The sequence below is a fragment of the Meleagris gallopavo genome, chromosome 1 (assembly GCF_000146605.3).
Source record: "Meleagris gallopavo isolate NT-WF06-2002-E0010 breed Aviagen turkey brand Nicholas breeding stock chromosome 1, Turkey_5.1, whole genome shotgun sequence".
Classification (NCBI taxonomy): domain Eukaryota; kingdom Metazoa; phylum Chordata; class Aves; order Galliformes; family Phasianidae; genus Meleagris; species Meleagris gallopavo.
The window spans coordinates 9,367,526-9,439,614 of record NC_015011.2 but is presented as its reverse complement, the minus strand read 5'-3'; the positions used below and the strand labels follow the sequence as shown (position 1 = coordinate 9,439,614).

Genomic DNA, 72,089 nt, shown 5'->3' with positions numbered 1-72,089 from the left:
TTAATTGCACAGGTTATTTAGAACATGGTTAACAGCTGCATTAGTGCAACTGAGTGTGCCCTGAATTGCACGCTGGGTGTGGAAAGCCTTGCATCGTAAGAGAAAAATATGCATGGAAATATGTCCTGAAAGAACATGTGATGAGCAATCACTCAGCCTGCAGAGCCCTCGCTTCTGTCCTCTCTTCCACTCTGGTCACCTGTAGGGAACTGCTGGAAGATGCCACTTCTATACAAATTGAGATATCAGCAATATACTGGTGGAACTTTTGTTCATATGCAGGAAAATCAGGATCTTCAGTCATGAGAAATTGTTGCTACTCAGTTCTGACATGGTGTGGTATTTGCATACAGAAATTAGAAATAGAAACAATTTAGGAAATTGTAAAAAAAGGTAGACAGAGCTTGCAATAGTTATTTCAGGCTTTTATCTCAAGAAACTGACAGTAAAGCAGGTGGGTGAAAGGAAAAAGCACTTGGGTTCCATATCCCTATTCCAATCAATATCTGAAGGTGCAGTATTGCACACTGCGTACCAAGAGAGAGACAAGCTCTCTCTTTTTTACTCATTCATATTGTTTTCCTGCTTTCCTCTCTCCCTGATGCCAGTCACTTATGCGGGTTCCCTGCCTTGTGCCAGCTTCGTTATGAGATGTTTTTAATTCATAAGTCAAGCAACTTATCACTTCTGGGGGGTTGGGATCCATCTTTTGGGTAAGTTTAATTGGAATACATGGGGGTCTGGAAAGTGTTATATCAAGCACACAGTGCATAGCCAGGAACTGCAGAATGGTAGTGAGGAGGGCAAGATTACCATCACAGTTATTTTTGCACTGTTTGTTTCATGAATTATGTAAACTCAAGTTCTTTTCAGTGGACATCTTCAAACTGTTTTCAATAGGATATGATGCTGCCGTCAGTAGTCATTCAACTTAGTATTGATTGTGCTCAAATTCTTTGGCTTTTAATTTCAAGAATCTCAGCTTATCTACTATCTGGCAATAATTAGAGATGCTTCTGAAAACAGGCCTCTTTTGCCTGGCTGCTGGTATTAAATATTAGCATATTAGTAAGGCTTGGCACAAGCTATCTTTTTAAGAATGTTTTTAATAAAACATATCAGTGTGTGATTATAAATCAAATAGCTTTATAATTAAAAGACATACTTGGCCTTTTTTATCCTGTGAAGTTTTGCGTGAAATTGGAGCCTTGCTGTGTTGTTTTTTTTTTTAGGTAATTGAACCTTTTCACAAATGACTTCTTCATTCCTCTTAATTAAAATGTATAACAGCTTTTTATTTAAAGAGCACAAATTCATCAAAACAAGAAACAACCCAAATTGTCACTGAATTGTTGCATCTGTGTTTCTTTGTCACCTGCCTAGAGATCTGGGAAGTAATGCAGATGTGAGGATGACATTTCACTCTTCTTCACTGTTGTCACTACAGATTCCCATCAGCCCCCTGCATCAGCATTCTCATCCAGAAAAGCAGAAGCAGCAAATTTTTTGGAGTACTAATGCAGTTTACATATCTCTGACAGCACTCTTGTGCTAAACTATTGTTTTGCCTGCTCTTCACCAGTAGAAGTATTGTATTAATACATACTTACCTTTTCCAGGTCCCTAAGAATTGTCTGCCAAAAGCATTTTTGCTCAAATGGAATAATACATAATCCCCTTCCTTGGACAATGGGTTACTTTTAAGTTATCTTTATCTCTCCTATCACAGTATTAATTTCACAGCAAACTCATTATCTTTTTTTTGTTGTTGTTGTACCCTCCAACATTCTGATATTGTATCTGCATCATAGCACAATGTGGAATCTATGACAAAAGACAAATTAGTTTTTTTGTGGTTGCAGGAAAAATTGTGTTTTGTAAGCTGCAGAAATTGGATGATCCTACTGGGACACCCTCTTGCCACTGCAGGATTTGAAGTGGCAGGTGTTTAGCTGTGATGCAGATTCATCCTCTCATGCTTGCACTGCCTAACAGCATGAAGGCAAATCCAAAGCTTCCAAAAGCCTGTAAAACTCTGATAATCCTGCTAAGATTTACTGCAACTGTTCAAGAAAGAGATACAAGTGAGTCCTGAGATTAGATAAAAAAAGAACCCCCCTTTCTTTTTTTTTAAGATAAGCAACTCCACTCTGAGGGAAGAAAGTCGGTAATTCACCATAAGTACTACCCAAGGAGAAACTAATTCCTTATAAATACAGGGTCAAGTTTTATGTAAAGACATTGTGACCTGTAATCACTTTTGGCTATGAATAAACATGTGTGGTTTGAGAAACCATGGAGTGAAGATAAAATATGGTCACAAACACATGCAGTCAAACTCTCTTGGAGGTCTGTGGAAAGGTTGCCACTGATTTTGACAGAATTTGGATAATTTCTGTAATTCTGTCATTCAGCACAGGTGCTTTTATTCAGGACATTTAGATTCTCTAGGTGTAAGAACAAATGCAGCCTACATTATCATCAGCAGAAACCAGAATAGCACAGTGCTTCTGAAAATTAACCTAGCAAATCTTTTAGAAAGATGTGTTACCTCCAAATGAATCCTTCTCAACTGGTGATGAACATCAGTTTAAGTACCAGCTTAAATGGGAAAAAGGTTTTCAGCACAGCTGGAAAAAGCAGGCAGAGATTTTGTGAAGCTGGAGGTTACTGTTTTGTCCTTCCATGAGTGGCACTTTGTTTAACATATGAATTCTGGGGTGCTCACTGATGGCTGCCATTGCTGACCAGTGGAAATACTTCCTGAAGTGGAGGGAATAAAAATAGATAATTCTGGTTGGTGCATTAACAAAAGAGCTCACTATTACAGTGATTTCTATGGCTACCAACATAAAGTCACAAATAGCTGTTTCTCAGACACATCAGTTATAAAACAGAATTCATTTCACAGCCCTGAGATCAATGGGCTAAGTTCCCCCTGGTGCATGACAAACAGGATCATAAAAACATTTATATCATAGAATCATAGAATCATTTGAATTGGAAGGGACCAGTAAATGTCATCTAGTCCAATTCCTCTGCAATGTACAGGGATACCTACAGCTAAATGGATGGGGTGCTCAGAGCCCCATCCAGCCTGACCTTAAATGTCTCCAGGGACAGGGCAGCCACCACCTCTCTGGGCAACCTGTTCCAGTGCCTCACCATCTTTATTGTGAAAAATATATTCCTTATATCCAATCTAAATCTCCTCTCATTTATTTTGAAACCATTTGCCCTTGTCCTGTCAGAGCAGAACCTGCTAAAGATTCTGTCCTCATCTTTTCTACATCCCCCTTTAGATACTGACAGTCCACTCTCAGATCTCCCCTGAGCTTGCTCCTCTCAGGCTGAACAGCCCCAGCTCTCAGCCTGTCTTCTTAGAAGATGTGTTCCATCCCTTGGATCATTTTTGTGGCTTTCCTCTGCATTCCAGCAGGTCAGTGTCTCTCCTGCACTGTGGACTCCACATCTGGACGCAGTACTCCAGGTGAGGTTTCACAGTGCAGAGCAGAGGGGCAGGATCATCTCCCTCACCCTGCTGACTGTGCTGCTTTTGATGCAGCCCAGGATATGGTTGGCTTTCTAGGCTGTGAGGGCACATTGTTGGCTCATGTCCAGCTGTCATCCACCAGTACCCCAAGTCCTTTTCACGCAGACTGTGCTCTATCCCTAGGGAGCCAGAGGTCCCCCAGCCAAGCTGCCTGTGTGCCAGGTCCTACTTAGATCAGTTGGATCAGCTCAGCACAGTGCAATCCTGGTTCAGAGCGGCACCGGCCTCCTTCATTCCTTCATCATTCCACTTCCTCTGCCTGTGTGCACTTTTCCTGGTCCACTGAAGGACCTTTCTTTCTCCTGGATCTCTGCACTTCACTCATGGGAATAATTGTGGGAGTTCAGTTTGGCAGAGGAGGAATCTACTTTCCTTTCCTGAAGATCACTGCCCAAAAATGATGGAACCCTACAGTTTTGCAAGTTACTCTGAAATTTGGATGGGAAAAGCCAACAGCAAATCTCTGTACCAAATTCAAGCAAAGCAACTCCACTGTCTGTAGGAACAGTTGGACAGAAATGAAGGGAAACGAAGCATGCCTCACACGTGGCTGCTCTGTCAGCATGGTCCAGCTGAGAAGATGCCAGCCACTAGCAGCCCTTCTGTTGAGGACACTTTCATCCAACATCACGTCCTCCATTTGTACTCTTGGAAAGAGATGGAGATTTAGGGAGTTGTGTTTTCTTTGGCAACCTACCTTCATGTGTTAGTACAATTTAGAACTCTCCTTGACTTACTGTTCCTTAACTCAAGCAGAAGTATTTCTACCTACTCTACACAAAATCATTACCTGTTACAATCAAAGGTAAAGCATGGTAAGGCTCTCAGCTGGCCATTGTTGTCAGAAAATGCAATGCTGGACTTAGTCTTAATAAAGTGTTGACTCATCATAAGTGCTTCCCCAAGGATGTTACATAAAGGCAGGAATAAACATTTTCGCATGTAAACATCAGGCTCTACATATACATCCAACTTGTTAATCATGTTCAATAGGATGTCACAGCCAACACTGATACATGCAGCTTATTACTGACCATCAGTTCAGATCATCAAATCATAGAATCAATCAGAGATTCATAGAATCATAGAATGACTTGGATTGAAAAGGACCATAATGATCATCTAGTTTCAACCCCACTGCTATGGGCAGGGTTACCAACCCAGAATCATAGAATCATTTGAATTGGAAGGGATCACTGAAGGCCATCTAGTTCAGCTCCCCTGCAATGAACAGGGATGGCTACAGCTAGATCAGGGTGCTCAGAGCCCCACTCAGCCTGATCTTAAATGTCTCCAAGGAGGGGACTTCCAGCACATCTCCAGTCAACCACAGTCTCTGAGATTACAATTAATTTGGGGATCCTTAGATCACTTTCTCTTCATTTGACTTTGAAGACAATTATGTGGAACATTTGAGGACAACTGGGAATATTTTGCTTTGAAAGCCACATGATTTTGCATTGCTGGAATTAAATAGAGCAATATTTGAGTGGCACATTTTTAACTTTTTGCTGGAGTTTTTTTGTTTAGTTCTGAACAAAGTTTTTCAAAACACCACAGAATGATAGCAGGGTGGCAGTTACATTTCATGAACTGTGAAGGTAGATACTGAAAGGTCTCACTTTCTAGGAAGCACCTCTCAAACTATGCACAGGTATAAATTATGCAGCTAATTCAAGTCATGGAGGACAGCAAATCTGTAGCTAAGCTGTCTGAAATAATAAGAGCGGAAAGACTTTCAATCAATCAGCCTCACTGGGAAATTACAGCGTTTTGTTTTCACAAATTACAGAAATACCTGCATTATTAGCTACTGAATAAAAATTATTTACAGTCTATTTAGGGGAAGTAATGTGCTCTAATTCATGAAACTTAGAAGAGCTGAAGGGCTACTTTTTAAATAGCATTCACTGTTGTCTGAAAGTCTTTACTGCAGAGCATAAGACACAGGAGTAAATGCAGTCTGTTTCCAGAGCCTGAAAGCTAAAGTGGCAGTGCTGACATATAAAATAGTGAATAATACAATGAAAGTAGTCTGTTCTTCTTCCAGTGTGAGTTTGGAGATGTCAGTGATAGTACTCTTCAGTGTAATAACATTGTGCATTATTAAAGACAAGATCTCAACAGCTGCTTAATGTTAATGTGAGACCCCTGAACATGTTCTGAGAGGCTCCATGTCAGTCCAACATAGGCACTGCAGTGCTAACTCACCATATAATTACCGCCTTCTGCTATGCTTTGAGAGTTTATTTGCTTTTTTATCAGACAATCAGTAATCTCTTCTCTTTAAAAAAACTATTAAAAAATGGAATATTCAGAAATAACTCTGCAACTACCCACTGTTCAGTTCTTCATATTTGTATTTGAAGAAAAATAAAATTATTTCAAAGTTATCTGATTTTCTGTCCTTTTCTTAGAGTCTCTGCATTCATGACTCCAGTCTTTATTTTCCTTGAGCAGAACCCTTCTGCTCCTGTTTCTCAAGAGCAAGCACTACAGGCAGCATCTGTGAGTAGATTCATGAAGAGCCACACACAGGATCTGAGCTTAAATTCAGGCTGTTCACACGCTGTGTGCTAGCATATGTTATAAGCAACTATAAATTGTGTACAGATGTGTGCTGGAATTCCAGTGTAGCCAAGCTAACAACATTGAATAACATCTCTTATGCTTTGTAATTATACATAATGAATGTGCTGTCATATAATAGAGTCCGTGGATTTATCCAGTGGCTTTGGCAGCAAGGAGTAAGAATTACCATGTGAATTTTTAAACAAGATTTATAATATGGGATATGCAAACCAAAGAGAGGAGGCTGATTTCTGGAGGCTTAAATAAACAGACAAGACAGGACTTGAGAAAGATTTGATTAAAGCAGGATTTGAAAGTCAAGAGACAAAAACATTTTAATATAAGCAAAAAGTGAAAGTATGCAAACATTGTCCTAGTTCAAAAAGCAAGGTGCCAATAAATGGTAAATAGAGGGAAGCAGAGCAAATGAGATGGCAGGAGCTGAGAGAGAAAGGATAAGGCTGTAAAGAAGCTTCAGGAAGAGGAGAGTTGGGAGTCCTTCAGGTGCCTTCCCAGAGCTCATAAAGAGTCTCTGCAAAGGTGATGATTTTCATTCTTACCAAGTAAAGATGAGTGTGTTACTTTCCATATACCAGAGTTTGAAGATTAAATGCCAGGAACAGCTATTGTCTTTGTTCCCTCTGAGCACTCCTGTTAGGCCATAATCTGCATTGCCCTCATAGCATCTCGCTCTTTTCCGTGGGTCCAACAGAGTGGGCACACCAGCGTTTCTTCCCTTCTGATCAGTGGCAAACACCAAGCAGATAAAAGGCAGCCTGCTTACAGCAAATAACACTTTTCTTCAAGCTGTGTGAACAAAGCAGCAGAGGAAAAAGCAAGGAAAAGGCCTGAAAGCACTCAAAAAGAGAGGGTAGGTTAGCTAACAGCTCACAGGAGATCAGGATTCAGTGGCCTCTCCCACTCAGAGCCTGAGCCTCAGCATGTGGTGTAAGCTAATTTACAACAGGGTTGCTATGATCTCACTGTCCTGCCCATTTCCAGCTTTTTATGCCCTCCTCCTTTGTGACTTTAGTGCAGGCACTCATTTGATTGCATAGTGAAATGGTTCAGGGAGCTGAAAAAAGTGAAAGTTTACCATTAAATAAAATAATTAGCTTTCAGTCAGGTCAGTTCCCTGAACAGGATCTGTTGAAGCCCAGAGATACCAGGGCTAATGCAAGAGAGGGCATGGAGGTATGCAGCCTTGGGCCCCAGGGAAAGCACAGGTTGCTGTAACCTAGTCTTAGATTGCCTTGGGCTGCCATGGAAGCACATCTTGATGTCTCCCAGCAGGCAACACAAGCTGTTTTGCAACCTTGTAGATACACGTCTTCTCCTTTCAGGTAACACAGATTTTTTATAAACTAAGATGTTCTGTGTTTCCTCTCCCCCAGGCTGTCATCTTGGTCAAAAGAGGACTCACAGGCTTAATGACACTCTATCTGATAGATGATACTAGCAAATCATTAGTGAATGGCATCAGCTCTGACAGTCATTACATTTAAGATTCATCCTGCATTTGAGGGAGATCCACTACATCAAACCTGAGAAAATATATTAATGACAGAAAAAAAAAAAATTACAGTTTGATTATATCTTGGATTTTGATATTCAGTGTACCTTTTGCTATAGATCTTATGCTTGTATTACATATTCCAGTGCATTCCTCCATGCATATACTCTTTGCATCATTTGGCAGAGAACATGAAAATAATATGATCAGATTTTCCACACTGCTCTATTAAAATGTCTATTAACAGAAAAGACATGCAGTTAAATCACTTCATATTAAATCAGCAACATTCTTAACCCTGAAGCGTGGCTTCTTATTATTTATTGACTCTGCTCTTGACTTGTTGGACTCTTCATATCTCACGAGGCTGATTAGCTACTATCTGATAGTTATGTTTTCTTCTCTCTCAACATTCCTTTGCTTAATCTGTGTGGGTCATTTTACTTAACCCACTTTCTCCAAATTTGTGATACTCGTTGGTACCCTAAGAGCCTACCTTTCAGTGTTGCTATAGCTTAATACTGGCCAGTCTCCAGGCTTTCTCTGCCACAAACAAAAAGCTGAATACTCCCACTCCTTATCTGGGAGGGACAGCTGCAGCTGTTCTTCCTAGTTCAATTTTAACTGTATATTTCTGAAAGATTAAGTGCTATATACAAAATTCAAAGTGAATCTTTTGAAAAAATATCAGTGGAAAACATTTAAAAGCATAGAAGAGCTAACACTACGAAGGGCTGTGGCTCAGAATCCCAGGTAACATTAGCTTTTCTGCCTACTGTGACTGTGCCTGTCAATGAGCAACATAGCTTTCTGCTTTTTTATTGTCATACTATCCATGCCTTTTCTATGCATTGGATGCTATATTATTTCCCTGAGACTTTTCATGAGGCAGGTCATATCTGGCCGCATTATATAGTGATGTCTCCTGATTTTCTGGAAGAACTGTTCTGAATTACATGACACGATGCCATATAATGATGGTGAGACATTGGAAACTCTGCTACTACTTAAACAGTTTCTAAGCCAGGTTAAAGTGCAGCAGAGCCATAGGACGTAGTGACAAGTTTTGACAAGAGGAATTTTTTTAAAGGACAGTCTTTCATCTGAGTGTTTCAAACTTCACCTTAAAAGGGTCATTTTGTAGGGCAGTGGAAGAGCTCAGCAATGTGCAAGCATTCACAGGCTCATTCAGACAAGGAACTCAGGAGCCCAGCATCGCCCTTGCCAGAGCTAGGGATCCCACATATCAGTACAGCCTGGCATTCTCCTGACAGGCAAAGCAACGGCAGGCCAGAGAGCCTGCAATCAGCTTCCAGACCATAGTCAGTAGGGTTGAGCTGGTAGCAAGTACACAGTAAAATAAAAGGTAGTGTACCACACATGGAGAGTGATCCTGGCCTAAACAAAAAGATTATTATTAGATATTGCTAATTGGTCCTGGAAAATTTATTATTTTTTAGAGAAAAATAGTATTAGAGGAGTGCTGCTGCAGAAGCTCTGTGTTGCTACACCAAAACATGACTGACTTACATGTTGTTAGGACTTCAACACTTATCACGCTTCAATGCATTCCCAACCAGCATTCCCTACTTAACAGATAAGGAATTAGTTTGGTGATTAAATAACTTCCATCAAATGCTCTCCTCTTTCAGCTAGCCTGGTTGTCCTTTTGTTGTTCTATTGACCTCCATTTTCCAGGCCGTTGCATTTCCAAACAGCCACCTTCAGAAGCATTATCCAATAACGGAAACAATTAGTTTGCAGATTTTAACATATCTGGAGCCTTACCGGTATCTGTTTGCCTTTCTTCATCTGTCAGCATGTTTCAGGTGGTTTTGCTTGTCTTCTCTGCCGGTTTGACTCTTGAGTGTAGGAGAAGCACTGCCACAGCTGCTGAGAGCAGTGCCCAAGGACCAGGCCTCGCTGTGCTGATGTGGGGTAATGCAGCCCAGTGGCAGCCCTGATTTCAGAGGCCAAGAGAAAACCTCTCTGAAGTGTTTGCTCTGAGGGTCGATTGGCTGCCGAACAAACGCGTTCAAACTGGACAAGGTGCTGTGTTTGCTGCAGTGGAGCTTCTAGGGGCCACTCATGTCTCTGTAAGGCCTTGGGCAGGGTCTCCCCACTGCAGCAAGGAGGCGTTGCATAAAAACAGGGCAGAGGCGTGACCCTGCTTCTCTCCTCTGTCACACTATTGGCCAGTATGTCACGGTAACCAAGAAAGCACAGAAACTTTAGACGGGATTCATCCCAACACACGTATTCTTCTTATCTACTTGCCCTTCAGTATTGATCCAAGTTTCAGACATGAAATCTGGCCCTGTGGTGTTATTCAAGGAGAACAGCTGAAGGATTCAGATAGTCACTCTCTGAATGAGCTTGCAGAAGCTAAGTAGCTAGATTAGGAACATACAGGTGGGAAGGTGATAAACCCCATGATCAGAAGCATTTACAAAGTGCTATGAGACTTTGCTTTGTGCTGTTTGCTGCTGAAGGCTGGGATTTTCAAATCCCAGTCTTTGTTGTTTTCCCAGCTTTGTTTGCTGAAGGCAAAGTGATTGTCAAATACCTCACACAGAAGACCATAATTCTGGCTGGGACATTCAATAATATACATCTTAAATGAGACATAGTACTACTACCCCAGAATTATGTGTTACTGCTGCTATTATTTCACTGATTCTACCATATGGTGGATGCTTTCAGTACTGTGTTTTCCTGCACAGAGTTTCAGCCCATATGCCAAAGCATAACATGCAGTACACTAAAGGCCACATTTTCTCTGCTTTGTTCCCCTGCAGCTGTGCCTTGCAATGTCTGTCCAGTCCCCAAAAATGTTGAGAAAAGACATGCAAGGCTTCCCTGCTTCTGAAAACAGCATCATCGCAGGTTAAGCAAATTTCTTCTGACTGACCCTGATGCTGAAGGAAAGCAAGTCATTTCCAAAGGCTGGCTTATAATATGACTCTTTCTGTGTGGCATAAGGTTTTGGACTATGTTTATTTTTACAACCCTTATGTTATAGCTAGAGTCTTCACTGCTGAAGTCTTCTTTGACATGCTCATGAATAAAGGCTTACTGCTCAGGAGCTGATTGCTGGGAGCGCGGCTTCTGGCGCCATGCAATTGTAGGATAGATGCGCCCTCCCGTGTACCGACTCCGAAGTGTTTTTGCAGCCACAGCATTCCGAGATCAGAAACACCTTTCTACAAATTTGGAGATCTATTTTTAAACCAGCTTTTCTTTTTGCACACGGCAGCACTGCCAAAGCTCTCTTTCAATCACACAGAAGCTATTGATATATATATATATTAATTTGGAAGAAAGGTAGACGCAGAATGTACAGCAATAAAAATAGTGGTGCTGGCTTCCTCCACCTGGCTTTTCTGCTTATGCAGTGAGCCTGAGTCAAAAGAAACAAATGAGTACATTCCCCAGGAGTTTTTGCTGTTTCCATAGATGGTCTGATAAGATTTTGTACAGCTGCCTTTCTAAAAAGAAGTAAATTCCTGACAAACAGAGCAGGATAAAGAAAGAAATATTTCAAATAACAGTCACTTTGCATAAGGTTCTTTGAAGATGTGCAGAACAAGATGCACATATACAATTTCAGCAAACCACTACAGTTTAGCTGGCACCACTGAGAAATCTTTTATTTTTTATACACTTTGACTTCAATACCATAATTCCTGCATGAATTCAGTGCAGAACACTGAATCAAAATAGCAGCCATCACTATCTGTGTCTAACAGTATAAATTACTGCATTTTTCAGGAGTCTGTGTTTCTTCCTGAAGCATCAGAGCATGTCAGTGAAACCTTAAGGTGCAGGCGTTACAGAGCTGTAACAGAGGCATCTCTAATTGACCAAGACAGGGTCTCTCACAGACAAGAAAAGCCCCTGGCCATAATTCTAGTTCAAATGACAGAATAGCTGTGCCAGTCATATTTTCCTGTGGAAATGGGATGGCATGGGGTGGGGAGCTGTTCCTTTTGTCCATTTCCATGCAGCAAGCCAGTATGTCTCGGCTCCTGGCACATTGCTTTCCCAGAGTAACCCGAGGAGGATGTAGGTTAGAGGCTGTCAGTTCTCTTCTTGTCTTTTTGTGTCTTTATGGTCTTTGGAAGCAACCTGAAGAGATCAGCTGAATGCAGCTGGTAGCAAACTTTTGGGTGATAACTTACCTGTCTCAAATTATCCTTTGCCTTCCTTCATTTTATTATTTTTTTATATTTCTATCCAAAGTCATACAAATTATGCCAGTACCTTTATTTGGTTTGGAGATGTATTGATTGCTTTTTCTTGAATGTTATCCAGTTGAATTCAGTGATGTCTTCTCTCTCTCTCTTTCTTTCAGGTTATTTCTCTTCATCTTCTACTGTAGGTTGAGAAATTCCAGATGTATTTTGTTTCCATTGATCTATTTTGCCTAGTCACCATAAATTGCAATCTACTTCCTCTACTGCATTTATTCCATCAGTAGTCTCAACTGGCAGTTTCTTTAGCAGTCCTTGCTCACGGAAGAGATTTTCATAGCTTTAAGCTACTTCATTTCTCTAGAGAGGAAATTAATTTGCACTTTAAACACAAGCAACACTTAGTCTCCATTCAGAAACTGGCAGAACTTATGCTGTGGGCTGCCTCAGATCTATCAGTATTTTTTATTTTATCCCAGTTTGTTTTCTTCCTTTAATAAAAAAGAATCTCGGTATTGGAACCTGATTTCAGATCCTGGAATTACATGTCCTTTCACTTAGGCCAAGCGAGAAAGAAACCTACCAATTACTTCTGAAGTTAAAATCACTTGCTTTTCAATGCGCTGATGCAGTATCACTTCCTCATTCAGCAGCTCCTGTTAGTGTGGGAAAAAAGAAGTAAAAAGCTTATAAAGAAGACTCTATAAAAGTGGAGATTGAAGTTTGAGCTATTACTAAACACTCAGATATATTTACTGAGTACAATAAAAAGCTACTACATAATACGAAAGTCTAGGAAGACACTTTTACAGTTCTAACCCTTAAGGTCCAAAGTGGGATTTCATAGAAATTCCAAAAGTATATATAAATGCTTCCAAGGGGACTTTTTTCAGTGAGTTCAAAACATAGCTGGCAATATTTATCAACAGATTGCCCATTACATGCGTTCCTATACTAAGTGGGCCTCCCGATCCCAAAACAAAGATGTCTCAAATCAAACATATTTATTGGAGCTGTATCAGTGCATTCTGTATTAATGCAATCCACCTACATGCCCTGGATGAGTTCCACAAAACATCAGCAATTACAGGACCTGTTCCTTTTTCTCCAACAATTTCTGGAATCTCAAGAGTTTGGGTGAAAACTGGTGTTGGCTCGTCTGTCAGAAAGGATCTGTGTGAAAAGCTTAGAGAAGTTTAGTGAACTGAAAACAATTATTTGGACTGCGTTGTCAGAATATTCTCAGTCAATAAAAATTGATGCATTTGCCTTTAGATCTTCTTGATAATTTCAAACTGCTACCTTTGAGAAACTTTCTGCATTGTGTCTAGCTAACGACAGGATGCAGCCTGGAAGGCCAGCATTATCCTGGGTGCACCACAAGAGGGGTGGCCAGCAGGGAGAGGGAGGTGACTGTGCCCCTCTATTCTGCCCGAGAGGCCCCACCTGGAGTTCTGTGTCCAGGCCTGGGGCCCCCAGCACTGGAAGGATGTGGAGCTTTTGGAGGGGTCCAGAGGAGGGCCACTGAGATGATCAGAGGGCTGGATCACCTCTCCTGTGAAGAAAGGCTGAGGGAGCTGGGTTTGTTCAGTCTAGAGAAGAGAAAGCTCCAGGAAGACCTCACTGCGGCCTTCCAGTACTTGAGGGAAACTTATAAACAGAAGGAGAGCAACTTCTTACATGGTTTGATAGTGACAGGACAAGGGAAATGGTTATGGGGGAATAATATGAATGCAGTTTCATGCTAACTTGTGGTTTGAGAATCTGGTCAGCTTAAGCAGGATGTCCCTTGAGCATTTCTCAGGTCCTGACTCCCAGCTGAAAGTTCCCAACAACATTTGGCAGTTTTTTCCAGGACTCCCAGAAATGCACAGCCCCGCCTGTGAGGTAGGATCTTTCCCTTCCTTGCTGCCTCAAACAGACTCTACATACTTTGGATATTACTTTAGCAAACCCTAACTTTACTATTATTTTTGGTCAGAAAATGGGAAATTGTGTCTTATAAATTTTTCTTGGCAGCCTATAATATTTATTTACATAACAAGTGGTAGGAAGAAAATCCCAGCGCGAAGATCCCATTTTAAAATGAAGTAATTTGTCAACATTTATTTTTTCACTCATTTCAATTTGCATGCAAGGATACTAAGCTTTTTCTCTGGCTGTGCTACAGGGCTATAGTTTATTCACAGCAGGAAAGATAGCAAATATAAACAGCAAGCTAATGGGCTGAGCCGCTATCTAGCTGCAGCTAAAGCATAGCTAAGTAAGGTTGGCGTTACAGTACAGTGCCTGCACCAAACAAGCCAATATGTGTCCTTCAGATTATAGCTTATTTGCTTCATGCGTGTTATAAAATTTGAACTTCAAGTGTGCATTTTTAAAATGCATTTGACAGAATTTATGTCTGTTTCTTTTCAAGGTTTGTACAGAAATGTTTCAAATTCATTGAAATTGATTCAACTGACTTCAAAATATCAAAATGGCAGCAGTGACATCTAAATATGGGTTTGCCCCCAGACTCCTATAGTGTCAGTAGGGAGGCATAGAAACCTTGAAGGTCCCATTCACTTGGCACAGAGCTCTGCTGGGAGGCACAGGGAAAGGCACTGAGAAGGACCTGTTTCTCCCCATTGACTGCAAAAAGAGAGTGTGATAAACTCAAATGTAGAGATCTGCATTTCTGACATGGAAACTGGAAAGATAACAACTTGCTTACATGTGACATGACAAAGTGGTTACTTAACCAGTGCTCTTATCCTTGGACATCCCAAAGATGGGCCAATCTTTCGTACTCACTACTTTTCTTGTGCAACGCTTACTGGATTTTTGTAACCTTTGCTGGCTTATTGTTTTAATGCCAAATTAATCTGCCAGCATATTCAGTCTTTCTTTCAGAGTTTTTCCATAAAGAATAAGAGTTTCCACAAACACACATGTCCTTGATAGGGAAAGACCAGTTTGGTTCTTCTTACCCTTTCCTGGAGAAGTATAGTCAGCATGATGTGAATTGTTCCTGCTTTTACACCACAAAGGATGACTGCACACCTTCACCTATTGGCTGGCCCTCTCCCTTGCAACATTCATGTAAGGTTTCTTGAGTAGCCTCCATGCTCAGAACATTATGATTGCATTGCCTGAACACCGAGTTGTCTGCTGCCCCATGTCTTGATGACAGCAAGAGAGACAAATGCACTCATTTTCAAACTTAAGAAAAAATTTTCCACGGATGCAACAATGACAAAATATCTGGGAAAACACAGAAGAAGAAAACCTTTTCTTTAGTGATAAGGTAGCTTATTTTAATCCTGCATGGAAAAGCTGAATTACTTATTTCCATGTGGTCACATGTCTTGTAAGACTGCAACAAATCCTCACGGATGTCTTAGGATACTTTTTCACATGATCATGCAGGTACAGGATTACATGTTTTTCCCCAGCTACATATCCTATTATTAGCTGAACTCTAAAAGGCTTCTACGAGCATTGCTTTGAGATGGTGTTATTGACTTTATTTTTTAGACCAAAAATGATGAAAAAATTGTCAAGCTGCCTTAGTTGCTAAAATGACATTTTATGAGTGAGATATCCAGCTAACTATTGATAAGCCTGGGCATCTTGTTACTTCATGTGAGTTGTCATGACAGCTACGTATTCTGTATTTTTGATGGTGTTAAAAGAGCGAGGAGAATTAATCAAATGGACTGTAGCAGGCACTGTTCACTGGAAATCTCAGTTCCTTCTGTAGGAAGATGAAAATGAATAACTTGAATGTCAAAATGCTCTGTCAGTCAGGATCCTCAATCTGATGATGAAGTTGTTCAAATACTTCAAGAAGTACATTGCCTCCATCCTTTCTAAAAACTCAGAAATTAAAAAGAATATGGAATTATTATTACCTGACTGATAACAAAGGCAGATTTCCAGTAGACGTTTTGGCACTTTCTGGCATACGCTTCTGGGCAGTTCTGCTCTAGGAACAAAAGACTTTCTGTATATTAGCTCTGACTTCTAAGCTTGGACTGTAAGCTTCCAAAGATCTCCATACATAATGGTAACAATTGGAGACTTTAATTTTCTCTGTTGAGGACGTTTGTCTACAAGCATAAACCTGGAAGTCCAGATCAAGCCACTGTGTTTACCGACAGTGCACATCAGTTCTCATCTGGAAGTCTGCAGGAAACTCCTTTGGCTGAAGGAGTCAAAGTTTTGGAGCACTCTGAGGCACTCCCATAGCATCACATCTCTCCTGGCCTCTTAGTAATCCTGGCCCCTTGCCTCGACTCATTTGTGGGGTATGTGCAAAAGACTTTGAAGGTTAAAAGGTTCTTTGACATAGTGCCATAGCAATTTAATTAGTTACTCCAATGCTGCCTCAATTATGCTAAGCTTGAAAAATCAGATGGGATGCAAGGTTTTAGTTTTAACTTACAAAACCAGCAACCATCTGTAATTGTATTGCTCAGGAAATTCACTCTCCATCATGCAGAGAACAGAAGCACTGGAGCTGGAGTTTCTCCCCATGGCATGGTATCAACCATGCACAGATGCTGGACTGGGAGTTTTTCTACCTCCTCTCTGCTTTTCCCATCTCCAAAGATTTAAAGCACTACAGAGCACTTCCCTGCCCTCCTCTCACGCCTATCCTGTTTGCAAGGAGGAAGGGAGTTGAAACAGAGTTCAGATTTCAGAAAAGCCCTTGCTGTTGCATAAAGATGCTGTTGCATTAAGAGCTGCTTTTGTACAAAAACATGAACAAACAGCATTTGCTGTGTCCCAGCACACTCCCTGTGAGATTTTACTCCACCCATTTTCATCTCTTTTGCTTTTGAAAGTCTTTGAAGAATCTTCCCTTGTTGATTTTCTGCAGGATCTTCAGAAGATTAGAGCAAATGGAGAGAACCAAATTTCATCCAGTGTGAGAGAACAGCACAATTACAACTCATCAGTACTCAAGCATATAACAGAGAGGTTACCCACTGCGTCCCACTGCCTCCTTTTTTGTTCCTCAGATGCTGTGTACAGTGTGAACTTTTAAACAGAGAAGCCAGTAACTTTGATTTCTATATCAGTAGGCTGTGTATTTTCTCTCCCGATCCATCCTATTTTGGAAGTCTCAGACTGCCCTCCGTAGTGAAAGAGACTTGAGCTCCCCAGATGAACAGGGCATCTTTCCTTGCTTGCTAATCTAATCAAATCATCATTAAATTTATTGCTCATTTTGCCACCTCATACTACTTCCCAACACTGAGCTGAAGCTTTCTCTCCTTCCTCACCAACTGCACAGATTTCTCTGCCACCTCTGTTCGCTTTACCCTTACTTGCTCTCCTCCATTTAATTCCACTGCTCGATCAAATTCATCTTCATTCCCTTTCAGCAGGAAACGCTCAGTGCCTTGCATTGTATATGGCGCATGCAGAGACAAACCTCTGGAAGTTGTCTGCCTCATTAACTTGCACAATCTGTAAGACACAAGGGCAGAGAGTTGTAGAAACATACCCAGGAACAGAGCTTTTCCAATTGCACTTGCTGTTGTGATAAAGAGTTTTGAGACCATAAAAAATAAGCAAACACACCAAAACCACACTTTGATGTACTGCGCAATGTGCTTGATGAAAACAATAAAAAAGCTTTCCACCCTGTACAGCACTTCATAAATATGCATTTATTTCCTCATCTTTCATCAGTTTTACAGATGTAACCAGTGCCTCAGTGTTAATATTTGTCAGAAGCATACAATGGAACTTCAGATACTTTTATTATACAGTTCTGAAGTAAAAAACAAATTAATGGTCCTTTCCATAAGGAACGGAGCAAAAAAAAAAAAAAGCAATTAATTTCTTATAACATATTACAGCATTACATAAGATTTCAAACTTACAATTCTATCCTATCCCGTGTATTGTATTTACATACTTGAGTAATTCGTTTACTATTTACATATTTCAAATACTGTAGTCATAAATCTGTTTATATTGTACATTCCTGTTTAAATTTTTATTACATAAATTCTTTAACGCATTTTAGACACTGCAATTTCAGTATTTCACATCAGTTCTAGGAAATTACTGCCTGGTTTCACCAGTGATGTGTCCGGGTGCCTCCTTCATAAGAAAATAGATATTACAAAGGAATTTTACAATATTCAGAACCTCGAATTTTGAAAGAAAAAAAAAAATTGTTGAAGATGGGATGTAACAACGATTATGTTATTTCCTTTTCTGTGTAGCATTATGCTTGGAATGACATTTTTCCTGAGATGTTCAATGCAAGGCGGTTGGTTGGTGAAATATTTTATGGAAATTTAAACGTATGGAAACATTTGAAATGTTACATAAATGTTGGCCGTCTATTTCCTGCAAATGATTCCTATCTGTATAGATATATAACTTTATTTATATATCTATCTCTTATTTTCCAGAAAAATCTGTATCTATATAAATAAGCATCGATATTAGGAAACGTCTCGCTATCCTTAAAAGCAATGTGCTCAAGTACAATATTCAACTTCTGACACAGACACAGTAGTAAACGTGACCTCTGATGGTAATGCTTTCTTCCAAGGGAAGTCAGAGACAGCGGCTGTGTTTGGAAGACATGGCAGACAACTTGCATGGACCCATCAAGGAATTTTATGCATCCAGCCTCGTGTGTGCTATGCAGAAGCATCTGACACTGCAGACAACTTTGGGTCAACTTTCCATGTTACGTGTAACTACCTAAATAACATCTCAAGTAAAAAACAATAATTATTATAGAAATCTCTTACAACATTGTACATTTAATGCTGCGTGTCTTTTCTCTAGTTACAATAGTATGCTTTTCTATTAACAAATTAATGTGAATACAAAGACTAAAGCAAACGGTCATAAATTTCTTTTACTCTGTTATTAGCAGATATTCTGTTAGGCACAATATGACGTTCTTTGTAAACATCAAGACAAATCTCCATACATTACAGCGTGTCAACGTGAACTTACAGAAACAATTTACACACGTTTCAGAAACAGAGCCCCACTACAGACCCCCGGCAAGGTGCAGCAATCCAGGAGGCATCAATTTGTGGCCAACACAACTGAAAACCCCAGCTGCTGTCAGCGGGACAGAAGTGCACCCTCGTCAGCAAACCCTGTGCTTCGGAATTAATTAATTGCTTCCTCTTCTACCATAAAGTTCATTTAATTTTAAAACACAGATCTCATTATGACACGTATTTCATTCTTTTTACCCTGAAACAACTTGTTATTTATTATACAGCTGATGTCAAGAACTAAAGCCCCTAAAATAAGTAATGTAACTAATATGTCTACAAAGCTTTGATCAAAATACATATCTATGTATTTTTAGGAACTTTAAAATAATCTTCCAATAACAAGTCATAGGAGAATACTTCTTGAAAGAACTTTATTTCCCAAACTTAAAAGTGCACCATACTTTTTGTGTGACACTGTGCAACTCTAGAACCAAACTGACGAATATTCAGAGCTTCTAGTACCCATGTGTTTATGGAAGGCACAAATTAACATGAGTTTAGTTACGTCTAATAGAGAATTCTTATCTGAAAAGATTTCTTGAGAATAAATAGTGGACATAAATTGTGTAAGTTTCAAAGAAATTATTCCGAATCCCACCATTATTTCAAGAAACATTGCTTTCATTCTGCACAGTCACAGAGAATTTTTATTCTGCTCATGTTGTGAAAGTGAGCTGTGTGTACAGTTATTGGGAACTATCTTTTCACTTCTTCTGAATAATAAGAAAAAAGGTACTAAATTATTTAACAAATGAGCTTTGAACAGATATATTAATTTTCCTTTTCTAATGCACTAGAAATGGAGAATAAGGCAACAACTGAGATAAAAATATATCTTGCTTTGTAAACCAAGCTTCTTAGTAAGATTCTTAAAAGTGAAATCTAATAATGAAAAACTGAAAGGCCTTGAAAGAAAGGCTTTAATTATTGTAACAATACCACACCTTCCATTCAATATTTTAAAAACACTCCTGAATATATAAAGAGGAACTTATCTTAGTGTTACTGATGAGTCTTAGGTGTAAAGTCACTTCTTCGTATGGCTAAAACCTTCTACAACACCCAACAATACTGAATAATGTTTAGAAAATGCCATCAATTTCCACTGCACCCTTTTATTTTCTTATATCATTGCATTCTAACTCCATGGAACTCCATGGAACAATGAAAGATGGTATGAGAATATCAGCATCCTCCTGTTTATAAACAGTCCTCAAAACACAGGTCTTGTGCCTCAAATGGTCTTGACTGTGAAGAGCTTTGTTTTTCTCATCCAAAATGAGTAATCCCAACTGCCTGATAAAGTCATGACATAGCAACAAAACAGTCACAAAATCATTCTGAGAAATTCTAAGACTCAGGCATGTATAAGAATTGTTCAACATACATTCAACTCCATTTCACCAAATTATAGGAGGGGAAAAAAGAAGACAATTTTGTGATAGACTTCTGAATTAATTTTTCATGCTGAACAAAAAAGTTCTCTTTTCAGTTAAATTCATTCATTACTCAGTATCTTTTTTGTCCATTTCTTTGGTATTCTGTTCTCATTTTCCAAATTCCAACAGAATTCTAATGGTCATCTCAATTCAAATGAAAGAACAATGAGCTGAAATCACAATCAAAACAACAGATGCCATAATAATGCAGAACACATCGGTCTTAATAATTTCTGGATCTTCGTATTCATTTCTTGTAATGATTGGGGGCATCTGCAAATGCAAACTTCAGTCTGTAGGCCTCTGCTAGGAGTACACTGATTTCTTCATTTCCCCAGTGTGCTGTGGGCAAATTCTGTAAAAATATCAGCAATTCCTAGTTGGAGAGAGGGAAAAAAAAAAAGAAATTAATATATATTTGAAAATAACAAGTGCTATAGCTATATATATATATATACACATACATGCATATATAATAGTTATTTATTATAAACTGATTACTTACATGCATGCAGCACCTCAGTATCCCCAAAAAAATCTGAGATCCCCTTCAGTGATTTTTCTGTAACTTTTATAGCAAGAAATACTTGCTATTCAATCTTTCAGTTCAGAAACAAGCTGTTGGTTATATCTGATCTACAGCTCTTTTCAAGTCTTCAGAAATAAAATAAATAAAATAAAATAAAATAAAATAAAATAAAATAAAATAGGGATAAATTCACTTTCTTTGTGCATCATAAGAGTGAAAAAAATTATAATCTCCAAGTGAGAGCTAGGTAGGCTGTATTTACTGCATATATGAGTATATAGCCTTATATGAGTATATATGAGTATATACCCTTATATGCGTGTACAGTAGCAGTGCCCCTGATCAAGGTTGGGTATCCCTTGTTGTGTTCAAACAAACAAGAGCTCACGTGAACTGATTGAGAATGTTATGCTTCTAAAATGAAAACAGTGTTATTACTCCCATTTTACAGCTTCTAATTGAAATACAATTCTTACAGGTTGGAGCACACACAAAACTCCCAGAAATTCAGTTCTGAGCTAAGTCCAAAATGGTTTAACTCAGGACCAGTCTCTTCTCAGATTTATCTTATTTCCTACATGGTTTTAGCACCATGACACTTCTTACACACCTGCCAGGTCCAACCAAACTCTTGAAGTTTTCACATATTTTGTGTACAGGTCCTCCTGCATTTAACTGGAAGACAGACTGTAACTTTCAGTTTGTAACAACTGTGGCCCAAATTGTATCTATGTCCCTATGCTAGGTCTGAACAAAATGCACATTTACATTTCCTCTTTAACAAACCATAATATATTCATTTAATGTTTAATCCCTACGTGTTTCTATAACCTCTCTACCAGGTGGGTCAGGCAGACAGCCACAGATAAAACATGGTTGCTGACTACATCACATGTCAATGTCAGATCTACTATTTACTTAGTAGGCCAGGTTAGTCCAGTGCACGAACAAAAGCGTTAAAATTCTCTTCCCTAATTAATCTTTTCACATCCAAACATGAATATCTGGCTTTTTCGAGGGCCGCTAGGTATGCTATGTATATTGTACAGTAAGAAAGAGTTATTAGTTTAAACTAATTTATTTCAATGTAGATGCTGTTAGTATACAGTTGAAATTTCATAAAGAAAGCAAGTTCAGATGAAAATCTGTATTTATTTTAAAAAGGTCCTACAATGAGGATTCTTGCTTTCACAGGGCATATGTTTTACTGCAGCAACAATAAATATATGCAACCTCCTACAGACCCAATCTGCAGGACTGTGGTTCTCTACTGAGCTATGGTGCACAGGGATCAATGACTGCACTTCAAAGGATCCCTTGACGAGATTATCTGAAAATATTTTCTTTCTATCCAATTTCTGAATGACAAAAGGACATTCTATCTGTCTGCTTTGCTGTTTATCCAAAGTATTGTTGGCCTCCAGAGTTGCACAACTGCACCCATTCTCAAAATTATGGCTGATTCCAGAGACTGAAACTCTTGACAAAAACTTGCCAATCACTTCAAACGTTTTCATCTTCCCTGCTATTCTTTGGAGAAGTAGCACTATTTGATGAAGAACTTTTTAAATATTTCTATTATAAATTGCAAATATTCATAATTATTTTCATCATAATCAAGTACAGAAAGAAATGGCAGAGTGATCTATTGACTGTCAAAACCCATTTACCTTTAAGCAAGCATTTTGTCAGCGTCATCAGGGGGAAAAAATCATTCCTTAACTGTTCAAACCCAAAGACTGAGCAGTGAACAAATCCAAGTGGGCTAACTAGCCAACAAAATGAAACACTGCTTAGTGATTTACTAAAGATAAGGCTTATGTATCTGTGATCTACTACTTTAATGAGCTTCAAAAGTGTCTGAGGTAGAAATACATTCTTCAGCTTGCTGAAGACACAAAGTATTTGAAAGTGCAAAGCAGAATTTGGAAACAGACAAATACGGAATATACAGCATGCTTAAAAATGAATAAATAAATAAGTAACACCAAGAGAAAACTCTCTGTAGTCCTAGGTTCTGAAGAAATGAACAAACATATGCTAATCAATACCTGCAACAGTCCATGACAACATGATCTAAAGCTGCTCAATTTAACACTGTACACTTGCAAAAGAGCGAAGATGACCATATGAACCACTCAAGAGTATTCATTCAATTTTAATTATTATTCTTACAAATAAGAAGATCCATTTGAATCCTCGTGCAAATAAGGCATCCATGCTAACTGGTTAAATTTGTTTTCCTATTTACTTCCAGAATTAACATATATGAGACACACTTTGAAATATGCTGAATTGTGAACTTGGGTTAATGCTTAGCACAAAAATACACTGCTGACAAACTGCCTGGTATACTTCAGAGCAAGAAAACTAAGTTAAAAAAAAAAGAAGAAAAAGCAGTATTTTTATAATTTTTTTTTCCTGCCTAATATTGTACTGTCACATAGCTGGGGAATCTGTCAGATACTTTCTGGTTCCATTGAAAGGACTCACCAACTATCAAGGCTAAAGGGATGAAAAATCACAGGATCACAGAATCACAGAATTGTAGGGGTTGGAAGGGACCTCTAGAGATCATCGAGACCAACCCCCCTGCCAAAGCAGGTTCCCTACACCAGGTCGCACAGGTAGGCGTCCAGGCGAGACTTGAATATCTCCAGAGAAGGAGACTCCACAACCTCCCTGGGCAGCCTGTTCCAGTGCTCCGTCACCCTCACGTGAAGAAGTTCTTACGCACATTCGTGCGAAACTTCCTGTGCTGCAGCTTATGTCCGTTTCCCCTTGTCCTGTCTCCACGTACCACTGAAAAGAGACTGGCCTCACCACTATGGCCGCCACACCTCAAAAATATATTGATCTTCTTTACATACTTAATTCAGTTGCTTCAAATTACACCCACTTATCTGAGTAGACCTGGTCAGCTCCATTTTTTCATGAAAATTATCTAATATGTCCATATGTGCAAACAATCCTTAATGCCAAATTTTACTTTCTTTTACAAGCAAAAATGCACTTTTTTCTCCCCACACACCCACTTCTATTGATCCTAACCTGGAGTTAATTATGTGGCAGTTCATCAAAAATTAGCTGTTAAGGCAGCAATGTTTTAATAGAAGCACTAGTGACCAAAACCACAGTTTAAAATTAAGTACTTAAAAATAGCATCACTTAACTGTGGCTTTTAATATCTTTTAAAAAAAAAAGTTGCTATCCTTTTCAAAGCACTTAAGATAATTTGAGTTGTTAGATTTAGTTGTTAGATTTGGAAGTAAGCTGAAGTTGGCCTCCAAGCAATTATAACCTCCATCTTTCCCCAGCTATCATTTTAACATCTTTCATATTACTGCATGCTAGAAGATTTTAAAGTAGTCTAAACACTCTCTCTCAGCACTTCAAGTTTTCATAATTCGGTGGGTTATACTGATGGAAGTTAGTGAGTATTCACATCCCAGTGATGTGTGCCACACACAAGACAACCGATACTGGATAAAACTTTACTCTGCATGACTTGCATGTATTTGCTCTCCAGCAGTGTTCAGGAGTTGTTCTTAACCTAATTTACCTTTTTTCAACATTGACTGAAGTCTAAACTGAGCTGTTATAACGACCGTCTCTTGTGACTGACATAGGTAAACTGGCAATCCCAAGAGCCAGAGCCATAAGCTGCCATATTCAATTTTCAACTATCATTTGAAGGCTCTGCTAGCTTGGGTCAGCTGTGAAAAGGCCCCAGGTGGAGAACTGCAGCAGCAGTTATCAGTGGGTAATGCCCATATTCTCCATCACTTTATCGGATGTGTTACATTCATGTAAAAGAACCACAACGGTTCTTTGAGAATATCAGCTTTAATACCCCTTAGCAATGTCACAAAAGTAACTGTGACAATAATGCCACCTAGTCTTCATACCGGGCTTTTGAAATGTAAAGCATTCTCACATCCGTATTTTTAGATCCCGCAGATAAAACTAAGGACAGCAGAAACTACCTTGCCCAAGGGCAGCCAGCAGATCATCAGCAGAGCTGGGGTTTCCAAAATCCCACTCCAAAGTTTGTTTGTATTTTAGCTGCATCTCCAAGAGATACAGCCTAAATTTCACCCCTTACATTTGGGAAATAGTGCACTCAAGTTTCACCTGCACCAAACAGCCACACTCATCTCCTGAGCTAAGGCCTGCGCCATGAGCTCGCCTACCAGCACAACTTCAATTCCATCCATTTCCCTCCTCGTGGCACACTGGGGAGAGGCACTTCTAGCCTCCCTCTCTCCCTCCTTGCCATTCTGGCAGTGGCAGGTTTCTTCCCTACTGGAAAGGATCACAGGTATTTGGGATGAAAACAACCAGTAGCTACTTTCTGATCTAGGGTGTAACTTCAATTTAAACATACAATCAAAAACCCTTACAAATAAAAAATTCTTACAAATTACTTCCTGTTTATTCTTATCTCTCTTTAAGATATAGGCAAAAATAAGAGTGTTAAAAGCTTTAACACTGCAGAGCATATGAAACGACGGTGAATCCCTTATTGTCTATTTTGACTGACCAAGCCAGCTTTGGGAATTCAGAAGCCTCTGCGCAAGAGCAACATTTAGAGGAAAGATGTAGAGGAAGTCTGAGGTGCTACATAGTTTTGCTCCTCTTTCCCCCCACCAAGTACAAGAAAAAACATTGCTCTAGCTCTGTATCTAGCCTTGCTTTCAGCAGCAGATTGCATTACAGACCTCCTGGGGTCCCTTCCACACTGAAATTTTCTAGTATTTTATTTTCTAAAGGACAAGGGCTTAATTAGAAAAGAAATCCAAAAGCACGATAGAAGAATGCTAATATACTTAACTCACAAACAGAAGAATATTCAGTCCCAGAATATAATGCAGTACACAATTAGGAAAGAAACACGGGCAGAGAAAATATGCTCAGTGTAATCAACGAAACTACCACGAAACAAGGAAATTGTTTACTTTTTTCCTGTATATGGATTTTGTAGCATACAGTGCAGTCGCTACATATTTTATTCGTTTTCTTCTGTTTGTGAATGCATCCTAGTGTTTTTCCACTCCCTAGAATATTGATTGTTTGTAGCAAAATTTTTGTTCCATTCGCAGAAGAGGAACTGTGTGATAGCCTCCCATGTATTAACCTTCTTCACTATTACAGGTATGATTTGTCTGCTGTTTTCTCGCCAAGAAAAGAAAAAAATGACTCCTTTAAAACAATGTGTAAATATTTCAAATTGTTTCAGAATAAAATATGCTTTGTCTTGTTCTTCTTTAAGGCTGAATATTCCCTGGGTTGGGAAGATGCAATTTGTTTACACAGGTTTCACAGTGCCCATCTCTGTTTTAGTCTGTCTCCCCTAACAATTATAATGTGCTTCTTCACTTCCAAGCTGAGGGTTTTGTGTTTTATTGGTTTCTCAGTTTCTAGATCTCCTCTTTGTATCTAATGCTCACCCTCAAAGCTTGCCTTACAAAGGAAACAACAGCTCTGCTGTTCATGGCCTGCTGCAGAGATCCCAGCTAGCTGGTTACAATAGCAGCTAATAAGCCATAAACAAACAATGGCAGCCACTAACCCACTTCTACTTCATCCATTCTGATGAAGAGCTGAACTCATTGACGGGTCCCTACCAGGACCTGACCTCCATATTACTGCCACACGCACCATTTTTCCTTGAAGCCCAAAGATCACCTTGCCTCTCTCAGCCACTGAGTTCTTGGTGCAGTTCCTCTGTAACATCCCATCTCCTGCTCTACAAGGGGAGTGTTCCTGAGCCAGCACCATCATGGAAACTTCCAAACAAGCACTGCACATTTCTATCAGCCAGCCCAAAGGGACGAGGGAAGCTGCCAGGGACTGGGCTCCCTGCACAACAAAGAGATATTGGGCATCCAGATCCATCTTGCAAAGATGAAAGGGAAGGCGACGTCTGCCACTCTGGATCTAACAACAAGAGGTTTCTCTCCAATTCCTTTTGCTTATTGCTGTGACCCATGTCTAACTTAACTGAACACAAAAAACAGTAACATAACAGAGTTTTTATTTCTAGCTAATACAAAGCAGCAGTAGCTAAACTCAAACTCAGACACACTGAGGAAATTAATAGTTAGTTTTTAAAGTCAAAATTGAGAACCAGTCTGTTAATTTAACAAATCAAGGCAATCCTAAAGTACAGTACTTTTCTTCTAGGTTGTTAATCCTTCCTGCTGCTAACTGCAATGTAATTATGGTATGAATACTTCTGGTCTACAACAGCTCTATTTTGCACTGATAGGCAGAAACTGCAATCTTACTATATTTTACGATCAGAAATTTAACAATATTAGAGTTTATGATAGCTTAGAACGAAACGGAAGGTAAATTAACTTTATATATAATTTTTCACTATTTAATAAGGAATTGCTAATGGCTGTATTTTGAACAAGTGCTGTATCTGTTACACAGTACACGCACATATGGAACACTGCAAAATTGATGCTGGCCATTTGATTAAATTGCTTCTTTATGAGAGTTACATGCATCCTAAAAAGTTGTTCCTGTAATTTTAGAACACAGCATTTACTTTTAAAGAACAACTGAAGTGCAATACTACTTAAAATTCATTTAGAGGAAATATTGAGTCAAGCTAAGGAACAAACTAATTGGTGTCATAAAATATGCTCATTTACTTGTTTAGATAATACAAAACAGAAATAAGCATATATACACATGCACACATTCAACAAAATTCTATATCTTGTTACATTTTATGGGGAATTCTATAATAATGTAGTGCTAGAGACAGCCAGAACGGGACAACAACTTTTTTTTTTAACCAAACTTTTTTTTTTAACGCCATACATAAACAAAATGAATTCTTAATATAAGAATGATCTAATTCTTTTTTCCTTTCAAAATGGTCATATTTGGGATTGCCAAGTGTGAAAGACAGAGGTGGCACGGATGGCCAGTACCAAGTGGGCATCCCATCCGTTGACTCCAACTCTCTCCTGTGCTGCACTATGAAGCAGAAGGACAGATGTGCCTAGCTGAGCCCCTGCAACTGCTGCAGTTGCTAGGTGGGTAATGGGCTGTCCTAGCCTCTGATCCTCTTCCCAGAGACTCAAGATGAAGCACATCCTGCCCAGCTCTGTCAATGCCCTCTTCCTCCAGCCTGTTATTAGAGTGGGAACAAATGCACAGACTGGTGCCATGAAAACATCAGTGTAGTGCACACTGCTGACTCCCACTGACCTTCTGCCTTACCAGCTGCTTTTCCTTTCTTTCTGCCACTTGCTGTTCGTACATAATGCAGCAAATAAGTAGGACTCGAGCTCTAAGGTGAGTTCTTTTTTCTTTCTTGAGTACTGTAGTTCCTCTTTCAATATGCTCAGCATTTTCCTTATGCATGCTGCCACTTCTCATTTCTCCAGCTGTCTCTGCTATCTGCGGTTGCAAATAACGAACTATATTTCTGGAGTGCTGCAATTCTTATTAATTACCTATATCTCAGAGTCAGAGAAACCATTTCATTTATATTGGGCACAGCTGGAATTGAGAAAGCTGAGATTTCAAAATCCAGTATTAAACAGATAGTAGGAAGAAGTAACTTAAACTTCAGTTTAAGAAACGCTTCCTGCAGACACAAGTCAAAAGGCTTCCAACATTCCACATCCTGTGGAGTGTGATAGCTGAGGTATCACAAAACACTTGAGTTCGGTCACTGGAGTCTCACAATTTCAAGCAATACGGGTGAACTTAAATTTTTCAGAAGACAATGGGGAAACACTGGTTTATCTGTCAGCTGGTAGGAGCATTTAAGTTTGAGCCTCCATTAGACCTGGTCTCAGGGCTTAGGAGATGCACATTCCTGACATGTCATAAATCGGTGAGATACAAAAGTTCGCATTCTGTCAAATAGCTATTTGAGGGGAAAAAAACAAATTCAGTATTTCCTGAAATAGTGAAAATTGAACTTAGTATATTAAATACTGAAATACCTTTTCTTTAACATTTATTGCTCAGTAACTTAATTATCCTTCTTTATTATGCAATAATTCTTATTTAAGTTAATTTTGACCTTGCTTTTCTACACCATCTTAGCCAACAGACTAGAGCTTAAAGAATCCAGAACAGAATGAAAGCAACTACAGACAAAAAGGTTATTCAAAGCTCTAACATGGATACTTTAAAAAAAAAAATCTGAACAGGGTAAAAGCCCTTTTTTCTCCTGCCATCAGTTTACTTCCAGCAACACAAGTGAGTAGTGATTCTGAGAAGATATATAGAATCACAGAATGGAGTAGGTTGGAAGGGACCTCAAAGCCCACCCATCTCCAACCCCTGCCGTGGGCTGGCTGCCCCCCATCAGCCCAGGCTGCCCAGGGCCCCATCCAACCCAGCCCTGAGTGCTTGCAGGGATGGGGCACCCAGAGATCTATGGGCAGCTGTGCCAGGGCCTCACCGCCCTCTGAGTAAAGAACTTCCTATTAAATACACATTTATAAATAAATAATAAATATATTTTATTTGTTGAACACATGATTTAGTGCTTAAATGACATCAGTCCTGCTGCACTTTCTTAGTCTGAACTAGGAGTCATACAATTTAACTTGTTATGCATCTTTAAAATTACTTGTGATCTGAAATACACAGCTACAGACAAATCCACCGCACTGCTGAAAAGCATTAGTAAAGTCAGTCTCATGGAATTAACTTCTCTGACATTAATTAGTTTGAAAATCTTTCCAAGTTCTCTAAAAACTCCTTTCCAAGTGTAGAAATAACAATAGTCAGATATGGCTCAGCTGTCATATTCCAAAGCTGGTCAATAGGTAGGGCTGACAGCTCTCACGCGAGTGAAAAATAGGTGGTGACGCTTCAACTGAACAACCTCCTGTTAATCTTCTGAAAACATACAGAAGCACACTGTTATAATTAATTTCAGATTCCTAAGAAGAACTTAATAGAAACCCACCTTAGCAATCTAAAAATGAAAGCCTGTGAAAAGTTAATGGTCTTATCATTTCCCTTTCATGTTTTGCTTTTCGCAGCTGCTGAAAAGGAGTCTTGGATTCAGCATATTAAAAACATTAGGACAGCAATTAAAGTCCTGTTTCATCCGGTAAGGTTCTGTTCTGCAAGTCATTAGCATTTTTAATTGGTAATCATAAAATATGGGTTTTAAAGAACTATGTCAGGGAAGCTGAGCTCCTTTAACTGAAGAAAAGATTTACATCTCCATTTTCATTTACAAGGGTTAACAGTTAACAGGATAGATATAAAAATACATAAATTATTATGCCAAAAAAGAGAGTATAGAAGGACTGCTTCTTAGCTAATGCTGTTCTCAAAAGAAAACAGAGAACAAAACAAGAAGTAAGCCCACTCCCTAAATCCTGTGTCAGGAAACAAATTTGCATGCTAGATAATTTTCTTCAAGAAACTTAGCATCTACATTCAAAATTCGTATTCAAGTTAAACAGGAGAAATTAAGGTACTGATAAAGAAGGTTCAATAACCAAGGAAGAAGAGGAAGTCATCTGATTCAAACAAAGATGTAAATTCAGACTTCAGTCAGTCAAACTACAAGAGCTACAATTTCTTCCTTACTTTTAAAATAGAGATGACAAAACATTCATTTTAGAAATACCGTATGAAAATGTAGTATCCTGTGAAATGTCCAGGAAGATTTCTCAGTGCCCATTCTACACAAAGCAGAACAGTCCAGAACTGCTCTGATTATACCTTTTGTCATTACTTTATGAAATAGTGCTTGAGTATTTGGAGACATACGTACTTCTTACATCCTGAAATCTAAATAGTATGCAAAATAAACACCCGAGCTTGACAGCATGACAGGAGCTACATGCACAAAGAAACAAACCAAGAAAAAAAGATGAAAATCAGAAGTCATCCTATTAAAAACAAACAAAACCCACCCAAACATAGAATCTACTGTACTTATCAAGACGGCAGCAATTATAGTGCAATTTCATTTCTGAAGTGATTAGCCATGAGTCAGATCATTTTTCTTCAGTAGTCAAGCAAAATAAAAAAGTTGGTACAACAGATTCCAAGTGAAAGTTCTGTCTCTTCCAAGAAGTCCATATGCTGCCATCTCCACTTTATTTGGTTTTCTTGACCACAATTTAGCTATTCATTTTAAGTGGTACAGTTTTCATTGCTCACAACTCTTATTGATATTCTCCTCTTTACAATGACTTCTAAATCTTAACACTAATGAATGAATAAGCACAGGAAAGCAAAGAAAGAAAATGATCAAATATGAATTGAATATAATGAACTACAGGGACAAGAGTGTATCAAAATATTATATATTTCAGACTTAAAAAAATCAGCCATGCTTTAACAAAAGATATTTAATATTGTATAAAATAGCCTGGCTTGAAAAGGATCACAATGATCACCTAGTTTCAACTCCCCTGCTATGTGCAGGGTCGCCAGCCACCAGGCCAGGCAGCCCAGAGCCACATCCAGCCTGGCCCTGAATGCCTCCAGGAATGGGGCATCCACAACCTTCTTGGGCAACTTATTCCAGTCCGTCACCACCCTCTGAGTGAAAAACTTCCTCCTAATATCTAACCTAAACCTCCCCTGACTCAGTTTAAAACCATTTCCCCTTGTCCTACCCTCATAAACAGCCGTTTCCCTCCTGTTTATATGCTCTCTTCAAGTACTGGAAGGCCACAGTGAGGTCTCCCTGGAGCCTTCTCTTCTCCATGCTAAACAAGCTCAGTTCCTTCAACTTTTCCTCATAGGAGAGGTGGTCCAGATCACCATGTAAATTGTCCTGAGCAGAATTTTATATTATTTTAAGAATTTTAAGAGTTGTTGATATGAAACTGCCTTTCTATTTAGTTTAGCACTAAGCAGATAGCTATGTCTTAGATATACAAATTTTCACACAACAAACATGTCACAATTCATAGTAGCAACTTACACTATTATACTTCTTGTGCTACAAAAATCTCTAAATGTAATTCAAGTGGAATCCTGTCAGTATCCTAAGACTATAGGACTGTAAGAGGCCAATTCCATGTATTTGTCATCCACATCACAGGAAGCCATATACAGGTGTTTGTTCTGAATAATAAATAACCACTCCACTCTTGCCATGGCAAAACCATGAAGTATTTGCACACCTGCATCAGACTAAAGGATGTTAATAAAGAGAACCAGCATGCACAACCATGGCAGTAGAAGCAGAAGAACAATCCACCTACATGAGTATAGTTAAAGGAAAGGACAGAAAAAAGACTACCCAAAATCCTATGTCTTAGGCTGGCCAGAGAGTCTCATAACCAAGAATTTCTGAATGACCTTGGGAAACGTCACAAAATCAGTAAGAACTAACCCAAAGGTCTCTAGCTCTGAGAAGAATGCTGTTCATATCAAGAAATAGTTTAGGTTTCCTTGGTGAGCAAAACACGCAGGCTCAAGAGCACAGGACACAGGATCATCCAAGCTCCACAGATCTCTTCAACACACAAAAACCCTCCTGTCCATTTCTTGATGGTTTAAGATAAAATGTGTATCAAAATGTATTTCCTTTATAACTGTTAGAAGAAATTATGCATGAGCAGAAAAGAAGTTTTAGCCAAGGTTTAACAGAAAACTACATGGAAACAGTAATTCAATTTTAAAAAGTACATCTAAACTGTATACTATAAAATAAATCAAAAAAAATCTTCCAAAAGAGCATAAATACTATGCAGGAAATATCATTAAGAATTATGCTCAAGACATCTCCCAGCCTCTCAGTAGAGACAACAACAAATGCAAACCAAGATTAATCTTACTACATCATACAATACCTCACATACATTTATCAAGCTCTTTATCTCCTGTTATTTTATGCAGAAGGTGCTCCCAAACCTCAGTTTATCTAATGGTTTATAAATCAACGTGAAACAACTCATGTCCTTTTGATCTTTCACCAAAATTACATTATAGCTTAAATCTTTACCCTCCATTATAAAGCATCCCAAATGCACTCTAAACGAGTTATCATCCCACCTTCTCAGGCTCCTAAATGCAGTTCAGCAAAGCCATAAGGTACCCACAAATATCCTAAATTATTTTAAGACGACTAAAATACTAATATATTTTACTTATGTAATATTTACAAGCCTTTCTTTAACATCACAATGCTCACAAAAAAATAGAAGTCTACAATTTCAGCTTTAACCAACCAGAAATTGAGATCAAATTTCAATATGAGATAATGAATGCCTCAGCTTTAATGGAAAATAGAAGTTGCAAATCTACAGCTGAATGCAGAATTTATTCTTTGCTTATCTACAAAGGAACAGCCTCCAGACACAAACATGAGAAAAGAACTGAATGTTTCTTCAGTACAGTGACAACAGGCTGAATTAATCTTTTCTGACTGCTGACTTTTAAGATTTCCAAGATTAAAGTGCTAAAAGTGCTTAGCCACGAGTCCCTTTTTTTCATAATTCTAGTTCATAAATGCAAGGAAGTAATGAAGTTTATGCTCTAAAACTCTCCAAAAATCTGCACTTTCAGACCAGTGGCCCCTCATTCAGTTATTAATACCCAATAGAAAGGTTTGGCAGTCTGGCAATTGTGATGCAGATCTTTAATTGAAGATCTAGGAAGTCAAAATTCTGAATTTTCCATAATGTGAACACGAATCTTAATATGTAGATCGCTCCAAAAGTAATGCCCCCTATTTGTTTTTATAGAACCTACAAAAGATACAAAAAGCACCATAGCGCAATTTATCAGAGTAAATTCCAAGCTGCAAAACACTATTTGTCAACATAGTCACCACCATTAGCTGTGCATTTTCACCAGTGATGAACAAGAGCCTGCCTGTCCCACTCATTAAAATCTGCACCAGAAGAGATGGCCCACTGTTTTGCTATGATGGCCATTGCTAGGAAAACGTTGACCACACAGCCCCATCTTTCATTGACTCGAACAGACAGAAGTTAGAAAGTGCCAAATCTGGATGTTAGGTGGGTGTGGTCAGACAGTCCAGTCAAAATTGGCAGTGAACTCCATGGTCTTAAAAATGTTATGGAGCCTGATGTTATCATATTTCAAGAGAGAGGCTATCTTCTCTGTCCTGACGCTAGAAGTTTGGGTCGTCAGTTTAGTCAATGTCAAGATGTAGTTGTCAGAGGAGTTGACAGCTTGTCCAGGTTCTAGGAAATCCAGATGGATCACCTCTTTGCTTTGCCAAAAGATAGTGCACATCACTTTACCCACTGAGGGCCACATCTTGAACTTTTTCATTGATGTGGAATTCACGTGCCGCCACCCCATAGACGGCCGTATTCACTCCAGCTCACAGTGGTGATATGGTCTTGTCACCCATAACCCTCCAGGAAACTGTCATCCCCAGCCTTGCATTGGTTCAGTAGGTCCTGACAAAATTGCATGCAGTGCTCTTTCTGTTCCTGTGTTAGCATTTGTGGGACCCACCCGGAAGAAACTGTGGTATACCAACATCGCTACCACTGATTCCAATGTATTGAAACCAATATTCAGCTCTGTAGACAGTTTTCTTGCCATAATCTGCTGACTCACACAGATGAGATGCTCTTCATTTTGTGACGTGACACCTGTGCGTGGTTGTCTGAAATACAGTTTGTGTTTTCCATCACTGCTGCCACTGCTGAAACACACCACCCACAGCCTCACTGCTCACACCTACTGTTTGGTCTCCATAAATGTATAGCAAGTGGCGATGAATGCCAATTTTTTTCCACAAGGAGGAATTTAATGCCACATCTTTGCTTCATAGATACTTCCATGCCAGGCACCATTTTGTCAGACTGCTTCTCTGTCATCTGTTTCACAGCAACAAAATGTAATGGGATATTGGTGGAATGGTTTAATCTCTACTGCCATACCACCTCTGATACTGTGGGCAAACGTAAGAAAACAAGAGGCATTACTTTTGGAGCAGCTTTCAAAAAAACATGGAAAGTCAATATGGAAAAGAGAAAAATAGTTTTCATAACAATCATTTTAGTGTGTAACAGGTACTAGTACAACATAAACTGAATTTTAAGAACAGTCTGTATGATTTCTTCAGGTTCTCAAGTCCATATTGTTTGTTAAAAATCTAAATGACATTAAGAAGAGTTGTATGGGCTTACAGATTCAGAGAAAAACCTTGAAAAATCTCTCTGATTACCTGCAGACTCAAAACTACATAAATATCCATACATTAAGGAAAATATTATATTCAAATTGATTTCCTTTAGAGAGCTGGGTTTTTCACAGAATTACGTATTTTACAAAAGCATATATTGTGCACACAATATCATTTTGTTTAAATAAATGAATATGACAATATGATCAAAAGGTCATTAAGTGTTTGACGAAAGCAGTAAAAATATTTCTAATAGAAAAATACTTTGATGGTGCATTAAGTGATATAATCCAAGGGTTTAATGGGAAGCTTTACTACATCTTCCATCGGTTCCTCGAGACACAGATGAGAGCAGGAATTCCTATATTTACCACAGTAATCTCCAAGAGAGGAAACTATAATGCAGTTTGGAAGAAGTGTCCTTTTTCAGACAGTAGAATAAAGGTATCAGCTACATGAACTGTAACTTTCAGAAGTATATTACTGGCACCAATTTCAGTTTACCTTAATAATTTTTCCTGTAAGCTGGCAATTCAGAGGCAGCTACGTGCTATGTTCTGTCATTTTTTTGCCAGCGGTGACAATCATAAAGTATGTGAGAGAGTACAACAGCTATTAAAGATTTTTTATGTTCCTGTTTAAGATGTTGTCCTATGTAGATCAGCATGTGAGATTAAACGTGTATAGGAATCGTGATGAAAAAGATTAGGAAAAGTAAAGCCTTGGTGATAGCTGCCTAAGGACAACGGTAACTCAGCTAACAGCTAGCAAACACTACTCAATAAAATATAAAAAGCTCGAGTTTACTTCATCTGTCATCCAAAATTCAGGAATTAACTCATTAACTCCAATGTGATGTTAGTGAGCAGGTATTCTTTACTTACAGCTTCAGTTGCATGGGGGGATATCTCTCCACTAACAACACATACCTTGAACAAAAGACCTTCAGCTTATATGCATTACTTGTATTACATTTGCAAAAGGTTTCCCAGTCAGGACATACATATTCAATATTGCCCCCAAAATCATTAACGAAGGGTCCCACCTCCTTACACATGCTCAGTGATATTGAGTGGGGGTCTCAAAGACCTTCAGAGATGGAAGAAGCAGTCTTCCTCTTCATGACCACCAATTGCCCTCCTCTTGTTTTTTCCAGGTTGGCAGTTTCACAGTGATACACTGGAGAGGGCCCCCACACTGACTTAGATAACAATGATATACTGGGCTTCTTGAGTAGATAAAGGATGTTCTGCTTATCATTAGACCCAGTGTGTTTTGCTTAGCATTAGCTAGTTTTGTGAAAGAAGTATTGTTCAGTTAAGTATGTTTAACATCAGACCAAGTGCATTTTGCGTAGCATTAGCTAGATTAGTTATATTACATCCTTCTTTGCAAAAGGATTTCTAGTGCAAAAATCATTTACTGCACAGAGCAAATGAGTTGAGATCTTCCTCTTCATGGCAGCTAACTATGAGGTTAGGAAGAATAAAAGTGGCAGATGTGCTATAATGACTTTTCTGGAAGAATTTTAAATCCCATTTGTTTACAAGTAGATGACAAAACAATAGGCATTTAAATACTTGTTATTTTTACTGTCTTGCTGTTGAAATGAGACAATTTTGTTGTAAGAGGGCAAAATCTACATGCAAGAGCATTTAGGAAACCATAGGAGAAAACAGAGCAGTGAAAGAAATACAGTTAATCCTCCTCCATCTGCTCGTCTCAAAGAAAGTCATATGTCACTTCATTCTGTTATTCAGCTCCTACTCTAAAAGCTTTTAGTTTCTCTTTGTTCTCTTATCAGTAGTTCTGATTGACTTTGGTAGTCAAATGTGCAGGCTCCTGTGATTTTAGTCTTCTCCAGGGTTACACACTGATAAGGCCAATAATTGACATTGTTATGCCGCAGTTTTTGCTGAAGAAATAAACATGGAAAGAAAACAGTTTTCTTTGTAGAGAAGTCTCCAGTGACAGCTGTGAATTACCAACCAAATGGAAGCCCTGCCAGTGCATTTAGTTTAGCAGGTCACCTAAATTGCTCAGGAAGAACAACACTTTTTCTTTGTTCATAAAAACGCTTTTGATATTGAAATGGAGAAAATGCAGAGATCCCTTTGTGGTGTTTACTGAAAATACATTAAAATGTTGGTTGATGAGAGAAAAATATCCTACATTAATCAGAAAGTGTTTTTTCTGGAAACTTACAGGCCAATAAAATCAGATTTTCATTGTGTGGAAGATTTGATTTAAAACTTTGATAGCAGCAGAATCTCTGTAAAATACAAGCCATAAAGCAAGGCTTACCCGAAATCTCTCCAGATTATACACACCCAGCATCAGATTCTGCCTTTCTTAGAAGGCAGCAGTCAGAACAAACAGGTTTTCTTGAAAACACGTGCAGATTAGAGGGGACCCCCAGTATTGCCAAGTGACCCTACCAGTGTGCAAATGAACTGCCAGATCTGTAAGGGGTTTGGTCTCAGGACCCATAGAGCCAAAAAGCCCTAAACAGAAAACGTATATATATTTTCTGTTATTTCACATAGGCTTTTGAGATAAGGAAGATACTGGCAAACCAAAATGCACTTGCTTCTAGAGTTCAGTTACACTAAACACAGAGATTACTCAGCAACTGTTACGTCTTTTTAATCAAAACAGTGCTTTTCCACTGCCAATTAGTCTTCAGAGATATCAAAATGTTCAAGAGGTAACTGAGTGAAGTGAAAAATGCATGAGAAATGATGACTGTCATTTCAAAATTGCATTCTAAGGCCAATTCATTGTCTAGTTGTTCCAAAAGGGGAAAGTATTTCAGATGCTGTCTGAATCTATCTAAGACAGCAATCGTATACGTCAGCGGGATTACTGTTTGTCAGATACAAAACAGAAATTTGGGCCTGATTAGTAGAGTCATAGATATTAAAGCCAGAAAAGATCATAACTTATCTTGGTCTGACCTCTTGTGTAGGTAAAAGGAACTAAAACTAAACCTGTTTTCTTTCAGGAGAAAAACATCGATTAGAAGTCCCTAAGAGATACAGAAATTCATGATTGTTAGGATGTTAGGATTGCTATTCTATAAAAATCTCTCATTAATCTATTGATATGCTTTTTGTCTAATTAAATATTTCAAGCCCTTCAGTCATCCTGAGCCCTAAGCCTTTTAGTTCAGACATAAGAACTGGATTCAATATTATCATATACAAATAAAAAACAAACTTTTATGTTCATTAATTTAAGAATAATGTTACTCCTATGTGCCACAGCATCATTCTGGGAGCTCATCTAATGATACTCGTCAGCAGTGTATCTTTTCAGAAGCCATGCCATGTTGTCTCTCACTCCGTAGTCATGACATATTCTACTTATTCTATATTTGCAAAAAATTTTTCATTTGACTGTATCAAAAGGCAGCTTGCATTTACAGGTAGACTAGACGTGTGACTTGGGATTGGTTTATGTAATTGCACTGTCCTTCTCACTTGGTCAGAATGTCATCCACAGATTTTTATTATCAGCTTTTTTATAGATACTTTCAAACATCAGTGGGAATGATGAATAGCATTCTGCCAATTACTGACACCCATGGAAGCTCACTAGGTAAACCTGCCCTTGAATACAATTAACAAAAAAAATACTTTTTAGTCCTCCAGTTAGTAAGTCATCTTTGCTGTTAAATGCTATTTAAAAGTCAAAAAGTATAGACTCCAGTAAGAAATGATCATCTTTCACATTTTCATCAAAATATCATGAATGAATAAAATGAAGTTTCATAGCTTTGATTGCTATCTAATGTAGATATACTTTTCAAAATGAAAAATAGAAATGAAGCTCTGGGATAGGAATGATGGTGAAAAAAAGTTTCATATGCTCTTCTTATCTGATAGTAAGAAAACTGGATAAGTAACTAGATAAATAATAATAATTAAAAAATACTCACAGAAAATATTTAATAGGTGTTACTAAGACTATGTCTTTATCATCTTCATGTGCACAGTGGTATTATTTTTGTCTGACATTCTTCTAAGACAGAAGAATAAAACAGGTCAAAGACAGGAAGAACTCTCGAGTTACACACTTGCCATTAAAATCCATAGAAGGAAATAAAAGTTAAAGCTGCTTTTGCAGATAATACAAATATCTTTTTCACTATTGTTAGCTAGACACACTGGGGTCATGAGGAAACCATAGTCTCTTTATGGTATTATTCTCTGATAGTTTGGAGCTTCCCTATTTACAGTATTTCTGAAAATTAGGAAAAGCCTTCAGATAGCATTCTCCAGGAGAAAACAATGCTCGTCCATCAAGAGAACAAATTCAACAGTAAGAAGTGTTCTGATAAACTACAATAGATACATCAACAGAAAGTCATTGAGAATTCACAATTCTGACAGAAGCAAGAGTAAATATTTAAGAATATCCAAACAACTAAAACAAAATATATGTAAAATATTTTAACTGAAGCAAATTTATTTTTGAAAAGTAAAAGAAACATAAATAAAGGTAGTAAAATGTCAGATTCTTTCATTACAGTTTCATAGCCACGACCTCCAGTGTATCACTTACTGGTAAGTGATCATACTCCCACAAGGGAGACGATAACACGCTCAGCAAGACTGAAACTGGAGGAGACAGCATCCTTGCAGCACCAGCGAGGCATGAATTCAGCCTACTTATGATGACTGGAATCACTCCAACCCTAATGCTACCTCATTTACTTTCTAACATTCTGTTGAGATAGCAAAGTTGCCGTACAGATTTGGAAAGCCACAACGGTCCACTGCTGATTCATGCTGTTAAATCATTCTGTTACTACATTATATTTATGCTGTTCTCACACTACTTTATGATAGGAGACTTCATTATGGTCAGAGAGCCAGAGCAGATGATGAACTACATGTCAAGAAGAAGCAACACTTGCTTGCCTACATTAAGATACATGAAGTCTATTCTTCTGGTTAAACTAATTTTAGTACTAAAGAAGCAATACAAGATTAAGATACAGTAACACAACTCTATTTCAATGATTATACAAACACATAGGCATGTTTTGCCAATTGAAAGATTTAGCTGTTAATCACATGAGAATAGAACTGAAGTTGAGACTGTAACAGAGTTCTTGTTTTTCTTTAGATACAAATCATTTCTCTCTTTAGTTGCATTCTCTATATCTTCAGGAAGTCTGTGGTTTGGATTTTTTTTAGTGCTTCTTCTTTCACTCTACTCAACTCTATTTGGCAATTCTAATCAAATGATTTGAAAAAGATTGTTAGGAACCCAGAGAGCAGGAAAAGAAATTAATTACTCCCTTTTATAATTTCACCCTCTGGACCACTGACGAGAACCCTTCTCATTTACTAAGGGAAACCAAAAATCATAGAAAAGGGTAAATGGAGATTTTATCTACAAAGCCAGAACTTTGAAGGCTGCAGATTTTAATACCTGATCTTATGTCAAATGGATGGATCAGAACATTTCCAAATAAAACATTTCTATTAATCAAACCATGCCATCCCTGCATCTTCAAAGACCCAGCCAAAACACTTAGGATATAGATGATACATGGAACTTGAAAATCTTAATTAAAAAAGAAGGTTAAAAGGATAAAATATTTTAAAATTGGCACATCTGATTCCTAGCAAAGCATCAAAATCTTTAAGTTTATATGATTATGCTTTTAATTCAGAATGAATGGGCAGAGATAGAAGATACCTTAAAGTTCACCAGAGCATCACCCACAGTCATCACCATCTGCAGTTGAGACACAGCTACAGCTGCTTTTTTAGCAGCTAGCTATCTAACTACAGCTGCTCTTGCCATGTTTTTGACAGTTACAGCACACCTTCTCTCCTGACCCCTCTTCCTATCCAGAGTAAAAAAAAAAATTATCCAGCTATAAAAAAATTAGTGAGAAATGTAGTATAAGCAGAACACTATGCCAGAGGGCTATGGCTTTTAAGCAAAACAGACTGAAACATGCTTCCTTTAGGTAGACATACATGTGAAAATCATGACATTAACATAAATCCTATGTTTGTAATAGACTTCATCATTTTAGTTAAAGGACTGATCAATGGACTCACTAGCAAGAAATTATTTTAAATTCTCAAAATGAGTGAATTAGAAACTGACTGCAGATTAAAACATCCACTGAAAGAAAACATAAATATCAACAGACAGATTTTTTAAAGTTTAACTTGCATCTTAGATTTCACAGATATAAGTTAATTAAGAGATGGAAAAGACATTGTGTTTAGTGTAAGGTCCAACTAATTTCTTTGGAAATCCATGCTATCTTAAGTAGGTTTATACAGGAATGAGTGCTGTCAGTAACAAGAGGACACAGAAATCAACTGAGTTCATCAATTAAAGAGACAAACTCTTTCCCCTTCTCTTCTGTGAAAATAGTGATTGACTGTATTTAAGTAAAAAGCTGTGTTATTATGTGGTCACCTTTCAAAACAAAACGAAAAACTTTGAAATTTGCCTACAAAAAAAATCATGAATAAGAAATAAGAGCTAAGATCTCACTTTCTCCTTATTCCAACCACTGAAGAATACTTTGTAATGATGACCTTAAGAAATCTTCTAACAAAAAGTTTACATTTGAATTTCCAATTTTGATCAAATCATCAAATAGATTTAGTTAGTTGTTTTGTTACATAGTTTAATTTTGATTATTGGCTTTCTTTTGGTGAACATCTATACTGTGAAATAAACTGGGAACTTTCCTAGTCTGTGCACATTTGTGATATCCATTAACATATTTTTAGACCAATTCATTTTTCCTTATCTTAAATTTATATTTATTCTCTATTTCATTCCCCTTTAAGTCTTAAGAAATGGCATTATAAAGTAAAAACACCTTCCAATTTCATGTTGCTAGCATTAGTCATTTTCTTTTGGTCAGTTTTCTCAATTCAGTTGGCATTCATCACATCAATTTTAGCTGAATTAGTTTCAGTGTAATTTGTCAACACACTGATACTTTGGTATTTGTTTTCCATATTAAATGTCCACTATCATGCAGATACTTTTATCCTAAGGCTCAGTTTGTTAATGACAAGTAAGTTTACTGAAAGCAAAGTACGATAATTCTGCAATTAAGACACACTCAATGTTTACTCTGAGAAAGAACCAATTATGAAGAAAACTGTTCAAGATACAACACAATTGTACCGTGGCAAAAATAAGTCTGGACTGATAAGAACATTCAGTGAAATTTGCAAGAATGAAGAAAACCTTCCTGTTCCAAGGAGTGTACTGTTCTGTTAAGTGGGCAATAATTCAAACATCAAGGAAAATTACACATTAGGTGCTGTTTCAATGCACTAATTATAGTTGGAAGATACATAGATGAATATATTTAAAATTCAAGTCAAATTTAAAATACAAGTCTTTACCAAATAGATAATATATACAGCCTTTTCTAGTTTGGATAATTTTTGTTCCCTATTTTTCCCCCTAACAATGAAGCAAAGTTTGATATGTTTGTAGTTCTGCCAATAATAATATTTATCACTGCAATCTCATTCTATGTTTCTAAAAAATTAATCTATTGCATTTCTTTTTGACTACTTCAACATCTTGAGCCCTTCAATTATCCTGAGCCCTTTGAGTTAGTTAATCTGGATTCGGTACCCACTTCAGATCAGTTAAGGGTAACTCATCCAAGATGCAATAACAAGCAGTTTTTAAAAACAAGGGTGATACCAAAATATGGATGTTAAAACCTCAGCTCAGCTTTTTCATCTCATTTGCTGCCAGTATCTTATTATGCACTATTTACAATGACATGCATTAGTCTCAACTATAAAATGCAAAGAGTAAAACCTTGTCATCTTTGTAAAACGCTGTGTAAATTATACTTGAATTATTTTGCATATTTGGAAAACATTTTTTGTTTTGAAGCCTATTTATTTCACTTATTTGTATGGACTTTTAATATACCCAAGTGAATATGCTTTGAAAAGAAGTATGATTGTATTTCTGTAACAGCAGAATACCTTTGGATCCCCGAGGTCCTACTGAGAATATTCAGAAGACTGTGCATTTTTTCACTCTGTGTACAGTTTAACTCTCAGACAGTAGCATTTACTAAAAACGTTGAGTGGAATCTGTCAAATAACTCAACTGAAGTCAAAACTGAATTATTATTCTCTTTCACTTAAAGCTATCCAAATACTCAGGGGACTATTAAGGAACTGCTTCATGGAACAAAAAATGAAGCCTTACTCTTGCACTTTTCCCGAAGCATTATTAGAAAAATCATATTCTTCATATCCATTGTATTTTATGCATATACTTTTCAACTCAATCTTTTTTTCCTAGAATAAATGAAATAGAATTCTATTTCAATTTTTACATATATAGTGTGATTTTTAGATGCAATCAGAACTATCTCAGTTAATTGCAATTATAAAACTGTGCTGAAAATAATTTTAAAATCTCATCAGAAGTTATTCAAATAAACTTATTGACTAAATGACTACATTTGTTAGAAATTGTCAAGAATTTTCTCTCCCTGGACAGTCTTTCTCCTCTTCATGTGAAACAACTTTAAAGAATTGGAAATAAATAATAGTTTCCTACCAACTTGATTTTGATTAAGACTTTGATTTATGAGTTCTAGTGCAGTATTACCTTTTCTTAATTTTGGATTCACTGTGTTGTTTGCACACTAGCAGCATAAAAAATGTGTTTTTTGAACACTGCAGATTTGCTAAAGTGGTTCATCCTTTACAGAATCATAGAATCATTTGAGTTGGAAGGGCCATTCAAGGGTCATCTACTCCAACCCACCTGCAATGCACAGGGTCACCTATAACTCCGTCAGGTGCTCAAAGCCCCATCCAGCCTGACCTTGAGTGCCTCCAGCAGTGGGGCTTCCACCACATCTCTGTGTAATCTGTTCTAGTGACTCACCACCCTTACTGGAAAGAAAAAGAACCTGTCTAGGTCTCTCTGGCTGGCATCACCCTATGTGATATCCTGACAATTTGGAGAAAAATGAATATATATGGGAACTATCAGTTGTAGCAGCATGTTTACAGTTCTGTTTTGTTTTGTTGTTTTCTTTAAATAAAAAAACACCAGCAATAAAACACATAACTCACTTTAGAAACAGTATTCTAAAATTATTTTCTGATCTGAAACAGTTACAGGACAGTAAGTTACTTGAAATGCTTATTACCCTTGTAAAATAATAATATAAACATTGAAAGTTTCTCACTATTAAATACTGATCAAGTAACATCATTTGCTTGCCATAGGTCTGGCAAGTAATACTTGCATAATTTCTGCTTTGTAGTTTACTCCAGCAGTAACAGAACAGCTTAAGTACAGCTCTTCAGGCAATTCTTGTTATGGACCATTAAATAGCCTACTTCTGAATACTTTAAGAACTTATAAGAATACAGGGACCCCAAAACTACAGTCTCTGTCGTAAATAAGCCTCCTTTGAAGCGACACTGATTAGACTACACTCAGTCCAGATCAGTCTCACTCATTCCAAAAGTTGCATTTGTATTCAATTTTGTTGCTGGGACAATTGTGTCATTTCATTCTGCAAGGACAGCCTTAGACAAAAACAATCAAGTGAGGGACATAAGCCATATCAAACATTTTTTCTGCAATTAAAGTAACAACATTAATGAAGACGAGAGGAAAAAAGCATTTAATCTAGCACAAATTCATTAAGCAATTTCCATTAAAACTTGAGAATGAATTCCTAGGGCAAATAGGAAAACCTGACCACTAACCACTACAAGGTTAATGGGATCAATTTAATCACATTCAAAATATACAAGTTTCAGGGAGTATAATGAAATAAAGATTTTGGTAAGCTGGGTGAACTTTGCAGATATGTGATCCAGGTAGTCAACTTTACAAGACTGAAGTGTTAGGATCCCACAATTTTTATGACATACAATTTGAGAAAGAATTTTATTGGTAAGTCACTACCAGAATGAACTCTAAAGTTCCATATTCAGATAACTCTCAACACTGAAGTCTCTTTTGATCCTGAAGAGAATAGTCAGAGACTGAGAAATATGCTGGCAACATTTTATGTTTTTTTTCTTTTAGGTTGCTCTCCTTTTTAGTCACTACAGAAAATAAATTGTAATAAAAAAGTTTAGACTGAATAAAATACATTAAGTCACTTACTGGCAAGACTGTACAGAATGAATAATATGGCTTAACAAAATAAATACAAGTAAAATAAAAATGCGCTCAAAATAAAATCTCTAGGACTTATTTAGATAATCGTAAACAGGAATTGAAAATAACATGTCCAGAAACAGAAATTAAGCATCTTACTGTTTGTACATTTGAAAATCTTTTTATTTTTACCATATGGGTCTGTTTTCCAGCAAAAATATACTCTATTCAAAGCCATGATACTAAAATCCTTAAATCCCAAAATAATAAACGAGCGCTGGAGAAAGAAGTCTACGTTCCATTGAACTTGAGCAGAATGGATTATTACAGACTGAAGATTTTCAAAAAGCCTTAAGACAATAAAGTTTTTCCCAAGCTCCTTTCTCTGTTTGGAGAAATAATGTTCACCCAAATAACGTTCCAATATGATGTATCAGTTTTCACTCTGTTACACAAAGGGCTTGGGACTGCCACAGCTGAGTAACTTCTGCCCCTGAAGACTGAGTGCTAAAGCATTCTTTTTAAAACTTTGAGAATTAAAGACATCATCCTTCAAGCAATACAAATTGCATAAACACTGAGCTCCACAGTTTTTCTCTACACAACAGCGAGTTTGACACGTGAAGTTTTTTTCTTCCCTTTATTCAGAGGTCTCCACTGGATTTGCTTCCTTCCCTCCTCAACTGACCATGTCTCTTGTACTAGGAATTAAAACTCCACTGTCAGTCAGTGCCATAACCTTTTAAAATTAATAGAGTGAAATAAGTATTTACAGAGTGTAGGATGCCATCACAAGTAGCTGATTCACTTGTGCTCTTTCACTGACTAGAAATGTAATTTAAACTTGCTTTAGCTATAATTTATACCTGGCTCGTAGGAATGGCTTTATTTCATTAAACCTTAAGCCTATCTACATCATTAACCAATCTTCAGTTGAACAGGTTTCTGTAACATTACTATCACATAACACATGTGCTAAATCATGAACCTGGTTAACATTTTTCTTTTGTTACTTAGAACTTTAATGAAAAACATGGAAGACATATTAGTGAATGCAGCACATCTGAATTAGCAAATACAACAGAATGCTAACTTTGTCATGTAGGTGCTTTATTCTTTTTTGAAGAACACTGAAAAACAGAAGAGGTACAGCTCAGACCTACCAATACACAGCATTACAACCTCAGCTGTGAACTGCACTAGATCTGTTGACAAATACCTTTTTCTGCATGAAAGTAAGGGCAGAATTTAATGAATTGCAGTATGTTGCACATGAAATCCAAGCATGAAAATGCACTTTAGTGCTGAAGCTTTTTAATTTGATCCATCATCCAACATGTTCCCTGACAACCACAGAAGCAAACCATTCAGACAGTAACTTTCTTTGAAGTGAAGAAAAACACTGCTCAAATGTAATTTTTCAAGTGGCGCACACACTTACAAGATGGAAAAACAGACCAAATACTGAGGATTATAAATGACTCTCTCTTCTTCAGATCATTCTCAGTAATAAAAAAAAGGTAGAAGCATTATACACTCACACTTGATTTACTTTCCTTTATATTTGGGCAAACTTTCACACATTATTACAATCAATGTTAATCATTCTGAGAACACTGTCACAAATAATGGGGTCAAAAATCAGTATCTAAATTGCTGACAAGTGGCATAAGGTTTCCTAAGACCCTTGCTTTTCATGTGTACTTCCAAGATATTTGCAAGCTGGCTACCAGTGGCTGTATTCTTACCTTCTATACATTTACATGTAGAAACAGCCAAAACAACTTTAACAGTGATGCAGCACACTCCCTTTTAGATGTTCCCAACTAATGCACCAGGCAAGAAGGCACTTGTTATTACAGCCCCGTATCTTGACTTTCAGATATGTCAAACTCCTGTGAAATAAATGACTTGGTAAAAGCTATATGCCTTGAAATTACCCTTAAAACAGTTTCGGGTAAAAATGAGAATAAAGTTACTGAATTACAGCACTCAAAGTGTATTTATGAAAGATGACAAAAACAATCAGTGAACAGTGATGCAGTATGCAGATTTGTAGAACTCAACTCCTATAACAGCGATTTTCAAAACTTTCTGTTTTGGTAATCCAACCTCATTGCAACAAATGAATTTGTTTAAAACATTCTGGAATGAGAGATCAGCCTGTTAAAAACTAGACAGATCTCCTAAGGTAAGCTGTGGCTGTAGCGGGCAGCTAAACCTAATTCCCCAGGACTTCCAGTTTTGCTCAGTTGCTTTGGAAGAAGTAAGGCTGTGTTTCCACTGACTCTCATGATTAGACATGATTCATACACAGCACAGAGTAACTTCTCAGTTTCAGTAACAAATATATATATATACACATAATCTACACGCAATTCAATATAATTGCACTATAACTTGCAATTTTACCATTTGCAACTATTGCAAAAAAATTAAACAGTAACTATGGCTTCTGGGAAGGGAACTGAATGGAAAGAAGGCAACAGAAATAGATGTACAGATGTCAAATTCAGGTGCAGAACATAAAACATATCTTTATCACTGGAAATAAATTATTGATTATTTCTAAAAAGTCAGATGACCAGGAACTCTTGCCTTAAAAGCTCAAGTAAAAGAAAGAAAAAGTGTAAATGCTAAAGCATAAAGATATTGCGAGCTGAATGAAATATCTACCGTAAGTGTTTTTTCTTTCTTTTTGTAGATTTTTATTGTCAGCTTTTCACATTTAAAGTCAGGAATTCAAGAACAAAGAAAGAATATGTAAAATAGGAAAAATAAGCCTACAGCCTCATCAGAAGAAAAAGAGTCATTAAAATACACAACCTTCAGAGATAGGAAAGGGTAGCACTAAGAGTTTTATTCTTCTTCATGGCTCTTAAGCCATTTTTGGTCTAGCATATAAACTGGCCAGAAACTTCCAGCTACTTTCTAGACAGAGGACAAGTCCTCCTCCTGGTACCAGTCAAGCGCCTCTAATTTCTGGAAGCTAAGAGAAGCATGGCATAGCCCATCCCTTCTATTTTAGATCAACACTAAAATTTTACAGTAATAATTTCTATGGGACTAAACTTGTATTTCTAAGACTGTACAATAAAATGTCTCCTGCATTTGATTTGCAGTATACTCAAGGGTGAAGATTAAGTCAAGATGCTCATGATAACCAAAAGATGCAGATGCTTTTAATTACATTGTGCAGGCTTGTGAACAAAGCAGTTGAAATGAAGCTGTAATAGCTGGAGTGGGACCAAAAGCCAATTGATGTTTTGTCTACATACAAGATGAGATGGTGATACAATTTTTACCACGCTCCTCATTCTCTGTAGTTAAAGCTCTTTCTATGCAAAAATAATAAATAATGTCAGTAATTTCTTACTGCAAGCTGGCTGTTGTGAATATAAATGATGTAACAGTGCCAACTCCCAGCTGCCTACTTCCAATACTCTACTTCATGTTGATAGCTATAATGTTCAAAGTCTAAAACAGAGCTTTCCTTTTCTTACAACAGGTGAATGCCTTCCAAAAGTGCTCACAGCAGGGAATAAAATCACAGCAATGTTAGAAGTCAGGCTCTGTAGGTCAGAAATATTTCCATGCTCACACACTTTATCTCTGATCGGCTTTGATACATTCACAGAAAAGGTCCTCTTATCTCCCATACATGGAGGGGGAATAAGCAAGGACACAGGATCCAGGACTACAAAACCATCTAATTATATAGCTTATACAGAAGAGGGGTATACACTCCTCTGTTCCAAAAACTACTCTAAAAAGCAATAGGACTAAGTCAATTCCTATCAGATCTTAGTTAGCCATAAGAATTTCAGCTTAGTATTTCAGTCCATCTCAGTTTGACTCCAATTCAGCACTGAAACATTAAGATATTTGCAATTCTCAGGAACAACACATAATGTAAAACCCATCATCTATTTAGTTCATGCAGTTTCTGTCCCTGAAGGTTTTCAGGACTCAGCTGAATAAAGCACTGTCCTAGCTGGACTAAACTCAGAGCTGACACTGCTTTGAGCCTCAAGTTGAATTTGACACCTTCAGAGATCCTGTCCAAATAGAAGTATCCCTTAACATTTACGAACTTTTCTGAACAAATGCTAAAAGGATTTTTATGGAATAAATATAAAAATACACATATTAATCACACTGAAAAATGATAAAAATGACTTCCTTTGACAAGTGTTTAAAGTAAAAGTTATAACCAGGATGTAAAGACAAAACTGTAAAGCCTCTGAAAGAAAGTCTGTGATCAGAGCAGGGGATCGGTAGAAAGGTAAGGAGCTTTTGGATACAGGAAATCAGAAACAGGGAAAAGCCCTAACTTGTATAAGAACTTATAGTAGACAGGAAAAGCTGCTGATGAAAGGTTCCTCAAGATATAGATGAACATATCAACCTAAAGAGTTTGTGAGTTATTCCTCACAAACAAAAGGTTGGATTTGTGGGCTTCATTACTAGAATGTGTGTTATACTGTTCTTTATTTGCTGTTGTCCAAAGTGCACTCCAGCTGCTGATAAACTCATGATTAACTGAAAAATAAAAATCAGAATAGTCACTGTGGAGACATTAAGTTTTCAGCAGCACTGACTATTTGCAATTAACTACCTTTGCTATCAACCAAATTTCACTTTTCCACTTCCCTTCTATCTTTTCTTCAATAGCCATTATATATTGGTCATTTTTTATGATGCTCAAAAGAAATATTATCTTTTTTCTTTTTTTTTTTTTTAAATATTGAGATGCATTCTACTGCAGTAGAAATGGGAACTGAATTTCTAGCACCATCCACACAAGAAGCTACATTGGAAGTATTTTTTATTAGTTATAGTTCATGTCATATAGTGCGGGAAGTCCTGCGCTTATATAAAGGATAGGAACAACATTAAAAAAAAAACAGTGAAAACCATATCACAGGAATGGAGAATAAATAGATGATATAAAATCATATTTCTGATATCTTACATGTTTCTATAGCACATAATCACCAGGAAGGATTTTCATATTAAATTTTTTAAACTAAAATCAGTACTCATGGAGGCAGCAGTATAAAATTGCACAAATTATCTTTCATAAAGGATCATGAAGTAATACTACCCGGTCATTTAACATAAGAGAACATGTGAAGAAAAGCATCTTAACACTAGGCAGATATTGTTCAAAAACTGCAATTTGTCTTCCAGGCATCTTTTTATTCTGTCACCTCTGTAACTAATTTATAATCCCATTTTAAGGTGCAAAGTTACACTATTTAACTTGTGTACCTGATGCAAATACACGTCTCTGACAAGTATATAGAAGTAGAATTTAGTGGTATTTTTTTTTTTAACTCTTTCAAGCAATTTTAGCTTACATGCAAGCACCTACTTAAGCAAAAATAGGAACAGAAGGGAATGATCACCTAATCCCAATTCACTGCCATAAAGTGGGATATCTTCCCCATGACCAGGTTGCCAAAAGCCTCATCCAATCTGGTATTAAGCATGTCATGGGATGGGGCATCCACAGTTTACCTGGGCAACCTATGAAAGAAGGGGTCAAAGCATCCAAAGGTGAGCTGAGATTTCAGAAGAGTGGTAAGTAGCAGTGAGCTGTGCTGATTCTACTTCAGTGCTTGCTAAACAGAGAAGGAAAGGCAAAACAAACTGAAGGTGCTGAGGGTGCTCACTGCATCAGTAACCTAAATACACCCTAAATGACATTCATGCAAACACAGGCACTGTGAAATGCTTCAGCAGCCTCTGAAATAGGCAACCACTTTAAATCAAACATATACAAAAAATGAAGACTCAGTTTAAGAATAAACCTGATCACAACTTCGGAAGGCACCTGCTTTTGCCTAAGTAATAATAATAACCTACATTTCCTTAAAATGTTATTCATCATATGAGGTAGAAAGATGGTGGTTCATCTTTCATCATTTGAACTAACATTAACTTGTAATATTTCACTTTAATGAAATATTTTTAAAAGTCAAGAGCACTTTTCAGCATTTTACTGGAAAAGACTACTGCGTATACATTCATTTTGTTCATGAGATCAGTGAAGCTACTCCATAGCATTTACTCAGATTAAAGAATCATTATTTTAAAGATTATATAAATCAGAAGAAAGGATACTCACTAATCCGAAGATTTCAATGCTCAAGTAAGTTTCAATAGACAGCAAGTTCACAGAAAGGTAAAAAGAACCAACACAAAACCATCGATGTGAATGTGACTAACAGCATCATAGCCTATCTGCCAAATCTATTCCATGCATCACAGAAAAATACGAGGACTGAGAGAGAAGTAGCAAGATCTGCATTACGTGCTCCATTTAAATAAGATGGTCAACAAAGAACACAGCACAGATACTTTTCTCAATAACTCAGGAACACGTGATGAGGCTGTCATCGCCAGCTGATAAACTGGCATTCAAAATCTCAGTACAGAATATGAGATGACAGGTAAGCTGTTGGTATTAGTCCATTAACGGCCTTGGAATAGAAACCACCTATTTTTTCATGGTGCCACATAGGAAAGGAAGTTACAGAAGGTGAACAGTGAGAAAAAATGATGGACTGAAAAATGATCTTTACAGCTTCTTTGCAGACTGCATGAATATAAATGAAGCAAAAATGCATTTGTCAAAGCCAAAGAAAAGGACATTGTAGTAATAAAGATGTGGGTTAATGACAGCATGGGTGTAAACGTCTGCTGGATAGAAAAGCCTGTATCTTCAAATGACAAAAAAAATCTGCAAGACAGATTTCTTACTGCAACATACTGAATGTATTTTTATAGCTCAACTATGTCAACAAAATTATAACTTACTTATACTGAAAATTTGAACTAAATCTCTAATATCCAACATTTAAATCAGTATCAGTCCAATATTACTATTAACTTATATTCAGCATGACAGATAAATCTGGTCCCTAGTGTCCTGTTTCCTTACAAATCTTTCAAATATCCTGTCCCTGACACTATTAAATTCAACAGCTATATTTTCTATTAATATTTTAATTCTAAATATGCTCAAAATCATGCTTGAATGTTTTATCACTCAACGTTATCAGCTACTCATATTTCTCCCACAAATTCAGGAAAATTCTGGAATTACAGCTGTACTTAGGAAAGTGGGTAACAGTAAGTCAAATTCGAAGACAATACTACAGTGATTCCTTCCACAGATGTAAATCAAGTACCAAGTAGTAGTTTTCAAGTTTTAACACTTCATAATATTACCCTAGCCATGAAACAACCACATGACAGTAACAACAGAAATAAATATAAAAATAAAAATGAAAGCCATAGGCATTAAAGATGTGATAAGATGTTATCATGTACAGATGAACATTTGATATATAAAATTAATTGCTTTATATGAGGAAGAATAAATGTCACACACTTTTATTAATTGATTAGGTTGCAGAAATACAGAATTAAGATAATAGAAGCAAGTGCCTTAAGAGCAAAGGTTGTATTCTTTGTTCTGTCTATAATGTTACTGATAACGTAATTCAACAAATGATAGGAATAAATATTGCCTAACCTAGCATAATCAAAATCTTTAAAATTGGCCTTTGATCAAAAATCCACTCAGTGTCTCATCTGGTACATGACCACACCCAGTGTTCTGGGGAAATCATTCTGCCTTAAATTTCGCATGAGTTTTTGTAAAAGAAAAATGCAAATTGTCACAGTAAGCACTGAGGTACCAGGCATCCTTACTGATCAGCAGACCTGTCTCAGTTATTTTATATGCAGAAAAATGCATATAACATACACCGTGTGCAAGAGAAATGATTGGACATATGTATTAATGATTCCCAAAATATTTTATAAATCTCAAAATTTCACTGCAAAATGTGCTATACCTAGGACTTCTCAATAATGTGAATTCATTGCAATCACATTCATCCAACATCTAACATTTCAATGTGGTTTAAAACTCTATTACTTGAGATCTGATTTATTTCTATGGAAACTGCAACAGACACAAAGAGCACAATAATACTTTTTGATAAAGCGAACTCTCAGCTACAAAACACTATTTCTCAACACAGTCAACACCATTACTTATGCATTTTCACCAGTGATGAACAACAGCCTGCATGCTGTGCTCATAAAAGTCTGCACCAGTGGAGGTGACTCTCCAGTGGGTCGGCCCCTTTTCCCATAACTAGCAACACAACTAGAGGAATGGACTCAAGCTGCATCAAAGGAAATTCACATTGGATGCTAGGAAAAGTTTCTTCTCTGAAAAAGTGTCAGGTGCTGGCACAGGCTGCCCAGAGAGGTGGTTGAATCATCATCCCTGGAGGTGTTCAGGAAACATTTAGATATTGCTTTAATGGGAAAATATTGGTAGTAGGTGGACTGTTGGACTGGATGGTCTTGGAGGTCTTTTCCAGCCTTGGTGATTCTATGATCCACTGTCACTACTCTTGAAAAGCACTATCCACCATCTCACTGTGCTCACATCCACTGTTTGGTCTCCAAAAAGTCTTCAGTAAGTATCAATGAATGTCAGAGGGTGTCATTCTTTCTGCATGGAGAAATTCAGTGACACACCTTTGCCTCATACATACTTCCATGTCAGATGCCATTTTGTCGAATGGCCCCCTCTGCTGCTATTTCTCCCATGGAAACAAAATGTAAAAGGATACTGGGGGAAAAGCTCAACTCCTACTGCCTTACCAACAACATCCACCTCTGAGGTCATTGGTCAACATGATAAAATAGAAGACATTACTTTCGGAACAGCAGTCATAGAATAAGTAATGGTCTACAATACAGCTGTTGATAACAAAGTGGAAGAGTACTGTGTTTTTTTTCCCCTGTGGGGGAGAATCATCGTTTGCAGAATTTATAACAATTTACTTTAATCATTTTAAAAGCTGATGTTGTACAATAATGGCGAAGCCTTACAGTGATGACTCTAGCAATAAGCATACAGAACCTCAAAGTTACTAATTGCTTATCTATGTGGTGACCTACAGCAGTATGATAAATGTGTTCCATTGTGTTACTGATTTATGTACCTTACATAGCCTATAAGAAATTAAATCATGAAGGCATAGCTTATGTATTACATTAATGAACTAATTTGAGCACATGTAAGGAGAAAAAAAATCATCACAGCACTTCACCTTGAGATCATTAGTGCTATAAACATGGTTGCAGTGTATTTGATAGAAACACAAAAATGTTAAAAACTTTGATGCAGGATATCAGTGGAAATTAAATTAATAGGATTAGCAGTGAACAATTATATTTGAGAGGTATGACTACCAACACTGAAATTATTTTTGACCAGTATTATCAGGTAGTATAAAAGTAGTTACATCACGCCCATATGGGTTTATTTATTGCAAAGATAGACAACGACAGTAAAAGTGCACTGAATAAACTGTTTTCTAAAGGACGATAAAATAGATTGCAATAATACACAGACTCATACAATGGCTCATTTGTACAGGGCAACAGAGTTCAGTCAGCTGAAGGGAAAACAAGCTGGTAACAGGCCATTTCCCTGGGGCAGGAAATGGTGTCGGCTTTGCAGTGTGGTTTGTTTACTGCCAGCCTGAAAACAGGCCTTTAATGCCTTTTAGGAACTGCATGTGCATCAGAGAGAAAAATTAAATATAAAATATTGCTTTGAAATGGAACTATCGCCAGTTCGCAAATGTAACTGAACTTCTCCATGGGTATGGAAACCATTTGCCTATTTACACTATTCAAATCCCATTCCAAACAACTAACAGATATGCTCTTTGCTAAACAAATAGAAGGTTTTGAAATGTAAGACCCAAAACAATCAATTTTACAACCCTTTTATTTGGCCCTGAAATATAGGCTTATTATTTTTGAAGGTTGCTTGCCTTGCTTTTTTGAAAGAAGAAACATAATCTTGTTAGAGTTTGCTGCTATACTATAGAGATGGGAATTCATAAATAAGTAACTCCAGTGATGTATTTAAGCTTTTTAAAAAAATCCCATTACCTTTTCAGAAATTTTTTTTATGAGATTCCTAGGATTTACTTATCACAGCATCTCCAGAAATCATTATCTTAACATCTGCCTCAGCATAAACAGTACTTTTCTTTTCTTTTTTTTTCTTTTTTTTTTTTCTGACCACACATTTGCTACTGTTTGTAGTCTGTTACTTCAGGTCCAACAGTTTTGGAGGAACCCTGACAATAGTTATACATCTTCATTCTTGTTGCAAGTGTTTCTGTTTTGTTACAAATTCCCACATAATGCCTGGAACCTAAATTTAAATAAATTCCTCCCTGTGATTGAAAAATATTCACAGATTTTTGTATCTTTGAATTCAATTCAAACTCAATTCTTTACTTACCTGAAAGTCCTTCTCCTCCAGAATCTCCTTCCTCCACCTGACAAGGAAGGCAGCACAGACATACAAGTGGAAGTGAGAAAAACCCTCTGGTTCAGACTAGAAAAAATAGAAGTAATAAAGAAAAAACATCATTACAATGCATACTTCTAATTAAGATACCCTCCAACTGCTTTTTTATGACATTCACTACTAGCTACACGCATCACTTACATTGCTTTCTTCTGCTATTACAAATACGTTTGCATTTTACCTGTGAAAAACTTATTCATAACCTGAACTAAGGTGAAGTACGAATTTACTTCCCATACTTAGACTCATTCATTACAGATGCCATTCTCCCATTTCTGATGTTATCCAGTACTTTATTATCTACGCTGTGTCATGAATGTATCCTCCATCTCCATTATTAAGATTACTGTAGCTCCATTTGAAATTAATAGCTTTTTATTATAAATTCTACTATAGTAAACAACAAGAGCACTTTAAAACTATGGTTTATAGTTATTAAAACTAAATCTTGGTCTATATTTGATTGAATTAGAAGTCAACAACTTGAATTAGAAGAAACAACTTATTATATTAAACTTGATATAACGATATATTTAATTTCTATTAAACTGAGAAACATACCATATTTAGAATATTCTACATAGCATTTTGTAACAGTGTGATAAAGTAGTGTATTGCAGCCACCAGAGGAGAAGGAAAAACATCCTTCTTTTTCTTGTCTATCCTTAGCTGACAGAAGTGCCGTTACTCTAGTGCACTGCAGGGGTTGGTACAAACACCATGTGAGCAGCTACTGAAACTATGGATCATGCTGACCAAATTGTTAAGAGTCGTGAAAAGAGATAATGCCAATTATTTTCAGGGAAGTTTTAAATTTTAAACTGCAGTTAGTTATTGTTGGAATCAGAAAAGGAAGATTTTGATTATAATATCCTTTGATAACTTCTCCTATTCTAGGAAAATTATACTTGAATAGCACAGTAAGTTAGCACAATGTAAAATCCCAGAACAGACAAAGCATATGGTAATTTTGACTGGAACTCTCCAGAGTTTGTCTTTATCAAAGAGATGTCCAATTTACAATATTAAATCTATCATTTTACAGAATCATGTACTTACAATGATCCTCCTGAAAAATCCACATCTTTTATTTTAGTGCCAACATTTCCACTGGGATGGAGATCTACTATACATAAAAGTGTAGTGGATCTCAAAAAAACATACTTGCAAGAGAAGAGGTGCTACCACTTATCACATCAGATATTACTGTGGTAATATTTAAATTATTAAAGATAACTCTAAAGACGCAGAAAGCCAATTCAAAGAAAACAACCCTCTTCCTACTTTATTCTGTAAATTCAGAGAACATGCTGTATATTTTTAAATTCAGTCTTTAACAACAATCTTTCATAACCAAAGCATAAACAACAATTTTTTACAAAATTTTCTTTGAAAGGATGAAAAAGTATTTTAAAACGTTTAAAATCAAGTCTAGAAACAATAACCATGTTCTACATTTTCTCAGCACTGTATTACAAGCAATTTCTCACTTGTAACATGAATTTTAAAAAGTCCTTTAAAGTAATAGCATTTATCCACACATGAGAAGCTCCTGGGTTTCTCTGGAATACACAGCATTGTCTCAGAAGTGACAATCTTTCCCTAGTTTGGAAAGGAAACAGGGTACTGAGGTCCAATGAAAAGAGAAAGCTCTTAAGACCAAGTCAACAGTCTGTGCAAGAAAACATCATCACATCCACACATGAACAGTATTTTCTACTCTGAAGGGTATTTAATCATTGGTAAAGACTTTCAGACACATTAGGAACAAGAGCAGTAACAAAGAAGAGAGAAAAAGGTGGCACTGCTTGGTGAAGTACGTCCTGCTTTCAGATCTTCAAAGAACTATTGTCCCAAAAGAATGGCACCAGCCTTATCATTTGCAACCAAAGGAGAAGAAGGAAAATGACAGCTAAAGAATGGAGGCCAATAAAGGTGGATTGAGGCTCCTGAACAGATACAGGGAAGGACAGAAATAGTGGAAATATGGAAAAGAGGAAGACTATTCTTGAAGATGAAGCAGGAGACTGCGCAGCCTGTAAATTTATTTTAAATTTCATTTAAAATAATAATTACTAACAAGTATAGTTTATGATTTAGGTTATTTGCTATCATAGCAGAAAGAAATAGAAGATTCACATTTCTTTGATGATGACATGATATAAGCAAGAAAGAGGGAAAAGAAAGGAATTTGCACTGTATTAACATATACATTACTTAAGCATTCTTCTCCCCACTCCTCTTATATGAGTTCTTAAAATGTGCAGGGAAGAAGGAAGGAGGATTAAAGAAACCTACATGGAAATTAAAATGCTACTTTCAAATTTAGTTTATAGGAGCTGCTGTGAAAATTGTTAATTTTGCTGTTACACTAACTCACATAACAATTGCAAGAGGTAGTCAAATTAAATCATCATAGCATTATTTTTTTCTGATAATAACCTAAGATTCTGATTTTAGGCCCAAGAATTTAGTCTATTATCACACAACAAGAATTCTTCCATAACCACAAAGTCAAGATAAGTGGCTTAAAAATTAACAACAAATATGCTCAAAAGTGTAATGTTTTTGAAAAATTGCAGAAAAATACCTGAAAGTATAGAAGAAATTTTTCTCTTCAGCCTTTTTTTCCCCCAATACAATTTTCTTCAGCTCTTTTAAATGAAACCAAATAGGTTTAAACATGCAATTTATTAGAGAAAAAATGCATATGTCCCTATAGGTTTAAAAACTCATCATGCTTCAGAGATAAGCCTAGGCTACAAAGTATTTCCAATGGATAGTTTTAGACAGTTTTGGAAATTGAGTAAAACAGCTAATGCATAATTGCCTTTTCTAACACCTGCTACCTATTATACTTCTCTATTTGAAGTTATGAACAGTTTGATCTCTAAATGTACAGAAATACAGAGTACAAGCTAAAAGCTATTTAAAATCAAATGTAAACAATGACCTTGATTTAAATATTTTAGCAAAAGATCTCAAGACAGATGTACAACCTTCCAGAAGACTTACTTTGAACATATTGCAGACGATTCAGGGCACATTATCTAAGCACCATCTGTCATTATCAATAAAAATCATTTCGGTTGGTAACATCACAAATATCTCACTGCTCTGCAAATGCTGGATCTTTTCTACAGCTGAAATGAAAGGCGTTCTTTATACTGCGCTCCCCTGACTTCCTCATTTAGACAATCACTGTCACAATGCAAATTTTGCTGCATGACAGGACTGATTATTGTCTAGTCAATGATTAGTCTAACCTGCCTCCCATACGCTGGATGCTTCAGTGTTTAGGGAGGGTAGGTAGATTTGCTGAGAGTAAACATAATACATGATTATTTTTGAAGTACTTGGAATGATTAAAGCTACAATCTGTGTCTGTGTTAGGTAATAAAATACCACACTTAACACTCACATAATGGTTCAGAATTAAGGACTTCAAAGCATTTTATGATTACAGATGAATAAAGTAACTTTATGTAACTCATAGTTCTTCCCACTTAAGCAAGAGCAGACAGTTTAGATATAAGAGGCTAAAGTCATTTTACCCCAAATACCCAGTATTTCCCTTAAATTTAGGTGAGAAAAAAAGTTGGATCATCACAGAAGGTGGGATCGATCACTTGGGAGCTCCAGCTTCCTAGGTACAGAATCAATCTACCCCAAACCTGAGACTCAGAACTCCAGTCCGAGAAGCAATACAGCACCAGAACGCTGTTAAGAGGTCCATCTACATTTATCGTAACTTATTTGTCCAAAGATTTTTGCAACTTTGAGCTTTACTTTGCAGCAAAGAATTCCAAATATATGCTATACAGTGCCTGTATTTAAACAGACACCTGCTAATTCTATTCAAAGCTGTTCAGTTATCACAATTAGAATATGAACAACTCCTTCCTATTCATTATCTTCATTTCATTCATCTCTCCTTTTGTAACTTCAGCATCTTCCCTGCCTTTTCTGCACTTTAGAGTGTTTTTTTCCTCCATCCCACAATTCTCACGTACAAGTTTTACTACCTTTAATCAGGACTCTTAAGCACCTTTCCCTGCAATTTTCTGTTTCTGAAATAGGGACCAATCTGTATGTAGCAAGTAAGAAGCAGACAGAATATAAACATACAGCTGAATAATGATATATTGCTCTCCTTTCCTAATAATTTCTAGCTTTTATTTTTATTCTTTCTTATCTGCTTCCAAGCTGTTATCTTCCTCTTATGTTGGAGTGTAGAAAACTATCTGGGAGCCTGCAGTTGTACAGATAAAGTTAGGATTTTTCCAAATACACGCACAATATACAACTTTATATTTGTCCACATGGAATTTCACCTACTATTTACTGCCTGGCTTTAAGAACATGAAGTCCCATAACTCCTTGCTGTCAACTCTTATTACTCTGATTAACTCAGTGTTGTCAGCAAACTTCGTGGTTTCATTCCTCCATCCCTTTCTCCATCACTTAAATAGAAACTGCTAAAGTCTCATCAAAAACAGTAGATTATGTGCAATTTTCCTTAAATTTGAATCCTGCCTGTTGACCCATACCATCTGTTTCCTAGCTTTCAGACAGTATCCATACGGGGCAAACTCTTTTATTGCACAGGAGAGTTATAAAAATAACTATTAAAAAGATTTATTAGCATTCAGTTAGTACATTATGGATCGTCTTCTAATATTGCTTTTGTTTCACCCTGACTATCCCCAACGAGATTGTCCCAAAAGCAACAAGTGACCAACAGTGTTTGTCTAAACTGAATCGAATCCAACAATAAACGCAGCAAAAAGTTGAATCATTTAAGTTTTAAATGCAAAACAAAACACAACTTTACTTAATGGTAGGATCTAAAAGCAGCTGCTTCTAACTCAAACAGACATCAATTTATCTGAAAATTTGTGCATTTGTTTTATATTTTCATTAAAACCTGATCTAAACAGATTAAAATCTGATCTAAACAACACTTTAAAATGTAATGGAAACCAGCATTTTCAGGTCCTAACAGCAAATCAGAACTATCCCGTACAGCAAAAATATGGTGCAAAAGCTATTACCTTAACCTTTACTCCTTCTACTAAGGCCCTTATAGAACAACTGCTTTTAAAAAGTCCTTTGCAAGAACTGTGCTCCCATTTCCTATATCTGCTAGGAATGTTCAAAAATGTATCTTACAATGTGATATTATCTTTGGCAGATTTACGCTGAAAACTGAATGATAGGCCGGTTTTCATAAAAATTAATAGCTGGCCTCTCCAATCTGGTTAACAACAACTTGGCAACAGCTCCCAGAAGAAAATTTATGCTATAAATTTCTGCTGTTAAATCCCAGCCACAAGGAATACGGATCACCACTAAACTATTTTTGGATCAATATTTTGCCTCAAAAGAATGTTGTATACCACATGCAAAATTCATGGTAAGAAAATCAACATAAAATGAAAAGGATGCTATTGAACACTATTTACTTGATTTGATTGAACTATTATTTTTAAAAGCATCTTTCATATAGCTTTCCATGGTAGCTTGTATTTTGAGAACAAAGTTTAAATTCTCTTCACTGGCTAACATGTTCAGTTCAAACAGAATTAAAAATAACTAACCTCAGGTGTGTATTTGACTTTTTGTCCTAACTCTTCCGAAAAATAAAGTGTGGGAGGAAAAATACACCAAAACAGTTTTTCTCATGTGGCTCAATGTGATTGATTTAAAGATTTCACCATGAATGGTAGGATGTCAAGTGGATTCTTAGTCAATGAGGAACATCCATACCCAGTACCAAAACGTGTCTTTTACAGTTACTTTTCTTCTCATGGGTATTCAATAAAAGATGGGCAAACAAGGCATTTTCCTTGAAGAATGCCTTTGTTACAAAGATAATGCTGAACTCCACACAAGGAGAACAATTATAATCTGAAACACGTACTTCCAACGCTACTTTGAAAAGAACCTTCCTACACATAGACATAAGAAATATACACAATTAAACTACCAGAAAGCATGTTGATTTCTTTTATGCAATTTGTCATGTCAGTGAGCCCTTTCTCAGATGCAGTGAAGAATGACCAGTAGTTGTGCTTTGTACTTACTGGGAAAAATATTATTACACCTGCTGCTTTGAATTTCTGCAAAGCAGAAGGCAACCATACTAGCTATGGGTAGGCAGAACATAGCAAGAACAGAGACAAAGCAACATGAACAGGAAATTCAGTCCTTACACTTTTAAGTAGCAACTAAAAATATAACGCTGAGGGATGATACAAAAAGATCCTAGCTAATATACATAATTTTGTTTCCTTTGGTAAGATAAAATAAATTGTTTTCTGAAAGTTTTTCTTCTGTGTAACTATTTAAAATCAAAAACTTCAGCAGCAATAACTAATAGATCTATTCTAGGAAGGTGCCGGTTCATTAACAAATGACAAGCATGTAACATTACAAGCCTCATCAATAAAAGCAGATAATTTACCCAGTTTAGGTTTTAGAAAGCAGTTGATTACTTACAGCTATATTTTCTTTCATTTACTAGATTTAATGTATTAAAGAACAAAGTACTTTGGTTAGAGCCATTAATATGGTATCTAAGTATTTTACCAAGCCACGGCACAGCATAATCTCTTAAAGAAGAGAGTCCCTCGGCAAATAACAGTGAGCATCAATATACCCTTCTTTTCCTATAGCAGAAAGAAAACATAAGCATATGGTGTGTTTTGTTTCTTGCATGAGATTGAAGCTGAAGAATACACTTCCCTATGCAATCTTGGTCCTCGGTATTTTCCACTGCAAAAGTCCTGAGTAGTCAGATCATTTAAACTAGAAGAGGATGCGAGGACATGACACTAGCTGCAGTCTTTTCAAAAATGTACACATGCCTGAAAAATTTAACCCTCTGGCTATTTCAAGGAAATTCATTTTGCATTCTTAATTTACTCAGATGCCCCACACTGTAACTTAAAATCTTTCTTGGATGAGAGAAGTTATGGAAGTAGGGACTGAGCCGCTAAAAGGCTGAGGTACAGTAAGACAAGGATAAAAGCAAAACTGACGGACTAGCAGCCCCCAACACAATGAGTTTAAGAAAATCTTTGCTAAAGCAAGTTTTTTTTAGTGGGTTATAAGACAGATTTGAATCAAAATTCCCAGACAAAATGTTTTCAATAACATGCATGTTTGGGATATCAGAACCTTAAGTCTTCATTTATTTTAAGCTAGACTTAAGGTTGGGCTTCAATTACTCAGACATAATAGTCCAGCTGGAAAGAAATTTGTTTTGAAGTTTTCTATTAATTAAGACTACACTCAGTACATCCGAAATCATTAATTTTATTTGAAATATTTAATTTTTTTCTAAAGTTGTGACTTGATGCCAATTAGTTGGAAAATGTGGTGGAAAAAAATAAAAGCTGTATCGCACTGAAATGGAAACATTTATTCACAGAATTCTCCTTAAAGATATGCTTTACCTTAACAAAGCATACACTAAATTCAGGTCATTGGTAAAAACATGATGCAACTGATTTAACGCTGAAGAACTTTGTTTTAAAGCAAAATATTTTCATACAAATATTAACCTGCTTTAGACAGACTACTGATTTGAAAGCACAGAGATACAGGCACCCTTTACAACAACTTTTTCACCTGTGACAAGAACTTCTGAAGATCACATTAATCAACACCAGATCATTATACCTCCATAGTCTGCTTTTAAGAGGTAAATGAGCACAAATGAACAGTGTGACTAATATTTACTAAACTAATTCCTGATGTCACCTTTTCAATTTCGAAACTACTTACCTCCTGTATAATTCTGATTATTTTTGCCATTCATTCCCAGAGAACCTTGATGCTGGGAAATTAATTAATGGATACAATAGAGAAACTGTCAGCATTGCTTAAATACAGTTTCAGCATTGGCTTCATTTACATGTAGCCTTTTATTCTAAACAATAGGGCTGCTGATTTTTTTGTATTAAATTGTTAGCTCATTAAGAAGAGCACAATGGTATCCTTTTCTGCAGATATTCACTGGTTATCACATTTTGCTCAAATATGTAATCCATGATCAAGACAACCACTAGAGCTTTTAGCCCCAGAATTTCAAAGATACTGAAAGCTGCATAATTGTATAATTGCTTGATTAATTGGCTATAGCGTTATCATATTATTAGCTTTAATAAAAGTTATTCAATTATTCAAAGCAAAGTAAGAAACGTAAGATCATTACATCACAACTGAAAAAAAATTTTTGAGTAACCATACAAATGCATATCCCATTTAGGCCAAAAGACTAAACTGAAACAAACAACATCTAAATAACTAAATAAGTATTGAAAACTGACAGTTGCTTATTTCAACTTCTCAGAAAATAAAATATTCTTACTGCACACTATCAAAATGTATTTCAAATATATCCTCTCAGTGTTCTTAGGCCTCACATCAGTTGCAGATATGGAGGCTTTAACGCTCAACTTCTGGACAGACTGCAACAAACACTAAAATGAATGATTACAGCTCATTGGAGAAGGCTGCACACGGAGGATGCAGAGCCTCCTCCTTGGAGATATTCAGAAGCCACGTGGACATGGTCATGGGCACCCTGTTCTGAATGAACAGAAACCCTGCAATCCTCAAATACTCAGCTGTAAAATCCAAGTAACATTACATCAAAGTAACATGTAAATGTTTTGGGAAGATTTCAATTAGATTCCAAATAGAAAACAGCATTGATATTGGCACCTTTTGTGTCGTCTACAGAGAATAGTTTTCTATTCTGATAGAGCTTTCCAAGCTTTGCCATGACATACAGTCAGGAATACAACAAAGGTTTTCAGCTCAATCATTATGAAGATGGTCAAGATACCACACTTTCGTTTTTAATAACCTTCTCTTACCATTAAACCACATTACAAATCTAGCAACGAAATTTTTTATTTCTAATCACCAGTATTTCTCTAGAATCTAGGAAATAGTTGGAATCAATATTTTCCTCTATTTGCTGGCCTGCAAAAATGTGAATACTTACTCATGAAAATACTGCTTTCTTGCAGAGCAATGCTATTTGAATCAGTCTCTACCTGAATGGATGCCAATTTTCCTGAATGTTCAATCCCATCTCATGACAATGATCTAATTGCAGCTTTTCGTGACCACGACTGCTTAACAATATTCTTTGGCCTTTGAGCTTTGTGTTTCATTTAGCTGCTACTAAAACTATCATACCAACCACGCCATAGAACCTGAAGTAGGCAGCTGCTGAATGCAGCAGTATCTTAACTGTCACAGATTAGACAGAAGTGTAACACCTGAAAACATTAAGCAGCTGCTTTTCAGCTACTTCCAGCACAAAAGCTCTATAGTAGAGTAGACGTCAAAAGCAACTGAGAAGCCAACACCATTACTCATTCCAAGTATCTGCTCAATATCACAAATGGAATTAATAATGCATGTATTTTAATTAAATTCATTAGACACTTAATAGCTATCGCCAGGAGCTTGATCTTATCTGAATGAAAAAGATAAGCTGCTTCTTACCAAAACACTTAATACAAAAGGCTCATCAAACTGATACAATAAAAAAATCCTCTTCATACCATTTCTACTTCCATCCATCAACTGATTTTTGCAGAAATAGAATAACAGTGATGACAGGGTGTAGCTTTGCTGAATTCTGAACAGAATGTAAAACCGCAACTGACTTGAGCACAAGTTAGTTATTATTGTAGTAGTTATTAGCCCCAACAAAAATATTTTCTCTTAATAACATTATTGCTCTGAAGATGCTAAGATGGCTCAATGGATGCCTTAGCTTCCTTAATACTTAAATTTTTATCAGGACACTGAACTAAAGGGAGCTCTTAGATTCAAATCTTCTCAAAATGCTGAAAATTAAAACACTCTGAACAGCATAACAGTCAAGTTGAAGTCTGTACTAATGATCAGTTTTCACATTTGTACCAGTGATTAAAGACTGTAACGTGAAACAAAAGACTTGTGAGAGAATGGCAGCACGCCTGCAGAGCTGTTGGAATTTGTTTTGTCAGGGTTCCCTAGAGGATAACACTGATGCTATAACTCTCATCTCTGAAAATCAAGTGTTCCGACTGGAACCAGAAGAGCCTTGTCCAATTAGTGGACAGCAACACATATACTTCTCTCCAGTTTAGCTGTACCATACACTAATCATTGATGCCAGTCTGACAGGGAGACTCTAGAGGTTTACTGCCTCTCAGGAGCCCAGATCCAGAACACTGCCAAGAGAGTTCCAGTCCACCATTGCTCTTCATGTGCGCATGACTGAGACTGGAAACTGGAATACTGTCGGATTCAAAGAACACTATAAAGCCCCAGAGTGCAAGTGAAGAACACTGGTGTCCAAGTAGTCTTCTCCTCAGTTTTGCCAGTGGAAAGCCAAGAGGAAAGCCAAAAACAGACATATAACACATATCAACTCCTGACTACATGGCTGGTGCCAGTGTGAGGGTTTGGGGTTTTATTACAATGGGACTTTCCATGAAGATTATGAACTGTTAGAGAGGGATGACATCCACCTGCCTAGAAGAGGCAGGGCAATCTTCAGCAGCAGGCTGGCTAACCTAGTGAGGTGGGCTTGCCTAGAACGTACTTCTGTTGGAAAGCAGGACATTTTAAGCCATTATGTGTTTTAATAGCTCAGACATCATTTAAGCTGCAATTACAGCTTCACTCAGTTCCTAGTCACAACCTTTCTGTGAGTACAGGACACAGAACCTTTAGCAGAAATTTGAAATAACCTAAAATCCCAGTCCCCAAGCTCTATATACTGCATTAGATTCCTAAATGCTCCTCAGAACTTTCAGAAACCTTTTACAACTGGTTTTATTAATGCCGTCATGAAAGTGCCTACAGAAGTTATAAAGAATAGCAGCTTAAAAATATAGCAAAAGAACAAAAAAATGCACTTCCATTTAATTTCCTTACAATCTCTTTTATAAATTATAACAAGCAGTAAGGAGACAACCATGGGAAAAAAAAGCCACGTTGCCTGGCTTCAGGATGAATGTTATCAACAAATGACAGAAACAAATATTTACAAAATAACAATCCAGCCTCTAGAAAATTACAAGAGAAATCAAACAGAATATTATCTACCTGATCTATGAACAAAAATAATAATAGATGTATATCAAAATATAATTTAACTGTGCCTGTTCTTCAGCTTCCTAATATTTTTCAAATTAAACTGATTTTCCCTATATTATTTTGTTTATACCAGTGAAGACTAGTCTGAACTTTGTTGTTTTTTTTTTTGCAACATAATAAACTGAACTACTCTGAACTTTCAGACTGTAAAATGTGACTAGAACGTACTTCTGTTGGAAAGCAGGATGTCAAGCTGCATGTTCAAACATCAGTTTAAGCCAGTACAGTGCTTTAATAACTCACACATCATTTAAGCTGCAAATACAGCTTTATTCAGTTCCTAGCTAAAATGTTTTCTTATACAGTTCACACAGAATGGTTTGGGTTGGAAGGGATTCTCTAGTTCCAGTCCTCCTACTATAGGCAGAGACACTTTCTAGTTGACCAGATTGCTTAAAGCCCAGTTATCCCCAGTTTCTTTATATATTTTGCTGTTCCTTGACTTCCAACTCCCCAAAGTTACTATGATTGCCAGTACTGACCATCTTATGTCATTTCAGATTTTTTTTTCATGAAAGTTATTACCCAGGCTAGTGTTGAAAGCTTACCACTATACAATTCCTGCTATCATGGAATGGCCCCGTGGAAAGACGAAACTCACCATTTACTAACAGAGTTTGTAGCTCATTCCAAAGTGGATACAGTACAGTGCTATTATCAAAAATGTGCTCTAACCAATCATTCCAAAAGGAGCTGTGAAAGAAAGAAATCAGTGCATCTGCAGTTCTAGTTAAGATTTACACAGTGAAGAGACTCCTAGAGCCATGTGGAAACTGCTTGTCCAGATGCAAGGACAGGTTCTGGGATAGAAATAGTGATGTTAAATAACTAAATGATTCTGAAAGTTCCACAATTTTCAAAGCAAGCTTCATGCTACTGAAGATGGATTGTGGACACCTTTCAAGAATCTGTATTTGGTCACATAATTTTGAGGCAGTATTCTAACAAAAAACATTTCTACAACTGTTTTTTTTCCTGTTATCTCAATAAACCATGGCTAGTCCTAGAAGGCTGTAAAAAGCCACTATAACCCTGGAATCATAATCATAGAATCATAGAATCACCAAGGTTGGAAAAGACCTAAAAGATCATCCAGTCCAACTGTTCACCTATTACCAATAGCTCCCACTAAACCATGTGCCTCAACACAACATCCAGTCTTTAATCTTAAACTATAAACCAAATTAATACTCATTTATGAAAAATGACAGGTGCTGCTATTATGGAAATAAGCGTGAAGTTAAGAGGTTACCACTTACTACTCTCTGAGAGCCTACAGTGATTCAAGCAGCAGATGTCAGTTTCCATAAAACGTTACAGGGCTACAGGGTGACAAAAATAATTAAGTAATAATTAAAAATACATAAAATAGTAAAAGGAAATGAAGAAAAATGGTATTTCAAAAAATATATATACTGCAATCATACAGGCACTTAGTCTATGCTTAAATATTTAATTTAAAGAAGTGGCAAAAAAATGTATTTCAAACTGTATTTTTATAGAAATTTCAAAAAGTATTCAATTGTGAAAATGTTTGTTTTTCTAATAAAGCAGATGCTGGATTTTTTTAAAAACAAAACAGCTATAATCAACTACTTAAAGATAATTTGTCCTGAAATATTAAGCTGAAGCTAAAACATAATCGAGAGACAACTTTTCTCTATCTGCAATCTACACTTTAAAAAAGTATCATTAAGGAACGTTGTTTATACCTTTCAGAAAGGACAGACTGATTTATTTTCCTTCTAACACGCTGCTTTTCTGCAGGTTTGATAAGTAACTACAAAGAAAAGATCTAGTTGGAAGAAAAAACTTTCTTAACAAATAGGAAGACTATTAGAACTAAAGACCTCTGTCATGAAAATGCTACTGTTAATTTTGTTAAAAGATATTCAATAACAACATACACAATATTTTTTTCACCAACGTTTATTAAAGGATATTTGGAAGATGTCGTTTATATTGGGCTGACCCTATTTATTATTTTATAAATGAGCTTCAAGTAATCTGTTCCCCATTTATGCAAAGAAAAGAAAACGGTAGACTGTTAAGGTCATCTGGCCATTCTTATCCATAAATTTTTGCAAAAGAGAAAAAACAACTGCAATGACAATGTTTAAACACAGAAGCAGGAAATCACAAGCACTCCCTATCTACTGTTATATGTTTCTACTCTGAAATTAACTATGTCTTTCTTCCCAGAATGCAAGAAAACCTGCTTTATAGCTTTTCATATTTATTTAGCTTATTCTAGGTATTACAATTTCACTACATGAAACTTGCATTTTCGATGCTATTTATTGTGTTTCATAAAAGTTCCATTACAAACAAATTCAAGGCAAATGTAGGTTGGAGGCATCGTTTTCATTTATTACTTTTCATAATACCTTTTCCTTTGTAAGGTATCAACACAATCTCCAAAATTACTGTCATTGTTCTCAAAGACAGATAAAGGACAAAAAAAAAATCACAGCATACAGAGCCTAATTATTGTCATCTATCAACAACAACAGAAGACATATTGAAGTTATACAATGTAGTGTACAGTAATCACACGGATATTTAAGATGATCCAATTTAAGAGTATGAAAGCTTGGAAGTTTGGTAAAATACATTTTTTGTTTGCGTGTGTTATATTTCTTTAATGAACAGACACCAGGAGGTCAAGGGGATCCCTCTGGAGAAGAACAGAAATCTCTTTAGAGCTTCCCTTAAGACCAATTGATGACACCTAGGAAGGAAACGTTCCAGTGATGATAGAGAAGAGTAAAAGAAAAATTCTGAGAAAGAACTTTGGGACTGTGCCAGCCAGAGCCAGAAAGACCAATGAGACGCTCAGGAAGCAAAGAGTTTGATGAAATAAATCTTGTGGAGGCAAAAGAAGAGTCTGATGAGCCAGCTAGACATTAATGACACAGTTACTGCACGGTCTCGGGTTGGATCACAAACATTATTTTGAAATACATCTCACAATCATTCTTGTACGTTAATATTTTCTTAATGGTGCAACACACATGCAAAATGATCATGTCTTGCCCTGGAGAGTTTCTTTCCATAGATGCACTCCAGCTGCACTATACTATTCATCAATGCAAAGTCAAACCTGAAAGGAGACCTATCCCAGAAATACACATTGAATAGAGGTAAAGTTGCCCAGAAATTCCTTTTAATTCTCTCTTAATTTGTCATAAAATGCTATTTAATATCTTCCATTTAATAAAACCCAGACTTCAGATAATTTTAAGAGACTTTTTTCAGTGCTTTCAAATGAAAGAAGACTGTTAACTCAACCTCCCCTTCCTGAATATCCAGTAACCTTTATAGGGGAGTACAGGCAGGTAAGACCTCCCCTCTTGCTCACAACAGAATCTGTACAAAGTTCTTGTATCTTCTATTTCTATCACTACTTAGAAGGATAGTAGAAAAAAATCAGACAGTAAGGCTGGGTACTTGACATTTACACTCTCTCTGTAAGAAAAGACGATCAGAAAACTGAAGTATTTTACTTTCAAAAAAGTTCAGCCAAGCTAAACCATGGAAGAGTCTGTGATTTTATCTCAGCCATCTGCTCATTTTATAAGCAAAGAATGCTTGATACACTGGAATAAATTCAAAGCCTTCAATCTGTCTCCTGTCTAAGAAAAGGAAGATAGTGCAGTTTAAAAATGGGGGAAATGTGATTTCCATTATTTCCTGAAGTATTAAAACATCTCTTGACTCCAGACTGAGACAGAACATTATGCCCAATTTTTATTTATTCTGGTATCCAAAACTACGTAAATACTACAAACACAATTCCTACTACCACTCAATATAAATTGAATCATTCACACAGCTTGGTAAACATTTATCATACAGTTCTTAGCACACTGGAGCCAGACACACACTACCACCTTCCTTCTAAAAGAACAGGGCATAGCTAATTCATAATTATTAGCACATACTTTTGTTATTCATTCTCTATTAGAAAGCCTGGACATACACAATTGCTAGTCCACCCTCCAGCAGTAATAGTATTCATCAGTAATCTTCTTGTGAGCCTTTACAATGGCCCTACTACTTGACTTCAATCAGCTGTAAAGCTCCTTTATTCTGTTATCACATCAGTGTGAGGGAAGGAATGCCAAAGATTGAATGCCCTCCTAAAGGAGTACAGTCGTGCAGTTAGCATAGCAATGAGCTTCATCTGACACTGCCTAACGCATTCTTTCACACACTCTCACTCTTGCAGAGGAACGCAAGCACGACAAAAATAAATAAATGCTTGTGCAAATAAATGCTTGTGCAAATGCTAAAAAACATACCTACAGAATAATATACTAAATAGAGCATGCAACAGGTTAATAAAGTATTTAAAGTTGATATAAACAATACAATTAATAATTGTGGTAACCGACAGCAATTGTGTTCCATTCGTCAGAAGAAAGGAATGGGTGAAATAATTATTCTACTAGTGAGGAAGATTCAGAATTTTAGTACACTGTGTCTCATCTATTAATACCCGGTTCTCATCTATTAACGTATATTTCTCATTAAACTCTTTCAATGTTATTGATGCAAGAATCTAAACACGGAATTGTTCTTGCTCATTACAATAAAGGGAAGAAAACAAGAGACACAGTCAAAAAATGCATGTCAGTGTTCTAAGCAGAATCTGTTAGTAGCTCAGTCTGTCTCCTCTGTACTGTTAGTGCTGTGCATATTGCTTTAACAGAAACACAGGGTTTAGCCTGGTGTGAAATCTCTGCTTTTATGCATCCAGATTCTAGACTACTGCATCTACAAAGCTATCGGACAGCGCAGGCAGGAAACTGAATTGTCATTCATAATTTAACATTTAGTTAAATGTGCTTTTTAGTGATGACTACAACAAAGGTTTGGTTGCTTTTAATTTTTAATTTAAAATACATCATCAGCAATAAACCATGACAGTAATCTGTGCTTTAACAGGAAGAACAGAAGTGAATCTTTCTAGCTCAAGTATATGGGTGATTTTCAGTCATAAATGCACCATAATACATTTCAGGAAAATTTACATTTCAGTGGCTAGTTAGGACAAAAAACATTTTCTAACCAGCTATAAAACAGTATTTTTCCTCTAAAAGAGCCATTTCTATGACTCCTTTCTTTTAAATTTTGATCATTTACTTTCATGATGATACTGAGAAATCACCACAATCTTGCATAACTCTATGAGATATAAGAGTGGCTGAATGCCACAAAGATATTGTTTTGTGAACTTTATGATATATGAACCTTTCCTAAGAACATTCTCTTTTTGGACATTCCAGAGATGTTCAAGGCCAGGCTGGACGGGGCTTTGAGCAACCTGGTCCAGAGGGAGGAACTACATGATCTTAAAGGTCCCTT

The 72,089-nt window shown here is 36.8% G+C and overlaps 1 long non-coding RNA gene across 1 annotated transcript; it reads right to left on the bottom strand.

Annotated features, from left to right (window-relative positions):
* Positions 1-17,473: 17,473 nt before the first annotated feature.
* LOC109369703 lies at positions 17,474-55,603 on the bottom strand. Its single transcript, XR_002119123.2, has 2 exons — positions 55,476-55,603; positions 17,474-20,676 (listed from the first exon to the last, which is right to left on the bottom strand). It is a non-coding gene; the product is annotated as an uncharacterized LOC109369703 (long non-coding RNA).
* Positions 55,604-72,089: the final 16,486 nt, after the last annotated feature.